The 72089-nt window shown below is 32.5% G+C and overlaps 1 protein-coding gene across 1 annotated transcript; it reads right to left on the reverse strand.

Moving 5' to 3' along the window:
• Positions 1-16259: 16259 nt before the first annotated feature.
• On the reverse strand, positions 16260-57592 carry LOC146997047 (uncharacterized). Its single transcript, XM_085816340.1, has 8 exons — positions 57467-57592; positions 33611-33698; positions 30412-30507; positions 28116-28211; positions 23173-23289; positions 19533-19649; positions 17650-17713; positions 16260-16580 (listed from the first exon to the last, which is right to left on the reverse strand). Exons 2-8 carry the CDS (start codon positions 33686-33688, stop codon positions 16387-16389), a joined length of 762 nt encoding a protein of 253 aa, XP_085672466.1. The 5' UTR covers positions 33689-33698; positions 57467-57592; the 3' UTR covers positions 16260-16386.
• Between the last annotated feature and the right edge of the window lie 14497 nt (positions 57593-72089).

A 72089-nucleotide genomic window follows, 5' to 3' on the forward strand; every position in this document is an offset into this window, starting at 1 on the left:
TAAATAAGTAACTTATTATGTATGGATAACACACTGTTCCGAGCAATTAAGGGGTGGAGTAATGCTTTACGAACTCGGAACTTATTGATAATAGATGTGAGGTGTGGGGACCATGTGAGAGTATTATTGAGGGTCACCCCAAGATAAAGGACTTGCTTGGCCCATGGAATATTCTGGTTGAAGAATTGTAAGTTTCTCATCTGCTTTTTTTTTTTTTTTTTTTTTTTTTTGGTAAAGAGCACTGCTTTTGTTTTATCCACATTCACTGCAATTTTCCATTTATTTAGCCAAATCTCAAGTGTATGTATGTAACTTTGTAAACGTTGTATCAGTGAACCATCTAATGCCCTTTGTGCAAGGATCGCTGTGTAAGAAAGACACCTGAGTCTTCCAGTTCTTGCTACTCCTCATATGAATAGCCGGGATTTGATTTTGAGGCTGTGGTGGAGGGGAGACCCGCTCCGTGCCTGCTCGGAACTGGTTTCTCCCTCGGAAGTTTGCTCCTTGACGGGGTCACCGCCGTTGATGAGCCATTCTTTAATAGCTTCATACTTGTTTTTACTGTTGTTTCTAGCAATATTAGTACTCGCTAAGTGAGAATTTGAAATAGAAGAATTTGAATTTTGAATAGTAGTTTGTTAGTTGCATTGTAAAACTTTGCTATATATATTCAGTGATAAAGTGACTTTGTAGAAAGTCTGATCTCATTATTAATTCCTGTAAGCTTTTATGCAGGTCTATTATTTACATGTACCTGTGTACATTATTAGACATCATTAATTCTGTTATGCATGAATGAGATTTTTAATGCTATTATTGATATTTATAAAAGTGTTCCGAATTTTAATTTATCAAAATTATCATTAACATTATGCATAACATCATTTTTCAAAATCTGTAGAATGCGCTTTTCCTTTTCTGTATCTTATATCTCAATTTAATTGAATTTTAATTATATTGATTTTAGATAATTTATCATGTAACACTCACTCATTTCAGAAAATATTAATGTTTGTATTAATTCTCGTCACAGTTTTGAAGTTCTTACTTTCCTTTCTTGCGAAATTTGCATGGAAGTTTAAAGTTGAGAGACTGAGAAAAAATTCTATTTATAATTTAATACACTATTCTACTAGAAATCATACCTCTTTCAGCATTATTAATAAATATATTTCTTTGTAAAGACATGTATGGCTAAAACTGAAATTATGAAAAATATTATATTTCATTTAAATATGGTATTAAAGACTTGTATATTATGTATTCACATCCTTATAATCTTTCATTTCTGTTTTCAGGGCGACGAAATCCGTATAAATACGTCCGTCTTTCGTAGCTGCGTTCGTAGTTTCGTAGTTGTGGGCTTTTATGTTTAAGATGATTCTGTTATGAAGTATAAGGGAAATATGTCTAATGGAGAACCCGCCCAAAAAGGGGTAACGCGCCTAGCATCATACCTCAAAGGTGGTGTGGAAAATGGTGCATTTTTGAGATTTTTTTTTTTTCCATTTGTATAGTTCTTATCAAGAAAACTGTTTTTTTTTTTTTTCCCTCCCTTAATATAACTATATTAGAGGAGATTAAAATGAAGATTGTGATGCACCAAATCAAGTGTGATACAAATAATAGTTCAACTTTTAGCACTGTGCTTCATATTAGTTGTACTGTGTAGGTATACCATTTTCCTTTTGCTAAATAAATCTTTTTCACTTGCATTCTTCTTAAGTACCTCATTTCTGTTGATTATTGTAAAGCATGCAAAAGCTACCGATCTTAAAAGAGGCAGTTGTTGGAAAGTTTTCTGACCCAAAAAAGCGTACATTTGTGTTACATTGAGGAAAACTGCAAAAGCCTTTCACTTTATGATCTGAATCAGAGGCAAATTATGTACTTTCAGCGGTTTTGTTCTCTGCGAATTGCTTTAACTGCACTGAAACTCAAACGCTACAGGAAGAAAAAATCTGTATAGGTGTCAGTCAGTTATTGATCGTAGAAATTGGCGAAAATGTCACATACATTGTTTACACATCTCTCAATAAATTTCTCGGTCTTTTAGTTTTTAATTTTGAGCCTTTACTGAGAAAAAACAGAACAATAAATGAAATTTAATAAATTAATGGAACTTAAGTTACACAAATGACTTTTCCCTAGTTCGGGTTATTTTTGGAATGATTTTTCTTGTTAAATTTTATTTGATTTGATGTGTTCTTTTTCTTTATTACATTTTATTGACCTTTCTCTTATTAAATTTCATTTGATGTGGATTGCTTTAATCTACTGTAGACATTTGCAGATTTTATATGAAGTATCAAGCAATGTTAGTTAATTGATTAATATTTGTGTTAACTTTTATTTTCCTTCCTTTATATATATGATATCCCCATAGATACTATATTCTTTGGTTATTTTTATTTCATTTAAAAGTACTTTGAAAAAAATAAAAGCTTTTATTCCCTAGACTTTTCTCAGTATAAAATTGAAAGAAAATTAAAAAATGAAATGAAAGAGCATGGAATTTAGAATATTTAATTAAATACTAACTTTTACGTCAGAATTCTATTGCAAATATTTCAATAAAGTGAATCATGCATATTTTTAAAGTGAATTTAAGCCAGTTTAGAGTTCCTTTGGAAAATGCTTCGCCATACAGCATGAACCGCTCTTCTAGTTTCACCTGTTTTATCAGATTTTAAGGTGGTCCTGTATTATCCGTTACTGTATCGAGCCAGGATGCAGGGAGATGCTGTTACAGTCTCCAAAACAAGGGCATTTTTTAAACCAGTAGAAGTAAACAAAGACTTTTAATTTGTTTCTTCTTATTCATTCATGCATCTTATTATTCTACAGGCTCAAATTAACAAAGAAGCAGTGTTCCTCCTAGGGCTTCCACAAATTTTCCTTATTATTATTATTTTTAAAACACGAAAACGTAGGCTGGGTCTTATAGCCTAGGTAAGTAATCAGGGCTTGTTTGATTTATTATTTAACAATCTAAAAATTATTCTTATTTCTTAGACTTTTTTGATTTATAATATATAAAGGACTGAGTATAAATCAGAGATTAATTTTTGAAGTTTGGCACAAATTTAGATGATTTACTGAAACAAAGTCATTCGTGTGGTGTTAATATGCTCTAAAAATGAATGCTAAGACGTTTATTAAATTTTCACGCATGTACGTGACATTGTTAATGTTAGCAGTAAATGATAAATACAACAAAAATTTACACTGTAATTTTTAGCATCAGAGGTGCTGCTAATCTCCATCCTTACTTTTGTATCCATATCACATTTCGAATAAAAGGATGTTGCCACCAAATGTTATTGCCAGGTAAATATTGTTAAAGAAATAATATAGCGAATGTAAAAAGGTATATGGCGACACTTAACACTTTATTGGCAATTCCAAGTATGTGCTGTTTTTAAATATTTTGTGTTTTCACTGTTGAATTTTATTTCGGGTAAGTGTGAAGAAAGTAATGTTTAATAAATAAATTTAAAAGTTAATAATTAAAAGATTAACACAACTTTTCTCAGTATTTTTGTTATTAACAAAGTCATCGTACTAAGAAAATGGAACACTTATGTGAGGAACTGAGAAAAAAATAAATAAAACAATGTATGACAACACTTAATACTCATCCAGGAATTCTAAAATTATGCAATACTTACTTATTAGGCACCCACCTTGTCGAGTTTTTTAAAGTAGAAAGAGGTGATCGGGAATTTTAGAATTGAAAGTTGCAGTGGAAATGGGTACCTAAAGAACTAATATGTGGATAGTTGCCAGAGTTTGGCGACTTCTACTAAGATGGTTGCAATAATACGCAAGTTCCAAGTATGCTAGGTTTAAACATTTTGTGAATTGACTCTTGAATTTTGTGCAGAATAAGTGCGAAGAAAGCCATTTTTAATAATAAAGTTAAAAAGATTTTTTTTTTAAAAGGGTTGTTTAGCAGGAGTGAGTTTAAAAACAGAATGATAAACTACTAGATCTACAGAATGATAAACTACAGAATGATAAACTACTAGCTCAGCGAGAGGGTGAAAAACCTGAAAAAACCTTCTGGTGCGAAGTTCGGTTCCTTTCAGATTTTTTAAATATAGCATTCTAAGGAACAGAATTTTTTCATAGTGATCTTCTCTCCATCTTTAACACCAAAGAAAGTTTTTAAATACGAATTAGATAACATTTTTTTAACAATAGCTGCTAAGAATTTTCGAAGTATGGTAAACTTGTATCTATCTGGTTTATTTTTAACAGCAAAACGTAATTGGAAAAAAATCGAAATGCATTAGCATAAATAATTCCCATAATAATATATTTTATGGAACTCAAGGCCTCAAAGGAAGGATTCTCAGCCAGGGCTGAAAATTCTCTGCATGGGAGAATTTATCAAAAGAATGTTTAGTGCCATCCCGATTTTTGTAATCTGTTAGATAAAATAACTTGTAATTTCAGAAAAGGAAAGGAACTAAAAATGAACATCATGAAGGAGGTAAAATTGAAACGGGGGGGGGGAAAGGTGAGGTAAAATAAGCGACGACATTTTTTAAAAAATGTAGTATGCCTTCCTTGTATCTTTGTCTCAACCATGTACAATGGGTACCATAGAGCATTCATTTAGTACCCTGGGCAGAGAAAAAATTTGGTTGTGCTCAACAGTAACAAAGAATAGTGTGAATGGGCTGTGTATGCTAAATGTGCATTGAAAACTTATTCTAGAATAGAAAAGGAAATTCTTGAACTGCTTAGATAAAAGAAACATTTTAATAAGATAAAGACTAAATTAAAAAAATAAAAAAAAAAAAAAACTGATGCGGACACCACATGATTTCCTTGTACGGAATATTAAATCATTCTCATTTTTTGCTGCATTTCCTTCAAACTTAATTCCTCAAAATACATTAGAGATATGTTTCTCATTTAATTATTTTAATTCTCCCTTCGTGGCAAGGCAAATATTTCTAAAACCTCAAAATATGTCTATTAAAAACTAGAAAATATAGAAAAGCCTCAAACACCAACTACAGTCAAAACGATTAAAAAATATTTTTACAATTAGAATTAGAGTTTCTAACAAAATACAAGCAGTCGAAGTAGCTGGAAGGAAGGCAGATTTTTCGGTGTACAAAACTAAGTTTACTTGATACTTACTTGAACCGAAAGTTACTACTAATTTAAATTAAAAGTTTAAATTATTGATAATCCCAAAGCTATTGCATGCAGATTAACTAAGAGGGATTAAAAACCTTAATCGGAAGATAAGAACAACCTAATTCAATCTTTTTTAAAGCAAAAAATGCACATTTTACCTACATATAGCAATAAAAAATCTGATGTGTACACCACATCACTTCCTTGTACGGAATATTAAATTGCACACAATTTTCCTGCATTTCATTTAAACTTACTTTCTCGAATTTCATTAGAGATTTGTCATTCAATTAATTCAGTTCTCATTTCGCGACAAGTGAAAAATACATAAAACCTTCAAAATATTTTATTATAAATTGAAAAATATAACAAATACAGTTAGAAACAATTCACAGAATAACTTTCACAATTAAAATTAGAATTTCTACTCAAAAATAAGCGTGTGCAAGAAGGCACATTTTTTGGTGTACAAAACTGAAAGTTAACTTTTGGTCTCATTCGGCAAACATACACTGAAGGCCTAAAAATGACTCAATTTGTTGTGGAGGCATGCTGAGTGAATATATGAGATAATTTAATAACTTTAGTTATAATTCCAGAATGGATTAAGTATGATTTAATTCGCAATAATAAAAGAAAACGTCATCTTTGTTGTTTCGAAGTTTAGTTCTTACAGATTGGCAACAAGCCCACTTAAGTTTCAAATGTAAACAAATATGGCTGCTATGTTAAACTAAACTGAGGGTTACCCGCACTTAAACAACTTCTAAATTGTTGCTAATTCTACAATTATTGCATGCAGGTTAACTAAAGGCAAAATAATCTTAATCGGAAGATAAGAACAACATAATTCAATCATTTTTAAAGGGAAAAATGTGCAATTTAGACATACAAGAATAAAAAAAGTTGAGCCCACCGAGCCGAGTAACAGAGTGGGTATATATATATATATATATTTATATACTTTTCGTACGAGCGATTGCAACTAAAAACGGAAGTGCACAACTACATATTAAAGTAGTCCTATATACAAAATTCCAACTTCTGAGGCTATTACTTTTTGAGTTATGTAAGATATGTACATACGCTACGAAAAAAAAATCTCTTCTTAATCCATTTTAAATCAGTTTTATAATTCACTTGAGGAAAAAAAGACTCCCTTATTCTTCCCTTACATACAGATGTAAAGCAAAGACATCGTTACGTTGCATTTGATAGCGGTCAAAATGAATATTTTGTTAAAATATGGTACCCAGAATTTTTCGTTATTGCAATACTTCCTTTACTTCCTACAAGGAAGTAAGGGAAGTGGTATCATCTAAAAGGAAGTAAAATAACTGAGCTTACGGAGCGAAGTAACAGAAGTGGGTACATACACACATATAAATATTTATATATTCTTTTGGTGCGGACGTTTGCAAACAATTACATGTTATAGCAGTGCTGTGTACAAAATTTCAACGTTCTGATGCTACTCTTTTTTTGAGTTATGCGAGATACATACATACGTATGTATGTGTAGACATCACGAAAAAATCCATTTTAAATCAATTTTATAATCCGTTTGGCAAAAAAGAGTCCTTTATTCTGTCTCTATGTACAGATACGAAGCAGAAACATCATTAAATTGCATTCGATAGCAGTCTAAAGTATATTATCGCTGAAATATGATACTCGGAATTTTTCGTGATTACAATGCTTCGTATCAAGGAAGTAAAAATCAGTCTCTTTTTTCCCCAGTCTTCATTTTCCACATTTTGCTTATACGCATTTATTCCAATCTATTATTTATTTTCTCGTTTTCGGATAGCAATACAGTATGTCACTGTTCTCTACCTAAAGAGGACAATTTTCTGAGGGAAACTGTCTCGTATTCAAGTTATCTAAAGAGGTTATCACACTTGGCTACAGTCCCGGCTAGACAGGACTTTTCTGAGAAACGAGATTCGTGAACCAATCAGACGAAATTTCTGCTTCTGAAGCATCACGTGATCCCAAACGAAGCACTAATCGCTTATAATCTTCATATAGACTAATCGATTATCCCAAACTGAGCGATAATCGATTAGTGTTTGGCATTGAAGTCTTTGTATTAAGTGAAAATGATAACCAAGCTACGTGGATTTCTTGGAATTATGCGGGTTCTGAGAATTGTCCCTTTCGACGTCAAGTCCCGCATACCCGAATCACAATGTGACTGGGACCTAAAAAGTTCCTGAGAAAAACCTAGAAAATCCTCATGCAACCAACCAGTACACTCTTACACCGAATTACTAGTGCTCAACAGTTTTAACTCTTTGCGGCACAGTGTGACCGGTCTGGGCGCACCTAAAAATGTCCTTCTGTACTCACAGAAAAATTGAATGAAAAAGGATTTATAGGTTACTCTGAACCTTCGAACCTTATTTATAGTAGATGGCAACACAACACAAACCAATCCATATATTTTATCCATGTTTAGTTTCTTAAGACCCTCATTTTTGAAAGAAATCTTTCAGATTTTTTTTAGGGTATGAAAGGAATTGTTTGAAAAGAAATTTCTATGTTATTTTTTTTGGCTGTATGCTTATCCTTTTATTCTATATTAGGTTTAAATATTTACCTTGAAATCTTGTCTAAAATCAAACGGCGAACCCTAGGTGTGCCCCCACCGGGCTCACAGATAATCTAGGACAACTGAGAGTCTGTATTCTTTGTTTCTCCGCATCTCATCGGTCAGTTCATTGACAACAATGCTCGTTTCAACGCTCTTTTCGAAGCTTTATTCAATCAGCGTGCCACTCTGGGCACACCCACATAATTAAAACGATAAGTGCTATCTTCACAAAATTTTACTTGTGTACTCCTCTAGGCCTAATTAGACTGCCTACTCTTTTTTCTTTTTTTATCTTTTTTTTTTTTTTTTTTTTAATCAAAACTCCGATTTTAAAAGGTAGCGTGCCGAAAAGGGTTAAGCACTGATGCAAGAGTTCCAGTCATATCTTAGTTTCGTTTTCTGGATCTAAGACCGTTCGGACCTCGTAGTCCGATCGTGGCTATGGCCAAGATGGTGTCGATTGAAAGTGCAAGATAGCCTAAGGACAGGAATATCATTCTAAAATGTAATGGAGGCACTACAATCAGGAAGACAATAGTGTATGAGAGCAGTGTTCCTTTTTATATAACGTAAAGCTAATCGTTAAAAGTTTTAGAGCTATTTCAGACAGATTGACATATAAGTGTTCTTTCACTTATAAAAGTAAGCTTTGTTTTCAATCCGATTTCCAGTGGCAGTGCACTTCATGCATTCGTTCCCTGCCTTTTAAGCAGAGAATATTGCTGAAATGAAACGGAAATGACGAAGCAGTGATACCGCATGGAAAAATTTTTAACTTACGTGCATAGATGGTAATGCTACAGTGTCTTTAGGTACTTTCTTATTTTAGTGCCCCCCCCAAGACTGATTCATCAATCGATCGAGATACCTCACTGAAATGTCACTAAGTGTTCTTATACCTCGCTATATGTTACGTCTCAGTTGATAGGCGATTAAATTTTGGGAACCCCTGTAATAAAGAAATGCCTGTTTTTGTTGCTTTAAAATAGGAACTGAATAGTTATTTTCTGCCTCCCGTCTTGCTATGGGAATGATAGGTGCAGCAGAAGATTTGAGTCTCCATGTTCTTTTCGTCCATTTCTGTTTAGCGTGTTTCGCTTCACGAAAAGTGTGCGAACGAAGACTATCTTGAATTCAAGCCCCGAGCTGCGACTCCGTGCGTGTTGCACGCACCTTTGGTTTAGCTGCTCATTTTATCACGAACTGACCTAATCCCGTAGGTGGTTAGTTAGTTTACTTTTAGTTTTGACTGAGTAGTTTCTTTGACTTTTGAGAGTGTCCCTATAGGTTGCACGGCAAGCATGTCCTTTTTTAAGGACAATAATTACGGATGTTGAGGCTAGCGACTGTACGGATTCTGAATTATCTACTTTGTCCATGCCATCTACTTCAAGACGAGAGGAATTTCTGAAAGACCCCTGATTAAGGTCAAAGGCGAAAACTAAAACGCAAAATACGAGTTCCGAAAGAAGGAAATCACGAATTCGGAAAGAATTAGTGACGAAAGAATTCTGAAACTTATCCAGGAATATGGAGCTATTTGACTCATCACTTAGAATTTGAACAGATCAGAAATTTTTGCTTTTTGCAAAAATTGTTCGCGTCGTGGAAATGAGTTCCCGAGAGCTCTGTGAGATGACGGTATATTTATATTTTTCGGATGAATTTGGTTGTAAATAGTTTAGGTATTTCAGTCCAGAAATAAAGGTTTTCATGCCTTTAATTTCAGAATCCTGATTTTGCGGTATTATTATCTGATATTACAGCTCGTTTTAGAAAAATGGTACCTTTAAGAATACAATTTCTTGATACATAATCTACTTCATTATGTTTCAACTTTATTTTGCATTCCCCATATAGCAAATAACATTTTCATGTGTGTTTAACTTAGATACAAATGTAAGTTGCGCAAAACCGCTTATTCTTCTATTTCCACCCGAAGGCCTCAGAGCACAACGCCAACTAGAGATCAAAACTCCTAGCGATTGATGCCTCAAGAGCCACCACCGATGTCCGATGTATCCTAAAATTTATATTTCGATATTTTGAAATTTGAAACCACAAACCTACTCCATGTCTTGTTATTTTTACTCAGGGGCACCCTTTGCAAGTGTTCGGATTGTGCTCTGCACAAAGGCCCCTGATGACAAGGAGCGTTATTTCAAGGAAGTTTATAATAATTAAATGGGTCCGGGTTCGCATTCAGGAGAGGGAATGGTTGTAACTGTCCGTCCCTTCATAGGAGGCAATGGTGGCCACCTATTAGGTGCTTCCATAATGAAATGGCCATCCCTTCTGGCCCTTGAAGTGGCGGCTAATGGCTATTAAATAAAGCATCCGGCCATTAAAATAATAATAACCTATACATATAATAAAAGAAAGATTCTGTGTGCCTTTCGTTCGTAGTGCGCGTAAGCTAATAGATCCACAGCTACGAAATGTGGTACATAGGTGCATCTAGACAAGAGCCAATGCACCTCGAAGCGGTTTTTTCAAAATTCGAATCAGATTTTTTTGTTTTATCTTTTTTGACGAAATCGCATCATTTTGAATAGTTTCATACTTTTAGAAACATGGTTTTTAAAACAGTTCTTGATTCAATGCTTTGTATACTGGACTGTTGACTGTTGAAAATCAGCAATGTTGCCACTTGGAAAAATGGGGGCTATAATTCTGTGCAGTTGTTAAGTTTAATGTTTGTCTTGGATACTGGATGTTCGTAGAGAGAGGGCAACGGGAAATTATTTAATTTATTTATTAGGATATTTTTGTTATTAAGGGAATTGCTTATTTCATTATAATTTTTTTTTATATGTGTGGACATTCGTTCCTACAACTCATCCGTCTTTTCCTAAATCTGGCAACAGCTACAGCAGCGAGATACTTCTTCAAGCTGCGTGAGGAAATAGAGAGAATTCCATTACGATGAGGTTATGACAAGGCGATGGATGGAGCTGCACCTTTCCGCTCGACAATATTGCTTGATGATGTAATTCCGTTTCATGATGAATCTATCTTTTTATCTTACTTCCTTTCACTCTGTACATACCATAATCATGTTTATTCTTTCACCATTAAATAACTTTAAAATGTCACTGCCGTCCTCTATTTCAATCCTAACTTCATCCCACATGGGGGCTCGACCTCGCGAACTCTTTCGAACCCTTGAACTGAACTCTCTCTTTCCCTTCAACTTTTTAAACCACCTAGACTACCGTATAACATACCGAGTATAACTATAAATGATGGAATACTGTGGAAACCTCTGGAATAATATCGCAAGATCCCAGTTGTTGTGATTCGTCAGCACGTACGTAGAGCTAATTTTATTTGATAAAGTAATACTAATCAGGAAGTAATATTCTTTCAAATTATTATGAAAATTTGATGAAGCCTTTTTATGAAGTTTATTTGAAGAAGCGAACGGCATTTGATTTTGATGAAACTTCAGATTATTTTTGAATGATTATTACTTTGAAGAATTAATACTTCCGTTTTTCAAATTGATGTTGATCGCAATTAAACAGTTTTGATGTATTTTAATTGCAGAACCTGACAGCATTTGATATTGATGAAAACCCGTTGCCGAATATTTAAAGAATTGTGATGTATTAAAACATTTACTTTGAAGAATTAACACTTTCGTTTTCGAATTTGATGCTTAAAATTCTTATTTCTTGTTATGCCTATATTTTACAAGGACTGTACAATATTATTTGAAGTTATTAATTTTGATATTATATCTTAACGAGAAATTCTATATTCTATTCTTTACATATTCTTATATCAAGATTTGTTTGAAGATATATTTTACAATTTCTTTGAATCGTACATTAACAATTTCATTTATGATTTTTAGTGTTTTAACATCATAGTTATTTTGTAATGTACTAAGAAGAATTAATACTATTGTGAAGAACAAGAAAAAAATTAAGTATATATTTTGTTATGATAATCTCTGAAACCAGATAAGTATTTGACAAAATGGAAACGTATATAGTTTGCGAATTTCATATTTGGAAAAAACGAAACTGATAAATAATGACTACACTTACAGATTATCTCAACATTGCACAGTCATTAAATAGAGGTGTCTTCATCGCGGGTGTCTGACATTTCCAGTTCTGACCATGCCAAAAAAAATACTAAAATCTATATATGATGATCAAAACAATTCTGTAAATACTCATGAATATTTCTGTAAATACTTATGTCAAACTGGCTAAAAGCACTGAAACCAAAATTTCTGTAATACATGATACAATTAGTATGGGCATGACTTATGCCAACTCTGTCATAAATGTTAAGAGTACCACAATAAATCTGCTAAACAGCCAATAGATTAAATCTTAAGTACCATTGTTGATATTGCAAAGTTCTTTTAAGAATTAGCCAACTTATTTAAAGGGCTTTCTATTATAACTGTTATAAGGTGTTTCTCCCGTCTTCTTAGCATGTCTTCGTGGTGTGGTGGTCAGCACGCTGGGCGCGTATTCCAGAGGTCCTCTCGATTCTCGGCGAAGGCGTTGCTCATTTTTCATCTGTCCTGCTTTCAAAAAATAAATAAATAAAAATAAAAAAATAACCTAATGAAACACTGGTACCTGAACTAAAATGTTTGGTGGATGATGATTCTCCACACTCAGGATTTGGCGATTTTGTCCCTGCTCATTTTTCATAACTCCTGCTTCCAAAAATACCTAATGTCTCTACAATGTTTTAGGAAAGATATCTGAAAAACTGTCAGATTTACAGGCAACTGATACTTCTATTGACAAGCTATTTATTATATGCTCATTCTTTGAAGATATATTTAGTACCGGTAACAATGCTAAGTAATGAAAAGTAATACTTTAAATTTGATTTCTTTTTGTTTATAAAATATCTTACCTTTTCATTATTATGTATTCTTAATAACTATTAATAACTTTGCTTTGTAATATCTGTAAATGCACCGTTAGTTTCGCACTCACTCTTCCTTACAGACTCTTCAGTCACTAGTTCGAATGACCCTTGGAGTATTTTTGAAGCATTTTCGAAGCCTACATTTTTCTTGTGGCGTCGAGTGATTCACTACTTGACATTACTCATATTCCTAGATTTTCCATTGCTACTAATAGCTATCAGTTCACATGTAGTATTTATACATTAAAAATATTAATTATAAAATCATACCTTATACTCGTATTATGTCACTGTAGCTAATCCAACTTTTATATCTCCCAACTTTTATATCTCACACATTGTGTCCTACAATTCGAAATGTGACATGGCCTACAAAGAGTCCCTGGGTTTCTGAACCCAGGTACCCTTATGTATATCATCACACACAAGAGGTGTTCCCTTACAGAAGATACCTATGTACTACTGCATATGCACGCACTCATATATATATATATATGCGTGTGTGTGTGAAATAATATGAGCGAAAGGAAAAGCCCGAGCAGTGTCGATGCTTGCTTAGATCCATATTGAAGAAGAATTTTGATTGCGTAGTATCTAAAGAACTTGGCAGTCGAGGCAGATTTAATTCCATTTTTATTTGCAATTGATAATTTGTGGCCACAATCACTTGGCACTCTAGTGTTGCCTTTCCACAGAAGATTTACATTTTTGATATTGTTGAGATAGAAAGCAAGCCAGCGAAATTACATCTTAGCAGAGCAGAGAGCAAAAGCTGAAGTGCGTCGTTATGAAAGATGGAAGCACGCGAAAAGAAATGTTTTGGTTTGCAATTTGTTGATTGGTCAAGAGGCATCTGCATTAAGGGTTACGTAAGATGGCATGATTAATTTGAATGACGCAGTTTAGACTAAAGTGCTATTTTTAGGACAGATAGATGAAGTTCCCGAATGAAATAAAAAATAAAAGAGGTTACAGTGAATTAAATTTAGAAGTTTGCTTTCATATTTTTTATCTTTTACTATGTACGAAAAATAAAGAATATATAAAAGATTAAATTAGCAGCGTAAATTAATTTCCCTTCTCTATTCTAAAAATAGCAACATCTACTGGCACTGCGTCATTTCCATAAAAATCTATGTCATATGACTCTCACGTAATTCTGGTTATGTAAATTAAACTAAAACTCAAGCAGCCAATATAATAATTTTACAGACAGACTGTTGAAAAAATATTCAATTTCTTTCTGAGTGAGATATACGGGACGTTTTCTTGTAAAGTTTGACTGACTGACTGATAACTCATAGCCAGAATACCACTCAGATCAGTAGTTTATATATAGGGCTGAGACTATTTACAACAGTGAAAATTTTTCTTCTGACCTCTGTTATATGATCTCGCCATTTTAATCTTTCATTTAGCATTACTCCTAAATATTTCGCCTTACTAACTCAAGGAATCTCTTCAGAGAATAAGAAGAGCTTGCTATTGATAGTCAACTGTGTATTATTGTATGTGTCTATTAATAGTCAACTGTGTATGTATGACTTTTAGGAAAAACAAGCATCTGATAAATAACGTCTATGGTCCACTGAAACTGGTACGCATCTGCTGTGAGCGGTCGCCCAGACTACTTAAAAGGTTTTTTTTTTTTTTTAAAAAAAAAAAAAAGTGATAACTGAAACCATAAAAAAGTGTGAAACTCGATATGTGACCTTGTGGGAGGGGCTTAGGAAGGTAGGAGGAAGGACAGGAACCATTCTCCATTTTTAGTGGTCGAAACGACGGTTAGAAAATTCTCAGCGGTCTCTTAAACCGCTCACGGCAGTTAAAGCTTAAGCAAGGTTGACCCTTCTTTTTCACTCAGCTGGGAAGCAAAAGAAAAGAAACGCAATGGCATCCTCCCTGATTAGGCAGTGGCCAGTTAGAAAACTGCATGACAAAAGCCCTCTTAAATAAGGCACACATTTTCTGAAAATCTAAAATAGCCTTCCTGAAACTGAATAGACTTTCTGTAAAATTTTACGAAAAATAATTATTATGACTAAAAATAAACAATGAATGAAATTACTTTAAGTAAAATCGAAGTTGTCAAAACTTAATTATTTGAAAGTATGTTTAAATTCACTATTAAAACAGCATTTTTGATAGCATACACACGCTTTCCTAATCATAATAGAATACGGTACTTTCATCTCTTTCGTTGAAACAAAATTTAGGCCATATCTCTCCATACCAAATTCATTATATGCAAAATTTTCTGAATTGTTAAATTACTCATAAATCCTTTTCTGTGCATGAGAAAATTTACATATATTTTATAATACTTATAACTTTGTAGAATTAAAAGAAGCAGTGTGAACAGCATTCCCTTTTCACCTCCCTTTGTTGGACTTATACGTGGGATACTTAAATCGTATAAGTCCGCGTAAATATAATAACAAAGTTACACGTACATGTATATGTTTTTAATTACTTTACTTTGATTGATTCTTTATTCTTATTATATTTATTACTTTGATTTAAGTTTCTTAAACTGTGGGTCAGGACAATGATATTTCTTTAACTTCTTATAATAATTTTACAAATACCAAATATTTTTACTTAATGTATTTGAAAATAGATAAAGATAAGACAATGCAGACAAAGAAAAAACGAAAGCGTTTCAACGCACTTTCTTATAATAGAAACGCTCACTTTACATTAAAAATTAAAGTTAATGACCTAAAACTGCAATAGCATACTGCAAGTGAAGAAACTGACAGTTTCACTCACGCATGTGCCGGATCTGCGCAATACTTATGAGGTCTCACAAAATTTTCTTAAATATTAGTGGGTCCCCACATCAAAAAAATTACTTAAATTTATTGTTAAATTCTTAGTTCAAACGGTCCCTGAGGGACTATTGTCTTCGTTTTGCGTCGAATCACACTGAATATCCGTTTCACTTTTCAAACTGCTGCCACCAAATATTATCCCCCTGTATTATATTTGAAAAAATTAAATAATGAAGAATCTGTGTAAATGTATGTATGTTTCTCGCATTGTGATAAAACAACAGTACCTAGAGCCATAAAATTTTGAATGATGTAATCCTACTGTGAATATGGGCAACTGGAAGCCCAAATTTGCAATTTGTTTTATTATGGATTTCATATTTTGTAAAACTTTAAGGAATTTTTGATTAACAAACTCAAGAATTTCAAAGCGAGCAATGGCAACATTGTAGCAATATATATATATCCTCAGTGCGTGAGATTCTGTATCAGAAATTCTAAAGATATACGCACTTTAAACATATTGCTCTTGAACTGAATTTTATGGTTTGCTTCCATTTTGCGTTGAATCACTCTGAAATCCGTTTCAAGTCTGCATAAATGTATGTATGTTTCTCGCATTGTGATAAAACAACAGTACCTAGAGCCATAAAATTTTGAATGACGTAATCCTACTGCAAATATGGGCAACTGGAAGCCCAAATTTAAAATTTGGAATTAGTTTTATTATCGATTTCAATTTTCGATTTTGTAAAATTTTTGTTGTTTAGTTGTCACGTAGTAACAAAAAAGAATTGTTAAAAAATTAAATATTTATTAAACCAGATTTAAAGTAAAGTTCTTAATTAATTACAGCAAGTTCTTTGATTTGCTTCAATCGGAATTGCAAATTCTGAATGTGAACAACGGCTTCCATAAATCAAAGGTGAAGACTTCAAATCTTCCGAGAAAGATTTATTCTTCGATAATTGTTTTCTTAATACTTGCTCTCATAGTCATGAACAAACATGCTGGACTTTTTTTTCTTTCAATAGCTTCTTCATCATCACTACTTTCTTCATCTTCACTACTTTCAACTTCTATTGAAAAAGAGTCCCATGTTACTTTTTTTTTCTGCCTCTGATGATACCTCCTTTTTGAATGGCCATCTATAAATTAAAAAATAATAATAATAATAATAATAATAATAATAAGGCTAAAACTTTCCTGACAAAATAAAAATTCTCATTGTGCAAGCTAATATATTACAATCTATACCAGTCACACTTCCCAAGCATATTGCTACATGCGTATCAGTTCATTATGGATTGAATATACACAGGAACAATGATGATAATTTTATTTTTTTGGGACAAAAATTCGTCACCAAAACCATCGCCAGCTTCACATAACCATTTACTTCAATGGTAAGTAAAATGTTTAGAAGAAGTAAAGCCTCAGTGACACATCCACACCACGGAGGAAAATTAAGTAAAAAATGTGTAAGTCATCAACAAACTTTACAGACATAAAGACAAGCTTTGAAATTCATCTATGACTATGTCAAAACTGGCAGCAAAATCTGAGAACATGTCAGAGCACTATACGAATGATTTAAAAACATGAATTCTATCTATAAACTTGTAATTCTTATTTCTTTAACGTTAGAAATATGTTTAAGTTGCAGGTTTAATTTCATTAAAAATGTGATTCATGACATGAGAAGATAATAAAAGAAGAAAAGAAAAACACATAATGAACAACTGAATGTAAACTCATTGGAACGTTTTATTTTAGTTCATTGGAGAGTTTAATTATGGCGCAAACTATGAACAAAAATCAGAAACATTTGAAAGTATCTCAATATGAAGTTTTCTTATGCAATGCTAAAAACCCTAACTTCAATAAAATTTTATGGAAATCTTTAGCCAATAAGGGAGCTCGAAACATGTTTGGAAGCGCAATTATCCTAGCACATTTCTTATAACTAGCTTAAATTTTAATAATGTCAGTCATAATTTTAATTATTCCTGATGATTTGCCACTGAGAGATAAGAATCGCCTCCCTCATTTTCAAGTGATGAGGGATCGTGTAGTTACGCTAGAATAAATCGTGGAAATAAGTTTAAATGAAGTGCAGCAACAAATATGTATAATTTAATAGGACGTATGAGGAAGTCATGTGTCCTCATTAGACATCATGAATCTCATTCTGAGATTCCATAAAATCGTTTTTACCTTCTTGAGAAAAGCTTGTTCCTGAGCCTTCTACTTCAGTCACACGTTTGGATGTTGTTCCAGACTAAATAAAAAAGGGAAAAGAAAAAAAAAAAAACGTATTTCAAAGTTAATATTTTATATTGCTAAAGAAAAAGTATGTAAAATTGCATGCAGAATTGGTTACCTCTGAAAAGGACAAGTATTTCTCAAGTATCAAAAAACAAAGAACAAAACAAAAAAAAAAAAAAAAAAAAAAAAAAAAAAAAAAAAAAACTTTGTGAAAACTGAAGACTTTAGATGAACAATCTCAAAAAGAGTTAGCCATTAAATATATGTATGAAAAAAGCCTGACTGGTATTAAATTTAGGGAAGGCCATAGCACGAAAAATTTTTAGAATTTAGGACTAGGACCCGTATAGAATACACCGGGACGTAAAACGCCTCACATTAGCTGTGGATTGTTAAATATAAGTTTGTGATTATGTTTCCTCAGATTGCCAATAGATGCCGGTAGTGTTTGTTAGTAAAACGAAACTGTGATGTCATAATTATGTATATGTATTAGTTCGTCTATGGTGTTCGTCAATAAACTTTGTGTTGAATAACGCTCTCTGTTTATTACTTTAAATTCGATCCAGTCTGATTTATTAGAGACTTACATATATTAAGATACAATAACACGCCGAACAAATATTAATTTAGAAGGTCAAACTACAAAAATCAAAAATCAGCGTTATATTTTCAAAGTTTCACAGAACTAGTTTCGACGGATTTATCGAACCATCATCCTCAGCTGCAAAAGCGCAAATGGATTGCAGCTGAGGATGATGGTTGGGTAAAACCATCCAAACTAGTCTTGTGAAAATTTTAAAATATAACACTGATTTTTGTTGTTTGACTTCTAAATTAACTTGCATATATTTTGTTTATGGTGCCTTCATACCGGGATTTTACGAACCAGAAAAATCGACATAGTAAATATTTTGAAAATGGAGGGTGTTCTTGAAAATTTGAAAAAGAAACGATCGGTTGTAACGATCGGATCAATTAAATAGGAACTGATAGCCAAAGTCGAAACGAATTTAGCAAATAATGTTCCGCTAAGGAAAAAATTGAAACAACCGGGGATTTTTATAAACAGTTAATTGAAAAAATCATTCAGAAATCGAAACGAAAGTAACTTCGGAGGAGATTGTAAATGAAGTTATGCTAAGTCAAGAATACCAGGATAAAACTGTTATATGGAGCGGAAGAATGCATCAATTTCTGAAAAAGAATTCGGAATGTTTTAGAACAATCAGAAAATAAAGGCTAATGTTGCACTTCCAGATGAATCGAAAGCAGTGAAGTTACCATGTCTGCAAATCGGAACTTATTACGTAGATTCGTGTAAATGGTCGGACTTTTGCAACCAGTTCGAAAATACAATTCGCAATCATCAATAAACTGTAATATTTGCGTACCTAAAATTTTTACTTAGCGATAATGCTCTAGCTGCCATTTCCGGTTTCGCTTTAAGTGACCAGAATTATGATTCCGCAATAGAAATACCGAAAGAACATTTTGAAAAACAAGATGTTGTCATCACTTGAACCAGAGGGGAACATTTCAAATGTTAAAGCACTGCGTAAACTGTACGATGAAAGAGAACAACCGAAAGTTCCAACTGCTTTAGCTTTGTCAACGATGTATATTTTGTGATAAAGAAGACCATACGAAATATAATCTAACTAAACAAACGTTGTGTGGAATAACGCTCTCTGTTTATAACATTAAATTCTATCAAGTCTGATTTATTGCAGACTTGCATACATTTTGTTTAGGGATAAGCTTTCAGTATCTATATATTTCCTCAGCATTAAATCATAAGCGTGTGCAAGAAATATAAATTTCATTCTTACCTGCACTTGATATGCACTAGCTGGTGGGTGCTGCGGACGATTTGCCGAAGTTCGTGGAATCCTTGCGGTATGTACTGGAAACACTGGCAGGAGAAAGTAGACAGGGGCTCTCTCCATCTAGAGGATAAACGCAGAACAATGGCTTATATGCAGTTATGCACCATATAAACAAAAATATAACAATTTTTTATCAAAAATTAAAACAAATTTCTTAAAAAAAAATTTTACGTTTAATTTAGTAAATCCGAATTTTCATCGATTGAAATTCAATTAAATAAGTTGAAATTTTAAATTATAATTCGTAATTAAACTGTTTATAAATGAAATTGAGGACATGGTTGGTAGTGCGGCATAGTGGCCTAGAAGATAATCAGAGACCAACTGAACAATGAAATCCACGCAATTATATAACGTATAAACAAAAATTTATGATTTTTCTTCAAAAAATTAAATTTCAGTTTTAAATTTTTGTATGAATTTTTTAAATACAATTTTTGATGTGTATGACCAGTTAACACCACTGGTACAAAATTTATTCGTTATGATAATTTAATTTTAGCTTTTAAATTATAATCATGGATTGCATGTAATAAACTGAGTGATTAAAAATATACATTTCTTAATAATATTATTAACATTAACATAATTTAATTTAAGAAAAATACTTCTAACCCTGTGTATTATTGCCACCGGCATAGAATTTACTCGTTATGCTAATTTAATTCGATTTTCTACAATTTGAAATTTTTTTTTATTTGCTTTTAATAATAGAATCTAAGACACTAAAGTAACATATCCTAGTTTTAAATGCATTTATGAACCTCTAGTAAATTTCATTACTCATAACATAAAGATTCATTTATGGCAGTGTTTCAGGAATTTATCTTAGCAATAGAGATGTTCATAATGTGCATTATAAACTTAGGTATATAAAAATTGCTAATGTGCTTTACATTCACAGTCCATAAGTAGAAATGAAAATTTCCGATCAAATCGAATTTAAGTACCTTGAGAGTCTGAATCCCGTAAATTAAAACACGGAGACAGCTGGTGGCCATAAATGCAGCTCACCGCTGAACTTCCGTAAGTGCAAATACAACGCAGTATGCATTTTCCCAATGACGCTACGCGTTCGCAACGATCTAATGGAAAAGGGGCTTAATACAATTGTCCCACTTAGTATGCAGATGCAAAAAAGATAATGAAAGCCTTAGTTTTTTTTTTACTTCCTTGCACGAACTAAAGAGGAAGCATTCTAATCGCCAATAGTTTAGGCATCATATTTCGACGAAAATATACATTCTAACCGCTATAAACCGAAATATACATTCTAACCGCGAAAGCTATTTAACGATGTTTTTGCGTGACATCGGTACGTAAGAGCAGAATAAAAGACTTTTCCTTCTAAAAAATTATAAAACTGACTTGAAATGAATTCCGGAGAGAATTTTTCGCCGCGTCTGTGCGTACGTACTTATCTTGCATAACTGAAAAACGACTAGCCTCAGAAAGTTGAAATTTTGTATATGTGACTAGTATAACATGTAGATGTGCACCTGGCATGCTCATGCGCTATTCACTTATTCTGGGAACGTTTGGTAAGAAATGTATAAACTTGTTTAAAATGTATCTTAGGTAAAGATTCTTTATTTTATGAAGAACTCTATACTGTTTTGGTTACAGTTGAAGGTGTTATTAATTCCAGACCTATAATCTATGCAGGCAATAAATCAAATGAACCTGATCCTCTTTCCCCATCTCATTTTATAACTGGATCTAGATTGACTGTTTTGACTTCATCTGAATCCTAGATCTACAATATCTCAGTTGATTAAAAGATGGAAGCTTAGGCAATTATTATTACAGTATTTTTGAAAAGGTTTTATAAGGAATATGTGTTAAAACTCTTTGCGGCTCAGTGTTCCACTACATGGAACACCCAAATTGAATCGCTTCTGAAAACCTTTAAATTCAACCGTAAATAGATAAAAAATTCCTTTATTATATACTTTGAATTTTTCTCTTTAAACAGTATGTAGCAGCATATCACAAGGATACACAGAATTTTCATTTATTATGTGTTATTAAAATCCACTTTTTTTCAAGTAATTTTCTCTATTTTTTTAATGATATAAAATTTTTATTTGGGAAAAAAAAAAAAAAAAAAAAAAAAAAAATTAGGCATAATTTTGCTGCCTGTACTCCAAATTATTTGTTCTATATTTTTTTTTTTAATCTTTCATACAAAAACCATACGCAGAATCATTGAATGAAACCAGGTGTTCCATTAGCGGAACACTGCGCCTTTAGCGATCTCATGCTGTTACGAATCAGAACATCTGTGCTTAGGAGAGAACATCCGTTGTTTACGTTTTCTGTTTCCGTTGTTTTGGGGGAGATGAATTCAAACAAAGCAGTATTGAGGGGTGAGGTGTGTTTTGTGTTATGAAAGCCCTAATATTGGCATCTCGAATTTTTTGGGAGTAGTTTTTAGGCGGGAATTTTATTAGTAGCTTGACTCATTTTTACATAGACCTGCACGAATTTTTTGCTGTCGCATTTTAGTCTCATTTCCATTTATTTTCAATAATTGTGTAGATATTTTTCGTGTATGTATATATTATAGGCTTATTTTTCTTTATTGTTAACATTAATCGTAGTTATTTTTTTTATTATTAATTTTCCATAAATGGCGCGGAAAGGTCTAACTCTTTCCGAAGCGCTCTTTCCGAAAATTTGTAAATATTTTTGTACATAGGACTTGTGTATATAGATATTTATCTCATTTATCCGTATATATTCAAAAATATTGTGTATATCCAGGAAACCATGTATAGAGCCATAATACAGAGTTTTTTCTTTCTTATACAAACGCTTCTACTCATTTTCGTACTTCACTGCAATGCTAGCTTAGTCGCACTTTTAAAAGCTCTGGCGGCGCAGTGTTCCACCTCATGGAACACCCACAGAATTAAAACGGTAAGTGAAATTTTTACAAAATTTTACCTGTATACTCCTTTAGGACTAAATAGACCGCATACAACTTTTTTTGTTGAAATTCCGACGTTAACGTATAGTGCGCCGCAAAGGGTTAAAATTAAAATCAGTTATGTTTTCAAAAACTCAAAAAAATTGTCCTGTGTTTAAAATTAGTGATGTTGTCCTTGCACGAGAAGATAATGCGAAACGTTGTAATTAGAATTTAGGATTAAAGAATTATATCACGGAAGAGATGGTAGAATTAAATCTTGTGAAATTCAGTTCGATAAGGGTGTTGGTAGAAAACCAACGGAAAGACTTTATAATCTTGAAGTTCAGTAAGATTGATGCATCCGTTCACGGAGGCATGGGGGGAAGTGTTAAATACAAGTTTGTGATTATGTATTTTCAGATTGCCAATAGATGACGGTAGAGTTTCTTTGTAAAAAGAAACTGTGATGTCATAATTATGTATATGCATTAGTTCGTCTTTCGTATTCGTCAATAAACGTTGTGGGGAAGAACGCTCTTTGTTTATTACTTAAAATTCGATCCAGTCTGATTTATTAGCCTTACATATATTTTATTTATGGATAAGTATATATATATTAAACATCATTAAATCAGAAGCACGTGCAAGAAATATAAATTTAATTCTTACCTGCACTTGATATGTACTAGCTGGTGGGTGCTGCGAAGGATTTGCCGTAAATGGTGGATTCATTGCGGGATGTTGTGGAGGCACTGGTGGGAGAAAGTAGCCAGGATACCTCTCCATCTAGAAGATAAACGCAGAATAATGACACATATGCAATTACGTACCATATAAACAAAAATATAAGATGATTTTTTTTCATCTGAAAATTAAAACTAATTTGTTAAAAAATTGTCTAATTTAAATTTTTATATTTAAATTATTTAATTTACGTAGATTTTGTGTATAGTAAGATTACCTTAGAAAATTCAAATTTTATCTAATGAAATTCAAGTATACCGCTCTCGAGACTCAGAATTAAAATGGAAATATACAAGGGCAGAAGAGGTCCCATGCAGTGCTTCCAATGCCAGAAATTTTTCCATGCGCAGGCAAAGTGCAAGCACACACCTGGTTGTGTTAAACGTAGAGCCGAGGGACTATCAAAACCCGTCTCTGAGCTCTCAACTTGTGGCAACTGTGGATTACAACATACACCAAACTACAAATTTTGTATGCACTACCCCCAAAACCCGCTCTACTAAGTCCTACTAAAGTCGTCCCACGAGTCACAAAGCAGACAAGGTCATTAAAAACAGTGCGACGTCCCCGGAAGTAATTGTAGTAACACAGAAACTTGAGGAAGAAAAGACTGTTATAGGTCAACTCATGGCGGCTCACGCCGTCTTAAACGACACCATGCAAGTCCTCCTGGTTACTAAGCCAGAGGAAATTAAAGCCAAAAACTGGCCTGTGAACCATGGATAATATCACCAATAACATGTGTTCCCCATTGAAAATCGTTCTATGGAACGCAAACAATCTCACCAACAAACCGCACGAATTACATGACTTCCTCTCTGTGAATGATATAGACATTTGCATGAACACGGAATCTCACGCTACGCCCTCACATAACCTGAGAATACCGAACTGAAGTGACAGAAGTGAACTCACACTGAAGTGACAGACTTCACCACCGTGGCGGCGGCGCTAGGATGTCTGTAATAAAGAATCTTGATTCCTGTTTTATTTCTGCTGATAATTCCAACGGCTATGAAGCCTTGAAATTGTACATTACTCTTCCTAAATTCGGTCCCACGGTTTTCTGAACAATTTACAACCCCCCCTGGAAATCTTAGCGTAAATCATATGGACACTCGTTTAAATTCTAACATGTCTACAGTCCTTGGATAAGATATCAACGCAAAGCACTCAGACTGGTGTTGCTGCAATACTGATAGAAAAGGTCAAGTCATCCATCACTATGTCGTCAGTAAACCGTTATTTCTCCATGTTCCTGAAGAACTCATTTAAAGGCCTAAAGTAAATAACAGAAGGCACGATATTCTTGATTTATTCATCACTACAGTTAACATCTCCATGGCTCTCTCTGTTCAAAATGAGCTTTCGTCAAATCATGTCCCGATTGTTGGATATCTGGGCATCCAGCAAAACAAGGATCTTCCTCCAGCTAAAGTCACGGACTGGGACTTGTTTCGTAATATTGCTATCACTACGAAACTTAATATTGGCACTTTACGAACTGAACCTGATATTGACGAGGTAATAAGTACCCTCACAGCCTTCCTTAGCCAATCAAGGGATGAAGCTACTCATACTGTTGATGGTAACCTCGAAAAATATAAACTTCCAGCCACATCAGAGAAATTATGAGGACTCGAAACTGGCTGAGAAAGGACTTTAAGAGGACATGGGACTCCTTGCTCAAAACCTCAATCAACATGCTCAACAGTAAAATCAAGCAGCTTATTCAAACAGCCACCTGGAATGACAAGAGTTCCAATATTAATTTGGACCCTAAACCAATTTGGAAAATCAAAAATTTTGAAGAAAACTGGCAGTCAAAACTCTCCCATCAAAGATGTTCGAGGACTGGTTTATTAAAACGTTGAGAAGGCGGAGCTTTTTTCAGCCACCTATCAGTGGAATTTACGCCCAATGCTCAGGTGTCCAATCCGGATTCTGAAAAACGTATCACCGAATTTGTCGAAAAATATATCATGTATCCTGCATCATGCAATATCCCTAAATTTACTACTCCGGTGGAAATTAAGAAAATTATCAGAACTCTCAATCTGAAAAATCTCCAGGAATAGATTCTATTAAAACAAAATGCTGAGATACGAGAGAAAATTATCAGTAAGCTGACTAGCATTCCCTATGCTTGCCAGCAAAATCTCTACTTTTTGAAAAGCATGGAAGCATGCTACCATTTTCCTCATTCAGAAACCAAGGAAGCCTCATGACAATCTCGCACGTTACCGGCCCATCAGGTCTGCTCTCTGCTCTTAGTAAAATCTTAGACAGAATTATTTATGAACGAATCAAGGATTATCTCAGTGTAATTACTTCCAATCAGCATGGTTTCCGCATGGGGCTTTCCACTACTACTCAGCTTGTGAGAATCACAGAATTTATCGGTAGTTCCTTACACAACAAAATGAGTACCGCCAATATTGATGCTAGACGTGGCCAAAGCTTTTCAACAGGTGTGGCACACAGGACTTATCTACAAACTCATCCAGATGGACTTCCGGATAGAAATTAAACCTATGTTCCAGTCATTCCCACAAAATCGTACATTCTCAATTCGACAAGGAAATGACATCTCTGGTTCAAGAAACATCCTCTGTGGCAACCTCAAGGAAGGGCTATTGAGGCAATTTTGTATACTCTATATATAAATGACTTCCCTGATTTCAGAAAAGACAGTAATACCTTGCTCGCCTGTTATGCAGACGAAACGGCGATTCTTATTGAGACGCTCAAATTATGAAATGGAAACAATTTCAAGAAAAGATCTCTGTTATTGAGGGCATGTGTGCAAAATGGAAAACGTGCATCCAGCTAGAAAAATCACAATTTCTACTGAAACGAATGTATCGTACGCAGGATAAAATCGCCAACAACATCACTCTGTTCGGACATCAAGTTCCTAAAATCAAGCAGGCTGTTTACCTAGGAGTTGTGTTAAACCGCCCATTCACCTGGTCAACGCACATCAGACGAGCTAGTAGCACGGCGTGAGGAGTTGCCATGAAACTATACTCCTTCTCTAAAGATCAACTGCTGATGCTAAATCGCAAAAGGCATATTTATCTTTCTTTTATTTGGCCCATGATTACATATGACTCTCCAACACGGACAAATGCCAGCGAAAGGATATTCAGTCTCTGTAGATAATGCAGACTAAGATTCTTAGGATTATCACTGGAGCCCAATACTACGTACTAAATAAAAATCTTTACGATGACCTCAAAATTGAGCTCATCTCCGAATTTCTGCACAGACTAAACTGAAAATTTTATTACAAGGCCATCCGAAATACGTCAGCCTGCCTTTCGGGCATTTTTACCTATGAAATACTTGACGAGGACAGAAATATCAGGCCCTGCGCGTCATGAAAGTCAGAAAATGCACAGCCATAATATCAGCACTAGACAGCGTTCCGTCCAGCCCACATACTAGGAGTATTTTACTTAAATTAACTATATTGCGAAGTATACTCAAAACTTTACTACATTTGACGTTTGCATAGTAGGATTCAACTGACTATTTTCTTGCTCCTGATTGGATTTTAGCTCATCAAACTCTCACCGCCAGTGAGTCTGCAGAGACAACGTTTCTCATTTTATTAATCTCAAGTCTTCACATCTTTATGGTGAAACAGTTATGAGAAGCCAGTATGTGTGAGGACCCAAGTGGGATGCCGCGGTAAGCTCTAGTAAGAGCAGGATAAATTCCTACTGAACACCAGAATACGCAACTAAAGCATCCAAAGATGTGCACCTCGTATTGTGGTTGCAATCGGCGGCACCAAACGTATATAAATATATGTATATATACTCTGTTACCCGGTTCAGTGATCTCAGTTTCTTTACTTTTTTATGTTTATTAATTGTTCATTTTTTGCTTTAAACAGGATTGAATTATGTTGTTCTTATCTTCCGATTAGGATTTTTATGCCTTTAGAAGATCTGCGTGTAATATTTGTAGAGTTATCAACAATTTAAAAGTTGTTTAAGCTAAGACTTGTTTTTGCCATGGCGGCCATGTTTGTTTACATTTGAAACTTGGCAGAATAGCGGATTCGTTGCCAATCTAGAATTTTGCAACAATAAAGATAACGCCTTCTTTTACTATTGCGAATAAAATCATGCTTAATCCATTCTGGAATTTATTCGAGGAAATAAGTGTTTAAGATTTATTTCGTAATTTTTAATAGATACATTATGTTATTTAAGTTTTTATGTATTTGTGCCTTGTGAGGAAGTGAGACCTGAATTAATTGAATGATAAATACTGAATCGTCTGTGAAAAACTATTTATTTATTTATTTATTTATTTTTTGCTTAGTTTGCTTAATTTCTTTTATGCATCGTTCTAGATTTATTATAATATTTGAATAGAACATGTGGCAACGATTAGATAATTCATCAAATGATATAAATTTACATGCATTCTGAGTTACAATATGGAGGACATGTAACGCTGTTAAGTAAACCTAGCGCCAGAGTGTCGCTATGGTAAACAAATGTAATGAATTTTAAAAAGCGCATTTATTCTATTGTGGTTTATGCGCTATCGACGAGGTAGATTTTATTCAATCCTATAAGTTTAAATGAAATGCAAGAATAAATGCATGTAATTTAATATTCCGTACAAGGAAGTCATGTTGTGTACACATCAGATTTTTTCTTCATGATTTAAAAATAAATGCACAGGGTGTGGGGGAGAAAATGTATAACTTAAGAGAACGTAGCGAATTTCATCTGCTATTTTTTAACAAAATGCTTAGTTATGAGATATTGTCTTCGATATCTTTCAGAATATCAAAAGAAAAATTAGTTTAGAAGTAATAAAAGAAAAAAAAATAGAATTATTACCTGAGCATAAACAGGAAATGGCGTGCCTATGATCTGATTAATATGTGCAGAGCCTGGTCCTTCAGCTCTTTGACTTGAATGCGTTTTCCAAGTCTTCTAGAAGAGAAAAACACAAAAAAGCAATTGAACAATGAAATACAATATATACAATGCAAAGCATACTGTTATGAATTTTGTACATAGATAGATGATTTTAGTGTGATTACCGTATTTACTCTCATAATAGTCACCTTCGTGTAATAGGCGCCTCCCCCTTTTGAAACAGAAAAAATCTGCAAAAGTGTACAATATTCTGTAGCAATTTTCTACCCATAATAGTAGTAGCACCTTGACTTTCACAATGAAAAAAAAAAGTAAAAAAGCGCGACTATCACGCGAGTAAACATGGTATATGTGAAACTGATGTAATTTTCTGTGCATGTAACGCGAAAAATCTGAAGAGAGAAGCTACACTGGAAAAGTGAGAATACAGGGCAAGTCCATTTAATGTTACGTAAAGGGGTATCTTGGTAATTTTGCAGGATATCGAAAAGTCGACAACGAGTTTGCTACTTATTGTGTTGGAAAATTTGATGAGAAATTGCGCAAACCTTAGTCGACCGTTTCGCGATATTTTAGTCCGGTTCCTGTATCACAATAGTAGTTATTTGAAATTGAATAAATGTAATTGACCACTATATTAGTCGCAACAATATAGTGGTCACTCTTTATTTATGCGTAATATAAAATCTGAGAACTTTCAGATTTCTTTTTTTTTTTTTTTTTTTATGGTTTTGTCGGTGCTTTCAAGTAAGCCTAGCACAGTTATCGGAAGAAATTTGTAGGGAAACTCCCTGGAAATACTTCGCTTATAGTTTTCATACCCCACGCTCCTGATTAGAGATTTATTTTTTATTTTTTATTTCTCTGATGAGATGCAAATATTCAACAGTGCTCAGTTACTGGAAAGAAGCATCCCCATTTTTTTAAACCCATTTCTCAGAACTCTGTGGAACAATGTAAACACAAGCGTACTTTGGTTTCAAACCTTATCCCTAATAGAATAGAGTTGTACTTTTCTAATCAATACCAAAAACATGTTTCTTGATGTGCTCTTGTGTTCGATGTGCTGATGTGCTTGTGACTAGCAATGCGAAATCTGTTGCAAAAACAAAATGACCGTAGCATTTACAGCTTTAAAAATATATGAATATTCAATTCGAGATTAACTACACCAAAAGGAATAATTACTCAAATGGGCAACATATTATTGACAAAAAAATAGCCTTCTATAATTGCAATGAATTCAAATCTCAGCATCTTCCAATTATCTAGTTAATTTTTAAAAACAAATTACATATTTTTCTGTTCAACATAACCTGCCTTACACCAAAAGATAAAATTGGTCTTAGAAATTTATTCTGCCTATAAACAATATTATCTGCACAATAGAGGAGGCGGAACTGGCATTCTGATTTAATACTAGCTTTACATTATAATCATAAATTACTTTTAATAAACTAATTTGTAAAAAAGTGCACACTTCTTAATAATATTATTAACATTTACATAATATAATTTATGAAAAGTATTTCTAACACTGCGCACCATAAAGAGTAAATTTAATTCGATTTACTTCAACTTGAAACATTTTTTTTTATTTAATTTTAATAATAGAATCTGAGAAACTAAAGAAACATATACTAGTTTTAAATGCATTTATGAACCTCTTGTAAATTTCATTATTCATAAGATAACGATTCATTATGGCAGTGTTTCAAGAATTTATCTTAGCAGTAGAGATGTTCATAATGTGTATTATAAACTTGGTTATCTAAAAATTGCTAATGTGCTTTACATTCCCAGTTCATAAGTAGAAACGAAAATTTCCAATAAAATCGAATTTAAGTACCTTAAGAGTCTGAATCCAGTAAATTAAATACAGAGACAACTGGTGGCAATAAATGCAACTGACCACCAAACTTCCGTAAGTGCAAATCCAACGCAATATGCGCTTCTCCCAATGACGCAACGCACGAATGGAAACGGGGCTTAACAGAATTCTCCCACTTAGTATGCAGATGCAAAAAAGATAATGAAAGCCATAGTTTTTCACTGCATGATATAATAATAAATGCATAGGGGGGGAAATGTATAATTTAAGAGAAAATAGCGAATTTCATCTGCTATTGTAAATATTATTAAATTTTTGAATGCTATAAATGCTTAGCTATGAGATATTCTCTTTTATATCTTTCAGCATATCAACAGAAAAATTATTTTAGAAATAAAATATATCTATATATATAATTGTTACCTTAACATAAACAGAAGTTGGTGGGCCTAGGTTCTGATTAATAGCTGGAGAGCCTGTTTCTTCACCCTTTTGTCTTGAATGCATTTTCCAAGTCATCTAGAAGAGAAACAACAACAACAACAAAAAAAAAAAAAAAAAAAAAAAACAATTGAACAATGAAAAATATACAAGGCAAAACATGCTGCTATGAATTTTGCACAGATAGATGATTTTAGTGGAATTACCATATTTACTCGCACACTAGTCGCTGTCTTGTAAGAGTCGCACCCCCGTTATGAAGCAGGAGAAATCTTCAAAAGCGAATTACATTTTGTAGTAATTTTTCCCTCATAAGAGTAGCACCAAGAATTTCACAATGAAAATGTGCCACTATCACGGGAGTAAACACGGTATATGTAAATTGTAATTTTCTCTGCACTTAACGCGAAAAATCTAAAGAGAGAAACTATAGTGGAAAAGTAAGAATACAGGGCAAGTCCATTTAATGTTATGTAAATGTATAAATGTGATGTAAGTGTATAAAATTGATGAAATCATCACATTTATATATTGTGTAAATGTGATTAACAACTAATGTATATGACCTACTATGGAATCTCGTGGGTAAGACTGCTGAACTTTGATATCTGAACAAACTCCATATTCTGGCGAACAAATTCATTGCATGGATGCTTTCATGGGTTTTCCCATGTATAACATAAACAAAGCCATATCCTTGAAGTATCCATGAAGGCATATTTTCTCCTTCACAGCCCAGCAGATAAGACACCTGAGCACTGTTACTTCAGTCCAAGTTCAGATCTCAGTGACCAAACTGGCTGCATGCACGTTTTCATAGATTTCTCCCTTGCGTAACATGAGTACAAGCCAGTTTACGTCAGAAAGCCCACCATGAAAGCATCACTACGTCAGGGAAAATAGACTAGTATACTTTAATTTAATAAATCCAAATCTCTTTTGAGCAGACAGTTCATATCTTTGCCTAAATCTAAAGTACAGATATTAAAATCCTATTCTACATATATATTTAGAATATATATCCAGTAAACAGAATATTATTTTTTAATGTTTCTTATAAATTATTAGGCATATATCTAGAGATAGACAGATAGAAAAAAGCTATGTAAATCCTTCTGGATCCTCTCCCCGACCCCACCAACAAGGCCAACATATTTGTCAGAAATTTCCACTTTTAACAGAAAGCATAACAAGTCCATTCAATGTACATTTGTTCATGTTGCTCTTAATCAATTTTAGTTTATAAATCGTTCTGCACTAACAGCATTTATAAGAATTTTTTGAATTCAGGAGAGGTTGTAAATAAATTTAAGTATAGCTGACTAAGGTTCCGTTAATAATCATTTTAATGTTATCTGAGGACTATTTCTTTGTATATAAAGAGTTCATCTCATTTCTAATTCTAAACGATAAATATGAGATTTATTTCTATAAGACACTAAGAGCCATTTTTCCTTTAAGACACTTCATGAAGGCATCCCTAATTCTTAAGCAGATAGCTCTAATATCCATTGGTTAATTTTTCCCCGAGCTTTCATTCGTGATAGCAGAATTGGCAGGTTGCATAGATATGTTCGTAGTTTTTCCACATGTTACTCAATACAAGCCAGTTTTTATTTATTTATTTATTTTTAAAAAATTTCCAAGCCATGAGTATTGCTTCACATCTTTGTTGTAATAAATTACTTGATATTTATATTCTTGTGCATTAGAAATCTGTTGGTTTTGCTATATTACAAAAGAGATCTCAGATTATCCTACAAAAGACCTGTTTGTGTAACGTAAGAACGGTCCCACTAGGCAATTATTAAAAGGAACGTAAATAAAGCACTGACAACGGGCAAAGATACGGAAGCCACAAATATGGAAAACTAAAAAAAGTTTACTGTTACGTAAAATCAACTGACACAGTTGCAGTAATAACGTTTTCAGATCGAGATGAATCTTCGTGAAGTTAGAAGAACATTGCACACATATATATTCTAGTGCCTTGGAATAGGCAAAGTCTGTTTTCCAATACCAGTTTTTGGCATTTTTAAAAAACTTTCAGTAAACTACGTACCATGCTTATGACTTAGTAGTATTCATTTCACTGATTTTGTTGCATTTGTCGCTGTTACTTGAATTTATAATATCCCAGCTGTTCGATATCGTGAGAAATCCTGTATAATTGTCTACGAAAAATTTAAATATTTCTTTCAAATAGTCTAGTTCTGGTTTACGTTTTGCATTTTACTGTTAAGATACGGGTACGATAAACTCGCAACATGTTGTTCATAGGAAGAGTATAAGTGAAATGCTTTCAATATCTTCCTTTCATCGTGCAGATCATTGTGCACTATCTAAAAGTAAAAACTAATTCCTGTTGCACTAAAGACATGTCGCAGTTTGTAACTGATAAAGAATACTATACATAGTTTGCATATCTACTATCGAAATGCGACCATTCCCTATGTAAGCATAACTACACAATGAAAGGTATATATTGAAAGTTTGTCATTTATAATCAAACCAATAAACACATTGAAAGTATTTTTAGAGCTGGATGAAAACTAAATTGGAGAACCCAGCCGGCAGAAATTACCAAAGGAAAACAATTTAAGAAAAATGACTAAACACAGGAGAAAATCAGAATCTCTGTGCAAGCTTCGCTCTTTAGATGCCCTGTATTCCGCTGTGTTTAACGTTCTTAGTGAGTTGAAGTGATAACTAGTGATTGTGCTTTATCATAGTAAGAAGAGTTCTACGAGTACTTTTGTGAAACGTTCAAGAACCGTAAAATATTTCTTTTGGAAAAATAAATTTTATCAAGCTATCACCAGTTCGGTATGCTTACAATACATTACGAACACCGAAATATACGTTTGTAACTCAAATAAATTACAGTGGATGAAAATGCTTTCTCCTTATTCTATAGAATTCATCCTTTCGAGAGCTAGAATTAAAATGTGTTAAACGAAAATGCTCTGTCAAGTACTGTTTCTAATGCCACAACACTTAATAATAACTAACCTAAAATGAGTAGCAGTATCATGTCCCAGATTTTATTTTTAAAAGAAAGAAATGGTGTCCGTTTTACAAAATAATTGATTTCTGTTATATGTTTCATATATTTGACCCATTAATAAAAATAAACATATATGGAGACATATACGCAAAACAAATACAAATAACTACTTACAGTAATCCTCTGTTCTGCAATCGAGAATGAAGGAATAAATTCAGGAGGTGTATAATTCTCATACATTGAGGCATACATTGTGGGAAAACTATAAAATAAAAACAAAATTAATCAAAATCTACAGACTTCTGCACATGGAAATTTAAGTACTTTTAAGGACCTTTAATGAAAAAATTTAAGAAACCAACAACAAATTGGAATTGAATAATTTCAATTAAAGATATAGATATGCCTGAATTTTACTTTTGTGATACCATCCTAAGAATAAAATAGATTCACAGGTAGAACAAACTATTATTATAATTTAATAAACATAATTATAAAAAAATTAGTATAAAATCAACTTTATAAAATTTATCAAGTATAGTGTTAAATATTTTGCCCTTCTAATAGTTGGGCATTTTTTTAAGAACATTAGTGACATTTTGTTAACATTTTACTAGCAGTTAGCTTTTCTTTTTTCTTTATGTTTCATTGTGTCATGTACTTGCTCAGTTTAGCGGTTTAATAAATAGTAGGGAAATTTTATATCAAACGGCACAGGTTAAAATGAAAAGTAAAATCCTAACCAGCATGATTCACTACAGATCACTGGCTGTTGCCACCGCTGCTGCTTATCTAGAGTTAGGCCTGCTGATCAGAACAAACCTGAAAGCGTGATGTAGGCACGGTTGGCAAGTTTTGAAATTTAGTTGTGCTCTGCCCGTCTGAAGCAGTTAGTGTCACAAATTTGTGTAGCGTTCCTGTAACCCAGTTAATATATTTTAAGGTTCCAAGAAGTCACTAAAATAAACAGAGGTTATTAATTTTTTATTATTTTATGTCTCATTAGGTGCCAATAATTAAATTTGACATTAATTTTCAAATTTTTGTGCTGTATCTTGTGACAATGGTCAAGATTAATGAAAGGCAATAATTCATCTTAATATGCAGAGATAACTTTTAAGGGTGACCATTTAATTAGAAATAATTATAGCAAGTTAGATATTCCTAGTTACTATGCATTTATCAAATCACAATCTATTAACATGTCACAGGTTAAAATTTATATAATTTATGACATTGATTCTTAAAACATATTAAGATAACTACACATTAAAAGCTTAAAACCTTTCGAGACATCAATTTCCTTCTCTTTAAGTCTCTTTTCTAACAATTAGAAAATTGTTTTTATTATGGAAACCAATATTCCCATTACTTCCTGCCTGTTTTATGTCATAATTTACCAATCTCTCGACTATATACCTATGAGGCTTTACTTGATCTGATAAATGTTAAGTAGTCCAAAACCCTGACGGACATGAAGTAAATTATCGCTATGTCTGAAAGTAACTACAAAGTGAGATAAAGGTTTAAATAAACTTCTTATTTAAAAAGACCTTAGAACATAAAGGCATGTTCTTATCAAAATCGTAAAAACAACCTTGTATTTAGCGTAGGCAAATTCTTATGCTTGCAAAATCAACTACAGCTTCTGGTGATCCAATTAAACAGGAAAAGTCAAATTCAAACTAAAAATGTGGACTAGTATTCAAAGACTACACAATTTAATCTTTTCTAAGCTGGCTCGGTAACACGTAGTATCAAACTAGTAATTCATTGCAGCGTAGTTAGTAGTTATCATGTAACAAATTCAAATACGGCAGTGATCTTATGTGGCAATGCCGGCTCATCCATACAAAGCATAATCATTTCAAATTTATTTATTCATTAACAAACTAGGTCATTTGAAAGCAATAAATACAGTATCATTTCAGTTATTAATTACTAGCTGAATTTACAGAAATCGTCTCTCTCTATATATACACATAGATAAAGAAGGGTATCTATATGTTTGTGTGTATAATTCATACAAATTTCAAAGTTTATCAAAATTTTTTCTACACACTTGACCTTCAAAACAACAGGAAGGTGATTGTCAACTTAATATATCATAAAACATGGCGCTTATATTAAAACTTTGCAATCGCAGCAACCGATCTTAGTTTCATAATATCGTATATCGTTGTTTCATTCCTGCTGTTAGGGGTAGTCATAAATGTTAAGCAAGAAATATAACCTTTTTTTACAAAAATAAATATTAATATTTTTAAATATTGAAATCACATCCTCCATTTTAGGTTTACATCATAATTGCTGCATTCTAGCAGTTTTTACTACAGCACTTAGATGGTACCGTGTTCATTTTCGCTTTAGAAAAGCGCAGAACCTTTCGTCAAAATTTAAGTCGACATTCTATCAATTTTTCATGACGATTTCAAAAACAATGAAAAAATGGTCCGGAGTGGATTGTGATTTTCTGGAATAGTATGCAACTGATAAAGAAAGCAAGAATCAGCACTAACTAAAACAGTTACATGGTGCTATATTAGTTCTACAATTTTACTCGAGCTTGGTCATATTTTACACATTTAATTTAGAAGCAAACTAAATTACGTCTACCTCAGATTTTGAAGAAACTACCACCATCCCCTAAATATAGTCTTTTCACTCTGCTTAAAGCGAGTACTTAAGCTAGTAGCAAAACTATACATTGAAAAGATTGGAATTTGCTGTTAAATTTGCCCTAGGAATAGAAAAAAAAATATTCTTGTTATAAAAACATGGCACAATTATAGCAGACCCCCTGAATAAAATTTGAAAAATATATGTCATTATCAACTATATTACCTTTAGATTCATATTTTTAATTTATGCCAAAAGCATACTAATATGAAGGTTGCTGTAACTCATGTATAAATAAATATTTAAAAGCAGTTATGTTGAATTAACAAGGGAAAAATTTAAGTTATGATTTGTTAGAAACTTAACACTTTTCGAGATTAAATGGATGACATACACATGGAAATGTCGAAATGTTCGTCATTTATTGGCATTCTATCATTTAAATGGCACTGTGCAATGAAATGAGTTTTTCTTTGAAATGACTAAAATTTTGTATCCAGTTTTCTTTTTCACGATTTTTATTTTTTTAAATTTCATAATTAGTTGACCAAACCTTTTTAAATAATTAAATCATCAAAAACTTGACGCATATTTCTTGCACAATTTGTAACAGTTTAATTAATTTTTTTCATTCGGGGCTTCTATTTCAGACCATTTTAATTTACTGTTGTCTATTCAAATAAAAGATACCAAATTGTTTTCCCATAGCTCAGTATAAGAAGGACATCAATCAAAAACGTTGAAATTCTTGTAGGGTTGTATTTTTTCAGTTGCGTCATTTTTTCCATGTTCTACGCGTTCATGTGCACGAAGTAGGTTCTGTTTTGAAAAAAGTTCCTCACAATCATCACATGTAAATTTGCGAGCAGTTCCTAATTTAGGAGCTAATTCCTGTAATTTCAAAGAATGGCACTTAATAATTTTCGTCCGTAACTGTCGTTGGAATGAATCAAACATGCCAAACATTAAAAAAAAAAAAAAAAAAAAATTCCATAATAATCACACTAAATATAAGACACAAGTAAACTGGTAGGTCAGGGTTAACTTCGTAGCATGACATGTCTTTAATTGCCGATCGTAAGATACATCGCGAATAGTGTATAGCAGATGCCAGCCTAATGCATATATATGCTCCTTTTTTTATATTTGTTATTCATTTGAAGCTTATTAATTCAATTTTTACTACTGTAGCTTCTTGCCCTCATAAATAAAAAGATCAATTTTAGCCCATTATTTTTTCATTTACGCTTTCAGTTTATTTTATTTCATTCACTGTTCTCGCTCGATTTCACACATTAGAATTTAAGAAAGTCTAAGATATCTAAATAATTTTTTTCTAAAGGAATTGACAAAAAACCTATAACTTGCACTATTAATCTTGTAAATTTCATTACTCATGACATACGATTACTTATAACATATGGCAGTGTCTCAGGAATTTATCTTAGCAGTACTAAGTGATAAAATTTGGAGAAAGACATTTTTGCAGTAATCTAATAAAGAGCCTATTTTGTAGCATTTTTATTTAGCCTAGATATATTTATCATGAATGGGAACGGGTTTTGTTCACGCATCAAAGCCGGGTTGGCCTTGGCAACAAAACTTTCTAGCCAAATCAAAAAATCGCCAAAATGACTAATACTAAAGCTGTTCCATTGCTTGTATTGGCCTTTGCTTATTTTAGAAATTTTATTGGCAGTTTGTCAAAGAAATCTTCAAACGTTCTTTGCCAAATTTACCATTTTAATATAGCAAATAATACAGGATCTTCTCTCCAGTGGTGTGCCCCACCAGTGGCAAGTGGTTTAGACCTCTGAATACTTGTTGTTTGACCTGGTTTGGGTTTGATCCCAAAGGAATGCTTTGTGGGTTTTTTCCATGTTAACGTGAATATGGACCAGTTCTCTGTAACAAGTCCTCCACTAAAGTATACCACCTCTTAGACATAGCTATTGTGGCCTTGCTAAGTTATGATTGGGCAGCAAAGCACAATTTTAAGATAGCCGCTACACAGAACCAAAATAACAAGTTAAAGGATTGCAGAGACTATGTACACATTGATCTATTTTCACTTAATCAGAGCATTGCACAAACTCGGCATTGACTTTGCCCACATACGCATCAATCTATTTTCGCTTAAAAGGCGAAGGAGCGCCCAACTCTACACTAGAGTAAAAAAAAAAGCATGCATATAATCTCAATAAACTGCATTTTAAATCAAACAACAAAATAACATAATAAAGCACTACACACTACTATTGCATCTACTCACTACACAAAGGAAATATCCACTTATTTAGAAATTTCTGCGACTTCAGTCTTTGGCACACAAAATTCCTTAACAGCCTCCAAAAACTTTCCTCAAACCATATTACCTTTGTAACTGAATGCTTTATATGTTGAGCATTTGAACCTTTCTTGCGACAAACCCATAAAGCCATCTCAATGACCTTTGGCGTCGAGCATACGCATTTTCTTCATACAAACAGAACATATAGTTCTGTTGAATTACATCCAACAATGTTTGTTTTCTTCTGCCCTCAACCACTTCAAAAAACAACAACAACAACAAAAAATACACCTTCGCATCTCTCATTCTATACCACCAAACACTTAGTTTATCACCGGCAGCCATTTTACGATGCAAAGCACACAATATGCAATGCAGCAATAAGCCCTCAATATTTCCCCATCAGTAAAATTGACTGCAGTCACGCAACCAATCATATCATATAATCGGGTTTCGATAACATTCAACTACTCAGGTTACCATAAATGAAACAACTTGCTGATAATCCAAGAGGCACCCTAAAATATAGCCTAACGTAGGCTTTTGTTTCTTGAGGTACATATGATGCTTAGATTCGAGATTTAAATTTTGATGATTTCCTACTGCCCACCTTGGAATGCCGGTATGGCACAAAATGTTATGTACTGTATGTTTGTGGCATATTTTGTTTCTGGAATTACTTCTAAACCTGTAATGTGATATCACTATTATGATGCTCTTGGTGGTATTTTTCAATATGTAAATTTAATTTACAGCTCATCTTAGAATAATAAAAAATAACAATGTTATAGTACTGCAGAAAAAATGCAATATATTTCATTTCTTTTAAAATGAAGGGAATACAGTTAATGTTACTTTAATTGCATATATCTGAAATAAATTTTCAAAGCCTCAAGGTTTTACTTTCTGATTCAACTGGGGAGTATGATTTTCTGATTCAATTGTGGAGTACGACCCAAGGTTTAAGAACTCTCAGAAAAGCAAAATCATGGGTGGTAGTATTGGCATTGTATCACAAGATACCGGCCTCTGTTCAAATAGATTAGAGTTATACAAAAAATGGCTTATTTTTAAAGTTGCTTCTTTAATATAATTAAGAACTTGTGTGCATATTCAAACAAGAATATGCTTGAATATGTACATGACTTTTTAATTATATATTCAAACAAGAGTATGCTCATTCAAACAAATCTAAATATTAAACTACCATCACTAAAACTACATTAATTTATTTGGACATTTGAAGGGGGAAACCTACATGGTGATATTATTACTGCATTCCAAAATTCGCAGTAATTAACGATTTCGATCATTACTACGAAAAAAAAAAAACGGGATGAAAAAGAAAGAATCCTGATACAATAACATTAAAAATTTGTGTGTTTACGTATAAAAATATATAATATTCTCAAATAGGTCATTTAAGCATAGTCTTTGATTCGGAAACATTTCCAGAAGTATTTCAGTTTTCATAATCTAAAGCAGCGTTTCCCAACCTTTTTTGGCCAAGGCACACTTGTCGCGGGGAAAAAAATCACGAGGCACACCACCATTAGAAAATGTTAAAAAATTAACTCTGTGCCTATATTGACTATAATAAAGTAATTCTCTTGAATAGGAATCAAATAAGCACAAAAAAGTATTTTATAATTACTTTATTATGAAATATTAAGTAAACAGAATAGTGAAAATTATAAAATACTTTTAGTGCGAAACCTGGGCCTGTTTGGCTGAACACAAAGCTGATATTCTGGCTGGAATCGAAGAAAGACACACACGTAGCTCTTCGTCAACAGTTCTCAGTCTCTCTCTGTATTTGGTTTTCATAGCAATCATGCTTGAAAAGCTAATCTCACACAGATACGTAGTGGTAAAAGGGAGCAATGTCAAAATAGCTTTGTTTGCCAGAAGGGGGAACTCCTTGGCAGTATCCAACCAAAAACTGTCCAAAGGTAGATCAGCAAATCTTAGCTTGCAACCACAATTTTGTCTCAGTTCAATTAGTTCCTCCTGCTCCTGTAAAGTTATTTCCTTTCCAACAACTGATGCTGAGCTATAAGGGTCCCTAACCCAGTCAAGGCATTCAGTGGAGACTGAAGAGAAATAAAATGACAACTTCTCCTCAAGAGTTTTTAAATGCTTAACTATTATCTCACACAGTGCAGCAGTGTGAACACCTTGCCATTGCATGGTGAGTGTGAACATTTCAAGATTGCCACTTTTCACGTGTTGATGCCAGAGTTGCACCTTTGAACGGAATCCATTTATTTTATCTGTACTTGTAAGCAGGTTTTCATTTCGGCCTTGCATTCGGGTGTTCAATTCATTCAGATGATGAAATATATCTGCCAGGTATGCCAGCCTTGCACACCACTCATCACTTGCAAGCTGCTTTGCGTAATCTGACCCCTCATTTGTCAGAAACACTTTAAGTTCCTCCCGCAGCTCATACACACGAACCAAGACATCTCGGAGAAACTGTTTCTCTAACAGAAATTATGCATATGCCTGTCTTTGATATATATATATATATATATATGTATATATTAGGGATTAGTTTTTTGGAATATTATATATTTTTTCATGGTTTCATGGTTTCATAGTCAATATTATATATTTTTTCATGGATACGTGCATTTAATTTACATATGCTCTCAGAATTTCAATGATATAGTAAATTAATTCGCAGCAATAATTAATCTTTGATATGTATGCAATTAAAATTTCATAATTTAAATTAACTTTATATGAAGAGAGAATATTTGTTAAATTCAAATTTAATTCTTTGCAGCAATGGCGCATGAGAATTATTTAAATTTAACTTTACTTTTTATTCTTATGAAACAATGTATATATATATTCTGTAACTGTAGGGAGAAAAGCATGAATTTTTCTCATCTGTTTAAACAGTTCCCATGTGTAAAATAGTATTTCATCCCCCAAAATATTAGTTAATTTTCTCCTAATGTATAATGTCTTGCCTGTTCGTACAGTGTGATTAATGTCATGGTAATTTTGGATACTTTCTATAGATCTTGCATAATAACTACACATGTAAGTTATATACACATTTGTAAATCTCTTATGATATGAAAAGTTATTGCAGACTTTCACATAAATATTAATAACTTGATATTCTCATAACAGGTGACTTACCTTACTTCCGTAGACCATGAGCAGAATTAAATAAACTTATAAGGTTATCATACTAAATTACATGAAAAGCAGCATGACATAAATAAATGCAAAGAAATTAAATGTATTTACTGTACTAATAGATTATTATATTACACGACATTGGTTTTGCCCACGTATAATGGGAATGAAAGCCAGTTTTCCATAGAAAGTCCTCTACAGAGGCATCTGTTTTCTTAAGCAGATTGCTTTTACCACATTTCAGTGACCTTGATTTAAGAATGAAACTGGATAATATTTTCTTTCTGCATGAAATGTGTTAACTGAGTTTTAGAAATGTAAGCCATCTTGCAGTTACTGTGATAATACTAATTTTTGGTACCTCCATATTATACCATCAACCATGAAAGTTGTGCCAATTGCTGCTGTGGAATTCCGAGCCAGACATTTGTATACAGCAGTTACAACAAACCATACATCCGTCTCTCTGCAGAATACATGAAATAGCCCTGCTGTGAAAGTATTGGACCCACTTCATGAAAAAACATTCGTTCATTACTACTGTTTTATTTGCGGTCAAATTTTACCAAAAGCTCATTTTAGAATGCTATGAATACAAGTTGTCTACAGGTAATTGTTTCAATTTCTTACTGTTTTGTTCGCTATTTCCACATACAGTAGATGTTAATTCTCTCGACCAGCTGTAAAAGAACTGGAGTGCAATCACAAATGTGATTCTACCTAGCTTACCAAGAATTATTTTGGGTTACATTCAAATGAAACCGCAGATGTTGCGAGTGTGGTGTGATATTAATTTTTGTTTTGTCTTCATTAACCGGAAAAATAATTTTTCCATTAATGGTGAAAAGGTAAGAAATATATGATAATAAGTATAATGTTATAGTCATTTCAAATTGCTACGAGAATGTTTTATTATTATTATTATTCAAATAATAATAACAAAAAGCTATCTAAAGATAAGATGCAATTGAAAGAATCAGGCTGGGGAACAAACACAGGGAACTTATATAATTTCATCTTTGACGAAACTTTCCTCAATAATACAAATTATGATTTTCTTTATTTAAAATACTTAAATATATATTTAATTTACTTACGAGTATTACTTATTTCAAGAACGTCAATATGACGAACAAAATGTACTAATTTAAAGAACGCTGCTGGTGAATGTGAGGAGTAAACAGAGTAGCTTGTAAGAAATAAAATTTCATCACAAACGTAATTCCGAAAGTACTTTTATAATATTTACCAAATTATGTAAACGTAATTTTGAAAGTATTTTTTAAATAATTACAAATTTATTATCATTCCCTAGACAATTTCATTTTAATTGTTAAATAAGAATTAATTATTGAATTACTTTAAATTTATAAAAATGGTCTATTAATAATGCATAAGCGTACATCAATTTACCGTCCAAATTACCTTATGGTGCACAATTGGTGATTAAAGTCTAATAGTCGTAGTATATTACAATCCTGTAACTGTTTCCAAAATTATACAATTTACTATTAAACTTATGTCCTATGACAGTTTCTAAAATTATACAATATACTATTGATCTTACTCTCTTTGCCCGTTTGGGATTTCATCCTGATTTACCTAGTATTCGCTAAATTTGAAATAAGTTTTGCTTTCCTAATTTCGCATCAAGTAATATCAAATTTCTTTCAGTATGACAACACGTGCTTTTTAATTGCTTTAAGTTAGTTGCATAAATTTGCGAAGTGGAACAGTCTACTCTATGAAAAAGATAAATTCACAGCACGAAATCGGTTTTAAGAGTAGTATTTTACATTTATCCTAAATTCCGGATTTTAAGTGTGTAGCATCGTTGCGGCCCCAATTTGTCAGCAACTGTGGTAGTGACTGCTACTAAGTGTAAACTTACAACAGAGACACGTAAGAAGGGCTTAGAGCCCTTTTTATTCAACTTTAAAAATAACAGCTGCGTCCACGTGACGCTCACAAACTAGGCCGACCCGGCGGTTTAACTGAAACAGAACGTAAAACTGAACAATAATGACTGGATGAATAAAATAGCGAGATCACTATCCACGAGTCTCTGAGATCTTAAACTAAGCTAACTGCGTTCTAAAATACCGCTGAGATTCAGCGAGCATACCAATTAAGCAGTTGAAAGATTCAGCAAAAACTGCCGAGATAGGCACACAGGCCGAAACGCGCCGTTATTAATTTTCTACGTAACAACCTTCACATTCGCGATTCAAGAAGCACACCTACAATTTCGTTTTCCTTCTACATAAACTCAACTTACTTCTGCTAAAGAATATACTACAATTATTGAATATACTACAATTTACTCTACTACAGTTTACATAGTCTAGCATGGCAATTCTAGGGCAAAGTAAAGCCTTGACAGGAAAGATAGCTTAAAATAAATGTTAGTTAAAATAAATATAAACCCTACAAGTGTTTAATATTTTTTCCAGTAATACAACACGTTATTAGGCTACCACTACGCGTCGATGCCTTATTACATATTACAGTATTTTGGAAAATTACGTATTTACTCAAAAACCACTAAAAACTGATTCAGGAATACAAGACACAGAATCAGGCATTTAAACGTAAAAAAATATAGTAATTTGAAATGACAAAACTTTGAACAAGATTCTTTGTGTAATTTTCTAAATAATATTAAGATTCCTAACTCATTTTAACAAAACCTAAGTCCTAGCTCCTTTCAAAACACAAGTAGATTTTTCTAACTAAGCAAGGACTAGATAAAATTTTAACTTTCTAATTACGGTAGTATTAGATATCCACATTCTAAAATCGCCATCAGCCGAGTAACCAAGAACGCCCTGAAGGAAAACCAACAGAGTGTTTTCAGCCCAAACCGCAAAATTATTCGACATTAAAAAAATTTATTAACTGAAAATTTTTGAATATTTTAGTAAGAAATAAAACCTTAAAGTATACAAAAATTATTTTTCTCAAAGCATCACGAAGATAATCCGAATTGAGGAAATGAAGACAAACTTTTACATATTAAATGAAAAAAGACTCTGGAATAGATTTTCGCAATAACCCTGAAGAATCTGTTCGAATTCTTGCTAAAGAGATAATGTAAAAATACCAAGGAAATGGATTTATTCCATTATAAAATTAGCAGAAATATTTATTCAATACTTTATGTAATATGGTAGTGATAGCAAATTGGAACTACAATTAATCATGTCAACAAATAATCTAACTGCGGGATTATATTCCTCATCCAAATTATGGTTCAAAGAGATAATATATTCTTACGGTAGGGTATGAACTGTGCCAAATTTGATCGAAAATTCCCTTCCCCCTCTTTTTTAATCCACGAACTGCGAGATGTTTCCTGTCCCCCAATTCTTTCCAAGAAGATTGGGTGCTACAAAAAGTCGTTTATCGCCATTAATGAGACCTCCTATTGAGACTGCAAGCCTTTATTTTCGTTTATCAATATTGTAAAAATTGTGCATGTAAAACAAATATTAATTTAAAGTCTGGCGTGTGCTAAAAAATAAATTTCTTTTACGCTCATTTTAAAGTTTTATGATGCTTAAATGAATGATAAGCCAGATCTTTTTTATTCTCTGTAAGAATTAAAAACTTTCCAAATTGTAGATTTAAGTCGCTGATATATATATTAGTTTTGAATAGTAAAATTGATAGATTAATGACATACACAAAACTGATACATAATCAGCGTATCAAATATCGGATTTGTAGCTCACCTTAAATAAGTTTCTTGTCTAGATAAAAATTAACAAATGTTCATAGATAGCAGAATGGTTTTAACTTTCAAATTTACCATTTTATGTAAACAGTTCTAATTTAATTATAAAAATTATCTTTATTAAATCTCAAAATTGGATTTCTTAAGTCATTCTAAATTCACACTAATATTATTGCAATATATTCCCGTATTAAGCTTTCCATTTTTAATTATTGAAGTTAATTTAAGGTTATTTAACATTGTTACAAATTCTATATTTTAATACTAGAAAGGTTTAAATATTTATACTGTTTTCCACCTGATGTACTTTCGCATACATTTAATTTCTAATACACATTTAATTAATAAATTGATAATTATGAGCGTCAGAGCAGAATTTTCATAATTAACAAAAAAATTTTAAAAAAAATAAACTTTCTTATATTCATATCCTGGGATTTTCAGTTCTCTTTTAATCCATTCCTTTTTCACATATTGTTGCACTGTACTCAAGTTTTCATGCATGTAGAATTTATATCTTTGTATTGTATTTATGCCAATTTATATTTAAATGATCATTTTTACAAATTCTTGCATCACAACTCTTGTTAATAGAAGATGTTTCTAACACCTTGGCAGAGCTTAATCTTGAGCATGTAGCTTATTTTCCAACCTAGTTTCAGGCTGAATTATTTGTAAAATTAATTACTTGAAATTATTTGTTAACAAAGATGGTCGCTAAATCAGGCTATTAATATTTCTAACTGTTGTAATTTATAATGCAACTAGTTCATGTGATTTATAATGTAATTCATTTATAATTTTTTCAGCAGTATTGAAATTAATAGCAGATACTCATAATAATATACATTTAGATTACAATGATTCAGATTGCCATTGCTTTTTTCACTCATGCTTTTATGCTACATTCCTAAAATTTCATAATGGCATACAGGTAAGTTTAACTCATTCACCAAACATGTAAATCTCTAATTCAGCACACATTTGTTCTTACGTGTGCTGTATCTTCTATTTTCTTTAAATATTGTTCAGCATAATTTCAAAACGTCTTGTGGAAAAGTCACTAAACTTTGGTAGTTCGACCCGACATTCTAGTCCCACTGATCCCCAAGCACTTTCTTTCTTTTGTACTTATTTACTGTATAAAAATGTAGCGTAAAAATTTCAGTTCATGAAGTAAATATACTTTTTTTAATTTAATTTTTGCAATTATGTATTGCAAAAAGTTTTACCTTTACCGTAGCATATCTTTTTACAAATCCCTCTAATAAGAAAAAATAAGGAAAGAAATTAACTCAGTTTCGGTGATTGATACCTCGGTGCAAATTATATGTAACATTTTCCCAAAAGCATAGAGTTTATATGGATATCAATAAATTAAGGATTATTTCTCCATCTAATTTTCTTAACATGTTTATTCCAGAATTGTTTTTCACACTGTAGCGCTTAACTTTATGAGTTTTCTATAATCATTCAATTTCTCTAGCCATGGCAACTTTGCATACCTTCTGACAAGTTGTTATATTTTTAACCACTGTATTTTAATTCCTGTTGGCTATCAGTACATTATTCACTTGTTTCACAAGTGCAACTTTTATTTTATACGCAAATCTAAGTAAAATAGCATTAAAACTTCACTTATGCGGAGCTCCTGATGTATTGCTTGTTTTAGATTGAATGAAATTAAGCTTAATGTTACTGTTAATTAGCTTGTTATTAATTTAATTGTATGTTTATAACTAATTATATGTTCAGATATTTCCAAGTATATTACACAAACTTTTGCATCCTAATTTTTAATTTTTGGTTAAAAAAAATAAGCATTTATTTATTGAGAGGCCTGATTCATTATATTAATTTGCAGTGCTGTTTATCTAATTCTTTTCTTCTAGATAAATTTTAGAAAAATTTCTTAGCATAATAATTTACATTTATTTACAATTTATACGTCAGTGATCCAAACGCATAGTAATGTTGTTATAACAGATTTCATGCTAAGCTTTTTTTAAAATTTAACTATTAATTTCTGCAAACATTTATATGATTGCTTTAATTAACGAAAAATATTTCTAGCACATTTTAACACACTTTGATATGGAATAATGTTTTGCACTCTATTAAATTTTCCAGTCTAGTTCAGACATATTGACTATTATTGATGTAATTTATTAAAAATAGATTTTGTATGCTTTATAATTATTTAATTTATGATATTATTATCATAAATGAAAGATGTTTGTAATGCTAATATGTACTATATTTACCAATACATTTTATTTTCTTCGTTAGCTTTTGCATTTATTACTGTTATTCAATTAATTAGCCTGCTTGTTAGATATTTTTTCCTTGTTCTTGTGATATGTAATTTATATTTATTTATTTTTATTTTCCTGTTCACTACAATTGGCACGAAAAGTTAAATTGTAACCCCATAGGCAGCATGGGGGAAGAAATTTTGATTGCCGCAATCCGCCAATCAAATCTCCCCGGGGGGGGGATTTTCATTAGCTCAGTTGGAGTACACCCATACTTACAACATCCTATTATTATCGGGATATGTTAATAACTTTCTTCCAGCATTTCAAAACAGCAAGTGTATAATTACTATAAATGCTAATTGAATATAATAATTAATATCCCTTCGCACCGAAATAATTCTCCTGTTACAAATTGTGATGAACGAAGCACATGCAAGCGAGAATAGTGGTTTTGAACATATATTTACGCTTTACACCTGTCAAATAAATTTTCTTACTGCATATCAATTTATTTTCATTCTATATACAGAACTATGCGAAGGGAAAGCCATTTAAATTTCGAAAAAATAAATACATTACTGAGGGAGCTTTTGAGAAATTTTGAAATGAAAGATCTAAACATGGCATTATTACTGCTACCGGTGAAAAAATGACGAGTTTGCCAACCTTTGTTCCTGGCTACGATTACCAACTAAGCATTCCTAAAATAGATGTGAAGACGAATGGAACATCCATTTGTGTCTTCAGCTTTGCAGTACAACTGACATTTAAACCTGGTATTTAGGATTCTTAATATTATACAAGCATTACAATATGAAACCGCACGTACCTACACAGATAAAGTTATTCACATACATGTTCCAAAGCATTACATGTTGAAAATTTAAACGAAGCATTTTTTACATAACGGCAGGTCACAGAATGCAGTGTGCAAAATTGTATCGGAAATAATTATAAACTGTCGCAGGTAATATCGACAACGCTTCGATTTCAAACATGCTCTGAATGCATTAATTGGAACAGAGAACCCATGATTACTTCCCGAGAAGCAATTAAAAATTAAATAACATACTATATATAATAAATAAATTTAAAGATTTCGACAGATCAGGAAAAAACATTGTCATTTATAATCGATTAATGATTTCGATACAAATAAATTATGCAAGTACACAAGAATTATTTAATTCGGAGGGACATCATTATAATACTGAATGACTATTATACAGAATAAATGAATCCTAAAAAAAAAAAAAAAAAAAAAAAAAAGAACAGAAAAAAAAAACATACATTTTCAATTCTAAGTAATTTCTAGATTATCGAATACTGAACGAATCCTTTGCAGAAATAGTTCTTAGCTCCAAATTTATAATTCGCTGATCTATATTCCTCCAACACCGAGACGATGGTCCGAAACAGCAAGTCCTTAATAGTTCCGCCAACACCAAGAAATGACTTAGCAACGTTTGACAGAAACACGTGCATGTAAAGAACGACACCTGCCTTAGACGAAATGTGAACAATATCGATTACAGCGCCCATATATCATGTAGAGATAAGTTCTCTTCGGGAAATCACAGCGTGTACGGAAAGCTGGGGAATAAAACCCAGAGAACGTATATTATTTGATCTTTGACAAAACGCTCCTCGATAATCTAAACTCTGATTTTCATAGATTTTTTTTTATGTAAAATAAATAATTTTATAATTAATTTACTTTCGAGTATTACTGATTTGGTGAACATGAATGTGGGGAAAAAATGTACTAAATTAAAGAAGGCTGTTGATCAATGTAAGGAGAAAACAGATAACACAGAAGTTTAGAAGAAATAAAATTTCATCAAAAACGTTATTTTGAAAGTATTTTTCTAATAATTACAAAATTATGATTCCCTAGAGAACTCAATTTGAGCATAAAATTTTAATTTTTATTTTAGGATTAATTATTGAAATAATTTAATGTTTATAAGAAATGGTCAATAAATAATACATAGGCGGTTATCAATTCAACTATTTAATTGACCGTCAGAATTACCTTTGTTGCAATATTGGTGACTGGAGACTCAGCGTAGGAGATTAAAATCCTGTTACAATTTCTAAATTTATACAATATACTATTCATCTTATGTTCTTTACACGCTTGGAATTTCATCTTTATTTACCTAGCATTCGCAAAATTTGAAATAAATTTTGCTTTCCTAATTTCGCATTAAGTAATATCAAAATTTATTCAGTATGACAACACGTGACCTTGAACTGCCATTAAATTAGCAGCATAAATTTGCGAAGTGGAACATTCTACTCTGTGCAAAAGATAAATTCACAGCACGAAATCAGTTTGAAGAGTAGCACTTTACATTTATCCTAAATTTCGATTTTAAGTCCTTATTTTTTCAGTGATACAACACGTTAGCCTACCACTACACATCGATATCTTCTTACATATCACAGAATTTTGAAAAATTACGTATCAACACAAAAACATTTGAAAAGTGATTCAGGAATAGAAGTCAAAGGCATTTATTTGTACGGGAAAAAAAAATATATAATAATTTGAAAAAACTTTTAATCGGTTTTTTTGTCTAATTATCAAAATATTATTAAGATTAAAATCCTAACTGATTTCAAGAAAACAAGTAGATTTTTCTAGCTAAGCAAGGACTAGATGAAATTCTTATTTTTTATTTACGATCTTGTTGAATTAGTATGAGATGTCAACATCCTAAAATTGCCATTAGTCGAGTAATTATGAACGCCCTAAAGGAAAACGAACAGACAAATCCTCAAATTTATTCAACATATAAATAATTTATTAACTTTTAATATTTTAATAAGAAATAAACCTTCAGGTATACAAAAGTTATTCTCCACAAAGCATGATAAAGATAATCCGAATTGAGGAAATGAATGTAAATTTTTACGTATTAAATGCACAAAAATACAGTGGAATAGAATTTCGCAATAAAAGTGAAGAATTTCCTCGAAGTGTTGGTACAGATAACTTAAAATTGCCAACAGACTAGATTTATTCGTATATAAAATTAGCGAAAGTATTTATTCAATACTTTACGTACTATGGTGGTGTAAACAATTGCGACCCTCAAAGATTTATGCCAACAAACGGTCTAACTGCACGACAATATTTCTCATCCAAACAAATCTAAACAATGGTTCAAATAGATAATATACGACTTTTCAAATGTCTTATTATATTATCGTGATATGAAAACCCGCAATATAAGTAAACAATTTTCATTCAGCATTTCAACACCGCAACTGTACAACTATTATCATACTAATTCAATAAAATGAAATAAAATAAATAATATCACTTTGTAACAAAATGATTCTACAGTTACACATTTGTTTTGAATGAAAGAGGTGCAGGCGAGAAAAGTAGTTTTGAATACATTGCTTTTAACTTCCATCAAATAAAATTTCTTACTGCATATCATTTTATTTAAATTTTTATTACATATCTATGCAAAAGAAAAGCTGTTTAAATTTCGAAGAAAAGATACAATTGTATTATTTATTGAAAAATTTTAAAATGACATATCTAAACGTGGCGTTATTGGAACTACCGATAAAAAACGTAATGAGTTGGCCAAAAATGTTTCTAGGCTATGGCTACCAGCTAAACTCTGTTAGAATAAGACTTAATTTCTAAAATTAGGAGTGCAGGCGCCCTAGGTAAGACCATGAGGAAACAGGAACAAGTGTAAATAAAAAAAATGAAATGGGCATTATAATCACTCATAATATAAAAATTCAATAGTTAATTATTAGTAAATTAATTAATTACTATTAAACTAATTTTAATAGTCGGTAGTTTTATTGTTATTTTATAATTAATTATTGTTAAATTAATTAATAAATTATTCATTAAAAAAATTAAGGATTAAAGTCTCAGTGAGGGCACTGAAGATTTTTCACATTTCCTGCTTCCAAATATCAAATGGCTCTACAAAGTAAAGGAAAATAATAAAAAAAAAATAAATTTCAAAATGGCTCCTAAATTATTTTAATACCTATCGGTTCGTAGTTACTTGAAACGTGCAATCTCTATACTGAAAAGTTCCATTAAATTGCGTAATATTTTGTGTATTTAAGAAAACTTGTACATATTTATTTACTTCTACTAAACTAATATTTGAATTAAATTAAACAACAAGAAATCTGGCGAAGAATGATGGAAAAATTTTTTTTTTTCCTTTTCAAAAATACAATTCATTACTTTCAGTTCTAGGCATTGCAATTAACACCCTATTTTAAGCACCAGCAAACTTATCCTCTTTGTATTTATAGAAATCCCCCTATGTAATTTCAAACAGAAAATATATAAATTACTTGTTTTTTAAGCGCCAGAAGTTAAACCTTAAGAAATACATCAATAATTAAGACAATTAAAGGCAGACACGTTTCTAATATTTCATGTTTCCCCCTCCCTTAGTCTTTCTTTTCTTTCATGTTTCTCTCTGATACAAATAAATTTTACTGTGTTATAATTATTATATTGATGTACTTCCGTATATTTTCATTATAAATTATAAATTAATGAAATAAATACTTATTAATTTAGAATGGAAAATGATAATTGCTCTTATAAAAGGTAAAATAGTTAATAAAAGATGTATCTTAATCATTTTTTTTATACTGGAGAATACATTTACCCAAAAGGGTGCCAGCCCGAAAGGGCTATTAGTCTTGAAACGGGATTCTGCGATCTCCACTATAAAGGGCAGCACCAGTTTTAAAACTTTTGAATCAAAATATTATCTCCCTGTATTATTTTAAGGAATGAAGAAACGATGTTACCTAAGTTTATTAAACTTTGAATAGCGTAGTGCTCAACCCGAATACTATATAGCCCTAGAAACCCGAATTTAAATTTGGATGAAAGTAGCTTTTGTTTATTGCTAGTCGAAGATCTCTACTCTTTGTCTAATATCTAGCATTGTGGCGAGAATAAGTACTATATCAATGAATTCTAAAAATGCCAAATACTTTGTACGTTCTGCAGGAACAATGGGGGTATTCAGGAACAACCTCTTCAAGAACCGTACATCTACAATAATAATGCAGTAAGTGCGTGTATCATCGGTTGGCGGTGAAGTTTTGTATGAGTCATCTACAAAGAGTAAAATATTTTTGTTTCAAATTTAATCAGTGGACTCAGCGACACAAAAGAAATGATAATTTTATTGTAGGAGCTTTTCGGTGGCAAGGAAAATAGGCATATGTGCATTCCGTCTAAACTTAAAATGCGTAAATGTATTTCAGGAAACATGAACAGCAAGTGGTTATTATAATTTGAATTGACAGAAGAATGGGATGTAGCTCTTTTTCAAATGAGACAGTCGAAAACATCAGAATTCCGTTTGATTGACCATTGTGGAAAAGGCGAAAGCAATTTCGGCTGGAATTCTGTGAAAACATGTTCACCTGTATTCACGTGTTACGATGGGTTCCAGTTACGTATCACGTGTCTGGTACGCCAACCTCATTTTGGTCTTCCGATCTTAGAAAATAACTAATTTAACACGTGTTCTTTATTTTGCCTGGAAATAAAGAACTTTTTCAAGCGAACTCAACCAAAGAATTTAATAGACCTTGGGTTCTAGGTCAACATAATTTACTGAATGAATGAATCGAAAGAAGTGTTCTTGTTTTCAAAGTTTTACCGCAAGCATATTTTCTATTTAGTTATTTAAAATACATTGAACATTTTATTAACTGGATATTTTTGTTTGACCACGGCAATATATAATGTTACATTTTGTTAATTATACACTACATTCAACATTGGGCAGAAATTGTTTATACACATTTTACTACATTTCTAGACATTTTATAATTTGATGCAATAAATTATGATAACGAAATTGGTGCAAATTTCATATAAAATTATATATATATATATATATATTCGCAGATATCGGCTGAATATCGGTCAGAAAATCTAATGTAGAGATTACTGTTTTTCTTATTAAAAAATTAAGTTTCTTTAAAAACATACTATAGTTGTCAGTAATTTATCAATGACTAATTTTCATTTGTTAATTTCTTACTATTTCTGTGTTTCTCTTAGACTTACTCGCAAAATTTTCTCAGGATAGAATTAGGTAGCATATGGGCGAGAGAGGGTAATAATGTTGATTATTCTAAGATATCTATTTATTCTAAAATATATTTCGTTTCTTCAAATATCGGCAAAGGAATTAAATTAATTCTGGGTAAAATAATTTAAATTTTGTAAATTAGTCTTTTATTTTAAAGATGATTTATAAAGTATTTAAAAAATAAGAAATAATTTCTATCTCCTAAATTTGATATTAAGTAAAATAAAATTCATTCAGTATGAAAATATGGGCTCTTGAACTTTCATAAATTAGCAGAACACATTTGCCAAATGGAACAGTCTACCCTGTGTTAAAGATAAGATGCAATTGAAAGAATCAGGCTGGGGAACAAACACAGGGAACTTATATGATTTCATCTTTGACGAAACTTTCCTTAATAATACAAATTATGATTTTCTTTATTTAAAATACTTAAATTTATAATTAATTTACTTACGAGTATTACTTATTTCAAGAACGTCAATATGACGAACAAAATGTACTAATTTAAAGAACGCTGCTGGTGAATGTGAGGAGAAAACAGATAACAGAGTAGCTTGTAAGAAATAAAATTTCATCACAAACGTAATTTCGAAAGTACTTTTATAATAATTACACAATTATATAAACGTAATTTTGAAAGTATTTTTAAAATAATTACAAATTTATTATTATTCCCTAGACAATTTCATTTTAATTGTTAATTTAGAATTAATTATTGAATTACTTAAATTTATTAAAAATTGTCTATAAATGTCTATAAATAATGCATAAGCGTACATCAATTTAACTCAAAGCATACATCAATTTACCATCCAAATTACCTTATGGTGCACAATTGGTGATTAAAGTCTAATAGTCGTAGTTTATTACAATCCTGTTACTGTTTCTAAAATTATACAATTTACTATTAATCTTATGTCCTATAACAGTTTCTAAAATTATACAATATACTATTGATCTTATGCTCTTTGCCAGTTTGGGATTTCATCATGATTTACCTAGTATTCGCAAAATTTGAAATAAGTTTCGCTTTCCTAATTTCGCATCAAGTAATATCAAACTTCATTCAGTATGACAACACGTGCTCTTTAACTGCTTTAAGTTAGCAGCATAAATTTGCGAAGTGGAACAGTCTACTCTATGAAAAAGATAAATTCACAGCACGAAATCGGTTTTAAGAGTAGTATTTTACATTTATCCTAAATTCCGGATTTTAAGTGTGTAGCATCGTTGCGGCCCCAATTTGTCAGCAACTGTGGTAGTGACTGCTACTAAGTGTAAACTTACAACAGAGACACGTAAGAAGGGCTTAGAGCCCTTTTTATTCAACTTTAAAAATAACAGCTGCGTCCACGTGACGCTCACAAACTAGGCCGACCCGGCGGTTTAACTGAAACAGAACGTAAAACTGAACAATAATGACTGGATGAATAAAATAGCGAGATCACTATCCACGAGTCTCTGAGATCTTAAACTAAGCTAACTGCGTTCTAAAATACCGCTGAGATTCAGCGAGCATACCAATTAAGCAGTTGAAAGATTCAGCAAAAACTGCCGAGATAGGCACACAGGCCGAAACGCGCCGTTATTAATTTTCTACGTAACAACCTTCACATTCGCGATTCAAGAAGCACACCTACAATTTCGTTTTCCTTCTATTTAAACTCAACTTACTTCTGCTAAAGTTGAATATACTACAATTTAGATACTCTAGCATGGCAATTCTAGGGGAAAGTAAAGGCTTGACAGGAAAGTTTGGTTTGGTTTGGTTTATTAGATTATGGCAAAGCACTCGAGGGCTATCTGCCTTAAGGGAGGGATGCCTTCGTGGATGACATTTTAAGGGGAACTGGCTCGTATACACGTTACATATGGGGAAAAATACGAAAACGCCCATGCAGCCAGCCCTTTCGCGGGATTCGAACCTCGAGCCGAAATACCAGTGTTCAGCGAGGTTACCGCTCGGCCGCTGGTTGGCCTTTGACAGGAAAGATAGCTTAAAATAAATGTTAGTTAAAATAACTATAAACCCTACAAGTGTTTAATATTTTTTCCAGTAATACAACACGTTAGGCTACCACTACGCATCGATGCCTTCTTACATATTACAGTATTTTGGAAAATTACGTATTTACTCAAAAAACATTAAAAACCGACTCAGGAATAAAAGACACAGGATCAGGCATTTAAACGTAAAAAAATATAGTAATTGGAAATGACAAAACTTTGAACAAGATTCTTTGTTTAATTATCAAAATAATATTAAGATTCCTAACTCCTTTCAAAAAACAAGTAGATTTTTCTAACTAAGCAAGAACTAGATAAATTTCTAACTTTCTAATTACGGGAGTATGAGATATCCTCATTCTGAAATCGCCATGAGCCGAGTAACCAAGAACGCCCTGAAGGAAAACCAACAGAGTATTTTCAGTCCAAACCGCAAAATTATTCGACATTAAAAAAATTTATTAACTAAAATCTTTTAATATTTTAGTAAGAAATAAAGCGTTAATGTATACAAAAATTATTTTTTCCAAAGCATGATGAAGATAATCCAAATTGAGGAAATGAAGACAAACTTTTACATATTAAATGAAAAAAGACTCTGGAATAGATTTTCGCAATAACCCTGAAAAATCTGTTCGAATTCTTGCTAAAGAGAAAATGTAAAAATACCAAGGAAATGGATTTATTCCAATATAAAATTAGCAGAAATATTTATTCAATACTTTATGTAATATGGTAGTGATAGCAAATTGGAACTACAATTAATCATGTCAACAAATAATCTAACTGCGGGAATATATTCCTTATCTAAATTATGGTTCAAAGAGATAATATATTCTTACAACGTCCTATTATTATCGGGATATGTAAATAACTTTCATCCAGCATTTCAAAACAGCAAGTGTATAATTACTATAAATGCTAATTGAATATAATAATTAATATCCCTTTGCAACGAAATAACTCTCCAGTTACAAATTGTGATGAACGAAGCACATGCAAGCGAGAATAGTGGTTTTGAACATATATTTACGCTTTACACCTGTCAAATAAATTTTCTTACTGCATATCAATTTATTTTCATTCTATATACAGAACTATGCGAAGGGAAAGCCATTTAAATTTCGAAAAAATAAATACATTACTGAGGGAGCTTTTGAGAAATTTTGAAATGAAAGATCTAAACATGGCATTATTACTGCTACCGGTGAAAAAATGACGAGTTTGCCAACCTTTGTTCCTGGCTACGATTACCAACTAAGCATTCCTAAAATAGATGTGAAGACGAATGGAACATCCATTTGTGTCTTCAGCTTTGCAGTACAACTGACATTTAAACCTGGTATTTAGGATTCTTAATATTATACAAGCATTACAATATGAAACCGCACGTACCTACACAGATAAAGTTATTCACATACATGTTCCAAAGCATTACATGTTGAAAATTTAAACGAAGCATTTTTTACATAACGGCAGGTCACAGAATGCACTGTGCAAAATTGTATCGGAAATAATTATAAACTGCCGCAGGTAATATCGACAACGCTTCGATTTCAAACATGCTCTGAATGCATTAATTGGAACAGAGAACCCATGATTACTTCCCGAGAAGCAATTAAAAATTAAATAAAATACCATATATAATAAATAAATTTAAAGATTTCGACACTTCAGGAAAAAACATTGTCATTTATAATCGGTTAATGATTTCGATACAAATAAATTATGCAAGTACACAAGAATTATTTAATTCGGAGGGATATTATTATACTCAATGAGTATTATACAGAATAAATGAATCCTAAATAAGAAACAAATAAACAAAAAAAAACATACCTTTTCAATTCTAAGTAATTTCTAGATTCTCGAATACTGAACGAATCCTTTGCAGAAAGAGTTCTTAGCTCCAAATTTATAATTCGCTGATCTATATTCCTCCAACACCGAGACGATGGTCCGAAACAGCAAGTCCTTAATAGTTCCGCCAACACCAAGAAATGATTTAGCAACGTTTGACAGAAACACGTGCATGTAAAGAAGGACACCTCCCTTAGACGAAATGTGAACAATATCGATTACAGCGCCCCTATATCGTGTAGAGATAAGTTCTCTTCGGGAAATCGCAGCGTGTACGGAAAGCTGGGAACAAACACAGAGAACGTATATTATTTGATCTTTGACAAAACGTTCCTCGATAATCTAAACTCTGATTTTCATAGATTCTTTTATGTAAAATAAATAATTTTATAATTAATTTACTTTCGAGTATTACTGATTTGGTGAACATGAATGTGGAGAAAAAATGTACTAAATTAAAGAAGGCTGCTGATCAATGTATGGAGAAAACAGATAACACAGAAGTTTAGAAGAAATAAAATTTCATCAAAAACGTTATTTTGAAAGTATTTTTCTAATAATTACAAAATTATGATTCCCTAGACAACTCAATTTGAGCGTAAAATTTTAATTTTTATTTTAGGATTAATTATTGAAATATTTTAATGTTTATAAGAAATGGTCAATAAATAATACATAGGCGGTTACCAATTTAACTATTTAATTGACTGTGAGAATTACCTTTGTTGCAATATTGGTGACTGGAGACTCAGCGTAGGAGATTAAAATCCTGTTACAATTTCTAAATTTATACAATGTACTATTTATCTTATGTTCTTTACACGCTTGGAATTTCATCTTTATTTACCTAGCATTCGCAAAATTTGAAATAAATTTTGCTTTCCTAATTTCGCATTAAGTAATATCAAAATTTATTCAGTATGACAACACGTGACCTTGAACTGCCATTAAATTAGCAGCATAAGTTTGCGAAGTGGAACATTCTACTCTGTGCAAAAGATAAATTCTTAGCACGAAATCAGTTTGAAGAGTAGCACTTTACATTTATCCTAAATTTCGATTTTAAATTCTTATTTTTTTTTTTTTCAGTGATACAACACGTTACACACACAAGTACACGTTAGCCTACCACTACACATCGATATCTTCTTACATATCACAGAATTTTGAAAAATTACGTATCAACACAAAAACATTTGAAGACTGATTCAGGAATAGAAGTCAAAGATTCAGGAATTTGTACGGGAAAATATATAATATTTTGAAAAAACTTTTAAGTGCTGTGGGCGGTCTGAGAGACCTCTGAGTAGTTACCATCCGTCGTTTCACCTTTAAAAATGAAGAATTATACGTATCCTTCCTCCTACCTTCCCAAACCCGTCTCATAAGGTCACATATCGAGTTCCACACTTCTAGCTTTATGGTTTTAGCTATCACGTTTTTTATTTTTTAAGTGATCTGAGAGACAGCTCACAGCAGATGCGTACAAGTTTCAGTGGATCATAGACGTTATTTATCAAATGCTTGTTTTTCCTAAAAGTGATAAATATGGCTTCAGACATTACAACAAAACGTTCCATATATCTCACTCAGAACGAATTTGAGTATGTTGTCAACAATCTGTCTGTAAAATTATTATATTGCCTGCTTTAGTTCAATTTACATCACAGTTACGTAAGAGTCATATGACATAGATTTTTATGGAAATGACGCAGTGCAAGTAGATGTTGCTATTTTTAGAATACAGAAGGTAAATTAATTTACGCTTCTAATTTAAATTTTTACATATTCTTTATTTTTCTTACATAGGGAAAGATAAAAAATATGAAAGCAAACCGCCTAAATTTAATTTATTGTAACCTCTTTTATTTATTATTTTTTTTTCCTTTGGGAAATTCATCTATCTGTCCTAAAAATAGCACTTTAGTCTAAACTGTGTCATTCAAATTAATCATGCGATCTTACATAACCCTTAATGCAAATGCCTCTTGAGCAGGGGTGGGCAAATACTTTTAAGCCAAGGCCAAAATGAAATTTTCAAAATTTCTCCCAGGCCGTAGGACTATGCCGCGTACGCTGTGCACACGCGAATGTTTTGGGTGGAGTTATTTCCCTGCCCGAGAAATTTTTTTGACAAAAACACTATAAGTATTATTTTAAACTTTAAAATTTAAAGCATTGGACAGAGAAATTTGACAGTTAATAAAACATAATACTATTAATAAATTGTCTTACTTTGGTGTATATGCGAACAATTTCTGCCCAGTAAAATATGTCACGTAATTTTTAAAGAAATATGATCTGTTATATTAAATTAATGGTCATCAAATAAATCAGTTAATGAAAGATTTTATTTTGATATTTATTTATTTATATCTTAACGATACAAATTATTTTATTTTGATCATAGTTATTACATTTTTATATTTATATTACATTTTGTAAATATAATAGTGAAAAGAATTATAAAAGAAAAGACAAACATCAAACGCTAAAATAGAATAGTTTTAATTAATGCGAAACGTTAAATCTGGAATGTTCATTTGATATTATTTCAAAATTTGGATCCAAATCACTTGTAGCAATCCTTAATACCGAGTGTAGATTTTCGTCAGTAATTTGTGATCGATATTTATTTTTCGTGTAAATCATTAACGAAAACGTTCTTTCACAAATAAAAAAATAAAACTAAGTTAATTGTAATGTTGAATGCTAATGTTTATTTTGTAATGTTGAACCAAATAAAACTAGGTATTTTTTAACATAGTTCAAAAAGTGTTTGAAATGTTCTGTATTCAAAGCACCGTAGAAAACACTCAACTCGTTTGAGTGAAAATTTTCTTTTAGGAAATTATTTGAAAGTAAGTCAACTAGTACTAGTTGAATTTCAACAGGAGCTTCTTGCACGTCAGATTTGAAAGGTTGACTAATTAACGATAAAGATTTTTCAATAGCTTTGAAACCTTGAAATCTTCTCTGGAATTCAGAATGCAAGTCTTGTGTTATTGCACTATATTTAAGGAAATCGGTATTTTTCAATGATTCTCGTCGTGATTGTAATGAAGGGAAATGATTTAGGAATTTCTTATTAAAGTTTTTAGCAAATAAATTGAGTTTTATCATAAACGCTTTGACGTTTGAATGCATATTGAAAGCGAATTGGTTTTTCCCTTGTAGATTTATATATAGTTCATTCAAATATTTTACAATATCTACTGCAAACGAGAAATTGTTTAGCCATGCCTCATTGACAATTCAGTAAAATCATGTAGTTTTCTTTATCGACAAGAAGATACTATTTCATGAAGTAAATATTGAAAAATGTCCGAAACTTTACCGATGCTAAGCCATCGCACTTCAGTGTAATAAGGAATTTCGTAAAAGTCACTTTCAATTTCTTTCAAAAATTCAACAAATTGTCGGTGATTTAAGGTACGTCCCCGGAAATAATTCACAACTTTTGTCACAACAGTAACAACGTGATTCAATTTCAAGACTTTTCTACATACCGCTTCTTGATGAATAATGCAGTGTTAAAATAATATATCCTGTTCTGGCTTCAACTCTTTTACTTTGTCGCAAATTTGTTTTAGTAAACCCACATTTGTCCCTGTTAAACTAGGACAGCCATTCGTAGTGATGCCTACTATTTTGTTCCAAGTTAAATTTACTTTAACTAAACACTCTTCAACAGCGATAAAGAAGTCTTCACCTGTACTGTTATCTTTCATTGGATGCACACTCAGAAGTTCCTCGCTAATTTCACATTTTGTTAATACCTCGGATAAATATTAATAATTGACTTGTGTCAGTAATATCGCAGGATTCATCTAAACCCAGAGAACAATATGGAAAATCAGCAATTTTTGTTCTTAGCTGGTCAAGTAAATTTTCTGCAATATTTTCGATCCGTCGCACTATTGTTCTTCTCGAAAGGCTTACATTTTCAAAAATATGTTTCTTTTCAGGACAACATATCGCCGACACTTGCATCATGCCTTGTTTAACAAATTCTGCTTCAGTAAAAGGTTTACAGAACTTAGGAATTTTGTTTGCAACAGCATAACTTGATTTTGTGGTAGATTTCTCGATATTACTTTGTTTGGTACAAATATTTTGTTCCTTATTCAAGTTTGTTTGTCATGTTTTCTGCTGCACTTTGAAGTTCTTTTAAAGGAAGTGATGCATATTTTGGATGTTTTCATTTAAAATGCCTGTTTAAATAGTATTCCTTGAAAACAGCAATTGTTTTCTGGCAAACTAAACAAATTGCATTCTTAACAATGTCTGTAAAAAGGTATTTTATCGTCCATGCTTCATTGAAATTTCTGCACTCCAAACAAACTTTTCTTTTTTTAGATTGACTCATTTTACAAATGCCTACAAACAAATAATTTAATTATTACAATAAAATAATATATATATATATATATATTATTAAGAAATAAGACATATATGTGTAAGAGATTAAATGAGATATATTTTAAGAGGATGTTACGGCATATAAGAGATTAAAAAAATTGCATGCAGGATTTTTCAATGGGCCGGATAAAGTAAGCAAAAGGGCCGGATCCGGCCCGTGGGACGGCTTTTACCCATCTCTGCTCTGGACCAATCTCCAAATTGCAAACCAAAACATTTCTCTTCGCGTGCTTCCATCCTTCAAAACGACGCACTTCAGCTTTTGCTCTCTGCTCTGCTGAGATGTAATTTCGCTGACTTGCTTTCTATCTCAACAATATCAAAAATGTAAATCTTCTGTGGAAAGGCAAAACTAGAGTGCCAAGTGATTGTGGCCACAAATTATCAATTGCAAATAAAAATGGAATTAAATCTGCCTCGACTGCCAAGTTCTTTAGATACTATGCAATCAAAATTCTTCTTCTATATGGATCTAAGCAAGCATCGACACTGCTCTGGCTTTTCCTTTCGCTCTTATTATTTCACACACACACACACACACACATATATATATATATATGTGAGTGCATTCATATACAGTAGTACATAGGTACCTCTTGTGAGTGATGATATACACCAGGGTACCTGGGTTCAGGGACCCTACTCTTTGTAGGACATGCCACATTTCGAATTGTAGGATACAAGAATGAGTGAGATATAAAAGTTGGATAAGATACAGTGACAGTAATGCAAGGTATGATTTTATAATTAATATTTTTTAATGTATAATACTACATGTGAACTGATAGGTATTAGTAGCAATGGAAAATCTAGGAATATGAGTATTGTCAAATAGTGAATCACTCGACGCCACAAGAAAAATGTAGACTCGAAGGCAAAACAAAAATGTAGACTTCGAAAATGCTCCAATGGTCATTCGAACTAGTGACTGAAGAGTCTCTAAATAAGAGTGAGTGCGAAACTAACGGTGCATTTACAGATATTATAAAGCAAAGTTATTAATAGTTATTAAGAACACAGAATAATGAAACAGTAAGATATATTATAAACAAAAGAAATCAAATTTAAAGTATTACTTTTCATTACTTAGCATTGCAACGAGTACTAAATATATCTTCAAAGACTGACCATATAATAAATAGCTTGTCACTAGAACTATCAGTTGACTGTAAATCTGGCAGTTTTTCTGATATCTTTCCTAAAACACTGTAGAGACATTAGGTATTTTTTGGAAGCAGGAGTTATGAAAAATGAGCAACGCCTTCGCCGGGAATCGAACCCCGGACCTCTGGAATACGCGGCCAGCGTGCAGACCATTACAATACGAAGGCACGCTAAGAAGGTGAGAGAAACACCTTATATACCCCCCTCTTAAAGGGTGACTGGGGTTTTAGGGTCCCTATCTCCAAATCCTGGGTGTGAAGAATTATCATTCAATATCCTTTTTAGTTCAGGCACCAGTGTGTCATTAGGTTATTTTTTAATTTTTATTTATTTATTTTTTGAAAGCAGGACAGATGAAAAAGAGCAATGCCTTCGCCGAGTATCGAACCAAGGACCTCTGGAATACGCGCCCAGCGTGCAGACCACCACACCACGAAAACACGCTAAGAAGGCGGGAGAAACACCTTAGAACAGTTATAATAGAAAGCCATTTAAATAAGTTGGCTAATTCTTAAAAGAACTTAAGAGTATATCAACAATGGTACTTAAGAGTGGTTCTATTGGCTGTTTAGCAGATTTATGTTATTCTGGTACTCTAAACATTTTTTAAATAGTTGGCATACGTCATGCCCATACTAATTGTATCAGGTGTTACAGAAATTTTGGTTTCAATGCTATCAGCCAGTTTGGCATGGGTATTTACAGAATTATTCATGAGTATTTACAGAACTATTTTGATCATCATATATACATTTTACTATTTTTTTGGCATGGTCAGAACAGGAAATGTCAGACACCCGCGAAATCGTGTCAATGCCTAGGCGGCAATTAGTAGCCAACCGCTACTTTAACCGTCTCTGTTGGTAAATTGCCCTAAGGCGTGGGTATTTAAGTTTTTAATTAAGGCGATTTACGCCGCGCGAACAAGGAGAAACTTGTCAGTTTTTGTGAAATGTACGTGGAGTAGCATCTGGAATTGCCGTTCGAGCTGTGACAGTGTTCGCCAGGCGGAGGGAGATGATTGGCTGGAGCCTGTCACGTGGGTGGTCACCCACCCAAGTTCAGACTCCGAACAAAGCAGCTTACGCGTGCAATGAGAAATATTGGACATATTAATAATTATCAAGTTTTGAAACAGGTTATCCAGATTAAACTAATGTCGTGATCTAAATGAAGACAAAGGGCACAACTGAGTGCAACAGATTAGTTAAACAAAATATTCAAATTCATCCTTGCTGTAAAACACAGATTGGACAGTGGTAGTCACCCTCCCGTGAGCTGTCCACAGCCCGTGAGCTGTCCACAGCATCTTGAAATAGTAGATATCACAATTCAGTGAAGTCTTGGTCTGAGAAATTATAAACACAAAAGTTCTTGCACAACACTGAGGCACATAAGTTACTGAAACTATACACTATGTCCATATAGGGACTGCGGTATTTGAGCGAAGTAGCAAATGGTGAAAAACACTTTACACTAGCAATAAGTAATCAGAGCTTTTAAGATCCAGGTCACCAGCGATGAGGACACCTCTATTTAAGGAACAATTCTGTTGTTCCCGGTCCTTTAAATAGGGACCTTAGTGTATTTACCTCTTATTAAAGAATACTCTATTTAAGAGACACTGTAACCTGGTCTTTTCTTCTCTTCCTGTGACGCATTGTCACCCCCTCTTACCTGCCTCCGACCTCACTTTGATTTGTCCGGTTTATCACCTTCATGAGCCCATGTGGCATTGAGCCGGAGACGGCACGTAGTTCTAGCGACATCCCGGCAATATGTGTATGAATGAATGAACGAGATACTGAAAATCAGTTTAAAAAATAAGACAGAAGTAGAGAAATAAACAGAAATTCTCTTTGTTAGTAATGGTCTTGAGGTTTCAAAAGCAAGTTTGTGCTCAGTGAAAGATACTTTCGTGACAAGAGAATAATGAAGTGTAAAGTTAATCCTCTCTTTTGAAAACTGCTTTTTAATGGGGATAATGGGGAACAAGTGCATGGAAAAAAAAAAAGAAAGGTGGTAAAATCAAAAGGATATTTATCATATACGCAATTCAAAATCCAGTCATTCTTGCTACAGTTCTCAGTAATGGGAAGAAAAGAGTGTTAGCCAATTGTAATCAATGAAAGACAGAGACTAATAGGAAAGATATGGTGGTGGGGCGAATGGACCATCTGGCCAAGGACAAGGATCTCATAATGTGAATGGAATGAAAACTTTTATGATTTTTATTTCTTCCTAGGACTAGAGGTTTTGTACTTGTGCTTTGCGTTTTTTTATAAATGTTATTTATCATGGCATCAGAGAGGGAAAAATTAACATTAAAACAAAAAGTTGATTTAATTTATATAACAGAAACTGCAAAGTTTATTTTGAAAGATTTAGGACAAAAATCTGGAAGAGGTAAAAACCAGGTAAGTAATGCGCTAAATGATAGAGAAGAAATAAAATTACTATGAATTACTTATTTAAACTAACATTCTAAGATTTTAAAATTTAGGGAAAAAAAATGAAACATGTGAAAGTAATACATTAGAGTTCATCCGGTTCTGTTCCGTAAGAGAAAACAATATTCCTGTAAGTGGAGTATTATTGTAAAAATAGGCAAAAGAAGTTGCCGAAAGTCTAAAACTACAGAACTTCAAAGTATCCAAAGGGTGGTTAGACAGATTTAAGAAAAGACATAACATTACTTTTGGTACTATTTGTGGTGAAGAAAAATCAGTAGATGTGCAACATTTGTCAGACTGGATAAAAAGCTAAATGAAATTTATGGAGGATATGAAACTAAAAACATCTACAATATGGATTACTAATTCAAATGAACATTCTTCTAAGATTGTAAAATTTAGGAAAAAAATCTGATGTGTACACCACATGACTTCCTTGTACGGAACATAAAATTATACGCATTTTTTTCTTGAATTTAATTTAAATTGATTGGATTGAATTAAATCTACTTCGTCGACAGCGCATAAACCACAATAAAATAAATGCACTCTTTAAAATTCACAATATTTGTTTACTATAACGACACTCTGAATGCACAAAATTTATATCATTTGAAGAATTATCTTATCGTTGCCACATGTTCTATTCAAATACTATAATAAAGTTAGTACGATGTATGAAAGAAATTAAGCAAACAAAACAGAAAAGAAACAGTTTCTCAAAGACGATTTAGTATTTCAGTTTAGTATTCAATTAATTCAGTTCTCACTTCGCGAGAAGGCAAAAATACATAAAAACTCAAAATATCTGTATTAAAAATTACGAAGTAAATCTTAAACACTTATTTCCTCGAAAAAATTCCAGAAAGGATTAAGCATGATTTAATTCGCAATAATAAATGCAGGCGTTATTTTTGTTGTTGCGAAGCTTAGTCTCTCTAGATTGGCAACAAATCTACAATTCTGCTGTTTCAAATGTAAACAAAATGTCCGCCATGTTATTTAAAACTTAACCGCACTTAAACAGCTTTTAAATTGTTGATAATTGTACAAATATTGCATACAGATTTACTAAAGGCATAAAACCCTTAACCGGAAGATAAAAATAACATAATTCAATTATTTTTAAAGCAAAAAATGTACAATTTACAAACATATAAGAGTAAAGAAATTGAGATCACTGAGCCGTTAAACAGAGTGGATATATTTATATATATATTTATATACGTTTGGCGCGGCCGATTGAAACGAAAATACGAGGTGCACATCTACATGTTATAGTAGTCTTATATGCGAAATTTAAACCTTCTGAGGCTACTCGTTTTTGAGTTATGCGAGATACGTACGTACCCACGTACGTACATACGTTCGTACAGACGCCCCGAAAAATTCTCTTCAGAATTCATTTTAAAGTAGTTTTTTAGTTTTTTTGGAGGAAAAGAGTCTTTCTTCTGTCCTTACGTACAGATATCACGCAAAAACATCGTTAAATTGCATTCGAAAGCGGTCAAAGTGAATATTTTCGTTGAAATATGCTGCCTGAAGCTTTTCGCGATTACAATACTTCCTTTTTACTTCGTACAAGGAAGTAAAAAAACCTGAAACATGTGAAAGTAATACATTAGTGTTCATCTGGTTCTGTTCCGTAAGAGAAAACAATATTCCTGTAAGTGGAGTATTATTGTAAAAATAGGCAAATGAAGTTTTAGAAGTCTAAAACTACAGAACTTCAAAGTATCCAAAGGGTGGTTGGACAAATTTAAGCAAAGACATAACATTACTTTTGATACTATTTGTGGTGAAGAAAAATCAGTAGATGTGCGACATTTCTCAGACTGAATAAAAAGCTAAATGGAATTTGTGGAGGATATGAAGCTAAAAACATCTACAGTGCAAATGAACCTAGATTATTTTATCGAATTTTGCCGAATAAAACTCATTGCTTAAAAGGAGAAAAGTTATGTAGTGGTGGAAGGAGAATTTGAGCAAACACTTGTATCTGGAAAAGCCAAAAAACCAAGATGCTTCAAAGACATCAATTCAAATCATTATCTATCCATTGGAGACACAATAAAAATCATGGATGATGCAAAGCGTAACGTTAGAATGGTTGATTTTTATTAATAAAACAGTGTCTAAAAAGATAGGAAGATTTTGCTACTTCTTGACAATTCGTCAGCCCACCCACCAAATGTAAAACTGAAATCAGTAAACTTAGTGTTTTTTCCACACAATGCAACATCAGTATTATAACCTGTGGACCAAAATATAAATAAAAGCTTCAAGGTTCATAACAGAATACTGTTTTTACCAGCATGTTCTTTGTCAAGTTGTTTGCAGAAATAGCGATCAGCTTGCAAAACGTGACAACGTAATGAATGCCATTCAGTGGATGACAAAAGCTGTTCAGTTCTTATCACAAAGTTCTGTTGAGCACTGTTTTAATAAAGCAGGCTTTGAAATTCCGAGTGTCCTTAATGAAAATACTACTTATGAAAATGAACTGTTTGAGCTTGAGCAGAATCAGTGGCAGTGCTCAAATGCCAGTGTCTTTAGAAATCGATGAACACTTGTATACTGAAGACACCAATGAAGATATAATTTTTTTTTTTTATTTCAACTGTAATAGATGATGTGAGCCTGAACAAAAATATCTTGAAGAGCAATGAGGAAGATAAAGAAAAACCAGATAAAATGTGTGACATAAAAAAACAATACACGTATCTTAAAATACTCCTCTCAATTAAAACAATTCATGATTACCATTGGTGACAATGAAGGACTGATGATCATCAGTGATATCCACAAGGAAAAAAGGGGTTGCAATTCACATACTTTCAAACAAACTCGAGTATGGGATTATCTTAATAAATTTTTTGTGAGTACAAATCTCTATTGTTCATTTCCTACAATTGTGCAATAATAAAGCATTTTTAATTAAAAGTTTTCATTTTCATTAATTTTAAATTCAAATAAATACCTGTAGCTATGTTACTTATTTATATGCCATTTATTCAAAGCTTGATATAACCTGAATTTTTAATTGAATTACACATATTTTTGTATGTACCCTCTGAAGAAGAGATACCTTTATTTAAGGGACATGATATTTGGTTCGCTGGGTGTCTCTTATTGGGCGGTAATATTTAAATTTAATTTAATATTTAATTGTTGAAACTATAATTAAGAAAAATTGCAGAACGATAATTTTGATTTTATGATGGTGATTGCACACCCCAAAATTAAATTCTAGCTACGCCACTGATGTTAGGCCGCGGATGTAAGAGCGCGATAGGCTGAGTCATTAAAAACCAACGAAAGACTAAGCTCATCTTTCAAAGGAATAGAAAAACTTTTGTGGAGAAACCTTTCGTCTCCGATAGATTATGAAGTAAAAAATTGAAGTGAATTCTATAAATTTAAATTATTTTCGCTTGTAATGAACTAAAGCGTGTAACTTCTCGAGGTCACGTTTAATCTGTGCTACCAAAAAAGCTGGAAAGCACTCTTTAACAGAACTGATTTAGAAATGACGGGCGTATATTAATAACCCGGCAACGCCGGCACCAAACATTTTGCCGCCCTTTGCAATCGCTACGGGTCCTAAATTCTGTCGCTCGGCACTGTCCTAAATTCTAAAAATTTTGAAACTCCTAAATTCTGCTGCCCAGTGCTTCTCTTACATCATAAACATTTTTCCATCCTAAATGTTCTTGCGAAATGATGCTCAACATTCGCTCTTCTTCAAACAATTCATTATCATTTTGCCCCAAGAAAACTGTTTTTCAAGTTAACAGCGTAAACCGCAACCGCTATTTCTAGTGATATATTAGTTTTAATAGTACAGGGGTGTTACTGAAACATTTTGCCATTAATATCCCCTTAAAAATTTTCAAAACCTTTCAAAGTCTAAGGAGCACGACTTGTAGTTCACCCTGTACAATCGAGTGTCCAGGCTTTTGCAGTGTTTCTAGAACCCAACCTGCATGTTCTCGTGAATAAACACAAATTAGCAAAATATGGTCTCTCGTATGTTAACGTAATATGTTAGTGCATGTTGCTTCGATTGGGAACAATATCTAATCCGTTTTGAATATCAGGTACAACAAGACTTAGCAGAATGTGTACACGTCGTAAATGCACATGGTAATTGAGAGAATGTTTAAGGAAATTTTTGGATATCAAATCTTTTCGTATGTTTCGAAAGAACTATGTCCTATATTATTTTTAGGTCGATAAACCGGAAGTTAAATTTAAACATTTATTTAAGCAAGTTATCACTAATAATAAGCTAATTGCTTACTTATGTAGATAGTGATTCATTTGCTAAATTATTTGAGTCCTATTGCAGGGTAAACTTACGTTTAAATGGTGAAGAATAATAATTTATATCGTATAAGACAGCATAGAGTTACTTAAATATTAAATATCAAATGTGCACTTACCTTTTTAACAGTAGACAAAAGTGGAATCGGAGACTTCAGTGACACATTACTCTACGATTAAGGAGTCAAGAGAGGATCTTAAATGAATGGTTTGTCATTGTTACTGTACCATCTGTGCGAGTAAGCGGCCCGATGTTAAAGTGCAAAGCAGAAGAACTCCCTAAAAAGCTGGGCCACGATGAAGTTAAAGCTGCGGAAGGTTAGTTGTCTCGATGGAAATCTAGACATGACATAAAATTCAAGAAAGCACATGGCGACTGTGCTGTATTATCGTGTTACACCAGACGGCTCGTTAAGTTACAAACATGTTGCACTCCCTGGCTCCAAAAAAGCGACGGATCGCGTAACTGTCTTGTGCTGCTCAAGCATGGCATGTCAGGAACGGACAAAGGAAGCTGTTGGTTATAAGAAAAAGCGAGTGGAGCCTGTGTAAGCCTCGCTGCTTTAAAGGGCTTAGGATGGAGAGTTTACCAATTGTGTATGTTGCGAAAAGAAATGCCCGGATGACCTCTGAATTTTTTAAAGAATGGCATAAAGATTGGGACAGAGAGCTACAACGCCAGTAGAAAAAAAGTGCTGCTTCTTCTTGACAATTGTGCAGCACATCCTCATTTAGATTACTTGATGAACGTCCAACTGGAACTTCTACCTCTCAGGACCACAGCTTTGGTCCAGCCAGTGGACACGGGCATCATAAAAAATACGAAATGATACACAAATTTTTTCTCACTGTGTCTTTAAGCACTTGGTTTTGGAGATGGATGTGGACATGCTCCTTGAAGGTGAAAATGATGATTTACAAGTAGAACTTCAAGAGGTAGAATATTGCGAAGAATTTTTATCCGTTGACAACGAGCTTCAGTGCTACGATAAAAATGAAGATTACGACGCTGCAATCGTTGCTTGAGTTGCAGCAAAACACACGGCAGCTTCAAGAAGACCAAGGAAATGATGATGATGATGCCGCTAATAAGTTGCTGCACGTGACAATACAGGATGCGAAGAAATGCATTTAAACTTTGCGTCGGTATTTCATGCAGGAAGGAAACGAAGGCAGTCCCACTGCTGCGTTAGATGTTTGTGGCGATTTCGTTCACGTGCAATCCGTCAAGAGAACGCTTCAGATCACATTCGATAAGTTCTTCAAATGTTGACTGGAACTTGGTAAAAAATTGATTTTATTGTGCTTCGCATGTTGAGTATCGTGGAGATTGTTTCTTAGAATTTGTTTCTAAATTAATTTTCTCAATGAAAAGAATTCGATTGTATTTCTTGTTTGTACATGTATGTTCGCTTTACGTGTATACCTTACCATAAAGTTCATAATTACATTTTAGTATATGATTTACATGTACATTTACTGTTTGCTACATATAGCACTTTCCGTCTTACAACATAGGACATGTTCGTGTAATCGGACCAGCCAGTTTATTAAGACCAAAGCGATCGCTTCCCGATGTGGTCCGATTAATCGGATTCGACTGTATTCCCATGAACTTTCAATTTTGAAATATCATCAATCACTTTAGACTCACATCGTTGTTGCGTTTATGCTATCAGTTTTTAGGAAAAACATTAAATGATTCAGTGTTCGTTACTCGTTAGAACAGCGTACAACTTTTCAAAACAAAGTAGAAACTTTAAAGCAGAATTTAAGTTCTTTCTGTCCGTTTTTCGCGAAATTGCGAAAATAGTAAAGAAATCCGCCAACATGTATCATGAATTTCCAAAAAATGCATAACATATAACGAAGCTGTTTATGACGTGACAACAGAGGGTGTGACAAGTGCCATCATCCATAACATCCCGAAAGGAGGTGAATTGTTTCAGTCTACTCTTTGAGATTAAGTGTATCGTTCCTACTGCTACGAGTTTCAGTTTCATTCGATTTTTGTTTTTCAATACTGGCAGAGACAGGGCGTCCAAGAGAATTTTTGCTCCTCCGCATCTTAACTTTGGAGAGTAATAAATGCTCTGTATTGAGGAACATAAAATTAAGAGTTATATGGTTTTGGACTTGGAATGTTTTGTCTCTATCGTTTAAATTATTAAGTACTCGTTTCTAAGTGTTGATTCAAAAGGTTTTAATATATGGGGTTCGAAATATCTTTTATTAAT

The sequence above is a fragment of the Stegodyphus dumicola genome, chromosome 5 (assembly GCF_044657685.1).
Source record: "Stegodyphus dumicola isolate Sdum_Otavi_A_Nest chromosome 5, ASM4465768v1".
Lineage (NCBI taxonomy): Eukaryota > Metazoa > Arthropoda > Arachnida > Araneae > Eresidae > Stegodyphus > Stegodyphus dumicola.

What these genes read in the sequence shown, in the direction of transcription:
- LOC146997047 (XM_085816340.1), bottom strand. Translation starts at nt 33,688, where the DNA reads ATGTATGCCTCAATGTATGAGAATTATACACCTCCTGAATTTATTCCT. An exon ending in TTGCAGAACAGAGGATTACT is followed by an intron (nt 30,508 to 33,610) that starts GTAAGTAGTTAT and finishes TTTCTCTTCTAG; the next exon opens with ATGACTTGGAAAATGCATTC. An exon ending in CATTTCCTGTTTATGCTCAG is followed by an intron (nt 23,290 to 28,115) that starts GTAATAATTCTA and finishes TTTATCTTCTAG; the next exon opens with ATGGAGAGGTATCCTGGCTA.